Source organism: Myodes glareolus, chromosome 9 (assembly GCF_982192425.1).
Source record: "Myodes glareolus chromosome 9, mMyoGla1.1, whole genome shotgun sequence".
Classification (NCBI taxonomy): domain Eukaryota; kingdom Metazoa; phylum Chordata; class Mammalia; order Rodentia; family Cricetidae; genus Myodes; species Myodes glareolus.
The window spans coordinates 65,101,751-65,169,816 of record NC_142034.1 but is presented as its reverse complement, the minus strand read 5'-3'; the positions used below and the strand labels follow the sequence as shown (position 1 = coordinate 65,169,816).

Below are 68,066 nucleotides of genomic sequence, written 5' to 3'. Positions count from 1 at the left end.
ACTCCATTCCAGATTCTGAGAGTCCACTAAATGATGTATTACACACAAAAAAAAAGATCTCTAGAAGGCCAAGCATAGTGGCCTTTCAGCACCGGGAGATGGGTGCTCTAAGTCTCCCACAGAATGCAGACCACTACGGGAGATGATGTCATGGCTGCCAATGCTCTGTGACCACTTTCATCCTGGAATGGTCACTCTCAAGGGTTCAGGAAAGACCCTCCAGACATGAGGGGTCTCTACATATTTTTACTCTGAGAACCTAGGTGGCCATTGAAGATGCTTACCAAAACCCATCTTAGAAAGACAATCAGGAAGCTTAGACAGGCCAGGGAGGGTGGGTCTTCAGCTCTGACTGTGACCACAGGTCTGCTAGATGGTGCTCAGATTTCAGAGCTTAGGGCCTGGAAAGGTGAGCAACTGAGAACTCAATGCTACACACACAGGCCCTGCCCAGACTGGCCAGCAAACGCTATTTACAGTCCATCATGTCTGCATGGGTGATGAGACCACACAGGCAAGCAGCTGGCCCTACAAAGGGAAACCAGAAGCAAGGAACAATCTGTCATTGTGGAGAGAGTGGCTGTGCAGAGAGGCTCTCCGAATAAAGCCCCAAGGGTCACTGAAGTCTCTCTTTGCATGCAGTTAGGAAGGAGTGACAACCAGTGTTGAAGTCTTAGCTTGAAAATGCATAACTCCAGAAGCCAGTGGGCAGCAGTTTCTGACTTGGCTGGTTGGGAGCAGAGGCACAAGGCTCCGTGCCAGTAACTGGCCCAACCTGGATGCCCTGCACAAGACATTCGCCCCTAGGTGACCCCTTCCCTAAGTCTAGATCATCCTCCTTTGGAAGTCTTTTTCAGAGACACCTAATTCGGCCTCTTCCCAGTGGTGTCCCCATCCCCTGGAAATCTTATCCTGGACATCCTCCCTTGGAGCGCCCAGTCACTCCTCCTAGGAGTGCTCCTCCTCAGCAGCTCCTCCTGCACGCTCCCGCTCCTACTGCCCCGCCCCCGGCTGCCCGCGCTCACCCATACAGGATGACGTCATACAGCGTGCGTCCCTGCACATTCAGGAAGTGGGCGTACGCCGCACGCGCAGAGGGCTGAACCGCGCCGGTTGGAGGACCCGAAAGCGGCAGCTCATTGGTCAATAGTCCCAATAGGAAGGGTGCAGCGTCCGGGCCGCGCACGCGCATTAAGGCGCGCTCGTCTAGCCGGAAGCAGGTCCAGGCTACGCCGTCCTCGGGGTTGTCGCCGAGAAGACCGGAGCGACGGGCCAAGCAGTGCCTCGGGATCCAGCTCGGCCGCCAGTGCCAGGCCGGGCTTCCGCGCCCCGCAGCCGCGCCCCGGAGCAGCGCCACGGCTGCCATCTTGGGCACGAGTGAAGGCGGGAGCCACAGCGGCCCCTGGCGGCGCCGGGCACCGCGCGTGCGTGGGGGGAGAGGTGGGCGGGGCCTCGATCGGTGGATGGGTGCGCAAGCCCAGATTAGGCTAGAGCCGTCCGACGCCCTTTCCACTACTTGGCTCCTGTTCAAACCGCTTGTGGTTGTGGCTTAATACATAAACGTGAAATTTGTCATCTTATGCTGGGCCTGGTGTGCAGTCCCAGCCAGTCTCTCGGGAGGCAGAGGCAGGAGGATGCCGGTTCAAGACCTGCTTGGGCCATTAAAATCCTACCTCCAATAAACTAGCAGGAAGAGAACTGGAGACGGATAGCTCGTGGTAGAGCACTTTCTAGCAGGCAAAAAACTTTGGTGTCCTACCCCGGTACTGCCCAGAAGAAAGGAGAAAAAAAAATTACTCAGGCATTTTTTTGTTTGTTGTGGTTAAATATAGACAGTATAAACTTTACGGTCTTTGCTGGGCGATGGTGATACACGCCTTTAATCCCAGTGCTTTTTGAGTTCGAGGCCAGCCTGGTCTAGGACAGGCTCCAAAACTACACAGAAATACCCTGTCTTCAAAAGCAAAAAAATTACCAACTGTCTTTTTATTGCTATAATAAACATGACCAAAAACAACTTGGGGAAGAAAGGGTTTATTTCATTTGAAAACTCTCCTGTCACATCCATTGCTGTAAGAGCTCAGGGGCAAAAACTGAAGCAGAAGCCATGGAGGAAGCCACTTACTGGCTTTCTTCTTTATGGGATTTGTTCAGCCTGCTTTCTGATACAACCCGGAAGCACCTTTCCACAGTATGCTGGGCCCTCTCACATCAGTCTTTAACCAAGACAATAACTCCAGAGACGTGCCTACGGGCCAGTCTTATGGTGGCATTTCTCAAGATTCCCTTTTCCCAGACATGTCTAGGTTTGTGCTTCACAGCCCTCAACACCATGCCACTCCAGAACTCTCTCGTCTCCACACTGACTCCCCCTGAAACACACATCCAGGCCCCAACACCCACAGTTTACCTTCTGTCCTCATGGGTTTGAAGCTTCAGTACCTGTCCTCTTGAGCCTTTTTCCATGTAGCATCCGTCCACGCACCATGTGTTAGAATCCCCATCCCTTTTTGAAAACTTTGCTTGATTACATGACTGCCCACGCTTCCCTTGCATCCAGCTGTCAGTGGGCACTGGGGAAGTGTCTGCTTTCTGAATGCTGGGAGTAAGGCGGCTATAAAAAAGATGGTACAGATGTCTCTTAGAGACCCTGTTCTTGGTTCTGGAGTTCCCTATTGTAGGTTGGTAGTCTTGTTAACAAAAGATTTTAGAAATGGCCTTGGGGGGAAACTTGAGAGCAATTTTACGAGTTGAGAGAAAAACAATGGAGTAGGTGTGCTGGGTAGTTTTATGTCAACTTGACACAATCTAAAGATGTCTGAGAGGAGGGAGCCTCAATTAAGAAAATGCCTCCATAAGATCCGGCTGTAAGGCATTTTCTCAATTAGTGATTGATGGGGGAGGGCCAGCCCATTGTGGGTGGGGACATCCCAGGGCTGATGGTCCTGGGTTCTTTAGAAAGCAGGCTGAGCAAGCTAGGGTGCAAGCCAGTAAGCAGCATCCCTCCATGGCCTCTGTATCAGCTCCTGCCTCCAGGCTCCCACTTGGTTGAGTCACTTGGTGATGAGCTACAAAGCAGAAGTGTAAGACAAATAAACCCTTTCTTCCCCGACTTGCATTTTGGTCCTGGTGTTTCGTCACAGCAATAGAAACGCTGATAGAAATAGAAAGTCAGTAGGTAAGCTGGAAACCCTACAGCTTCTTGGAGAACAAGAAAAGAAGCTTCCTTTGCGTTTAAATGAAGGTCACGGAAACAGTGAGAAAGCCCCCAGTAGCGGGGAAAGGGAAAACGTACTTATTAGGCTTTTGGCCAGAATCCAGAGATAAAGAGGAGGGACGGGGGAAAATATGCTTAGTGTTGGGCCCCTATCTAGGTTCAGTGTGTTAACAGCTCAGGACTGAGTTCAGAGGGCCCTTGGATCCTAGTGCTATGGAGTATGAGCAAAGAGGCAGGGCACCAAGACTTCAGGAAAACTTCAGTTTTTGTTACTCCAGAAGTCTCAATGACAACAGTACTTTTTATATGGTCTTTGGTTCCTTGTCTGTCATATGTGGCAACTTATCACTTTGTTAGATATTTTAAAACCTTAGGGTGGGATTCTGAAGATGGCCTAGATATGGAGCAGAGGAGGGCCACTCAGAATGTAGTAAGATCTCACAAGCCTGGCAAAAACTAAACCACATGGTAGCCGCCCTGCCTTTCCTTCAAGGTCTCTGGGAACACTAAGCAAAGATGGAGGTGAAGAAGAGATGTGATCATTTTTTTATATATTTAAGGACATTGCTCAGCCCAAGTGGCTATTTTCTCTTTTTCTTTTCCGTGGCTCTCAGAGGCCCCTACAACACCAGGGCAAAAGATTGCATTCAGGACACATGGTGAGAAATAGACCATTTATACAATTTTTAAGATTTACTTTATTATTTTTTATGTTTGTTTGTGCATCATGTTCGTGTCTAAGTGCCCACTGAGGTCAGAAAAGGGTGTTGGATCTCCTGTGTTTGGCATTAACAAACAGATGGTTGTGAGCCACCACATAGGTGCTAGGAACTGAGCTCAGATCTTTTGCAAGAGCAACAGGTATTCTTAATCTCCTGGTCAACTCTCCATCCCTCTTCTAGAGATAGTTTATTAAGAAAGAAAAAGCAGGTGGAGGGTGGTGGTATATAATTTAATATACATTATTAATCCGCATTCAGGAGGCAGAGGCAGGAGAATCACTGTGATCCAAGTCAGCCTAGTCTTCTACATAGAAAAGTTCTAGGCAGGCCAGGGCTTCATAGTGAGACCCTTGCCTTAAAATAAATAAATAAAGACAGACAGATCTATGGTGCTATGTCAGTAATTTCTGTATTATTAGCAGACTCTATTTAAGATAAATATCAAGTTATTGGAAAGTAATGTGTCTTTCCCAGTACACTGGAAAACCTGGTTATCCTGTATCAGCTTGGATTAGCACCAAAGGCCTGACAGTTCACCACAAGCCTCTGGACATCAAGGATTCCTAGGCTGTTACTCCAGATGGTGTAGGAACATTCAGCCCATGGAATGTGTGTCCCCAGCCTCACATTAACATATGAGCCTGCAGAGATCATGGTGGGATTATAAGCAAGTGGTTGATCAGCTCCATTTGCCAGCTGTTCACACGCCACTGCTTTGCCTCATCCATTCAGCTCTGCCAGTTGTATTGCTGGTGCGCAGCTCAAGTGTCTCCTGGGACGAGCACAGGTGTCATTCTTCTGTTCCAATATTGTAACAAGCCTAGACACGATTCTGTGTCCTCCTAGCAGGTACTGTGTCGTCTCCCCATGGCTGAACTCAAGTGGATGCAGGTGGCGGGAAATACAGTTCATGGAGTTGTAGCCACTGTGCTGTATACTTCTCCAAAGAGTGATAGCCCTGAGCCCTGGCCAGGAGCTGCACCTTGAACAAGTGGTTTCTCTGCTGGAAGGAACCACTTTCCCCCCTGTGGGATAAACTTCAGGGTAGCTCCAATAATCTTCTAAAAGAAACCTGCTCAGGTCCGTCCCTTGCTGTCAACCTCCAGGTGCCTAACTTGTTTCTCTCCAGTGCTCCGCACCTCACACAACACATCAAAGACTTGCAAATGTCCTTCTTTATATCTCTGAGCTCCAGGCAAGTGGGAGTTTCCATGTAGATGTTAAAAGGAAAAACAAAATTTTTGATAGGGTTTTACTGTGTCACCCTGGGTTGCCTGAAACTCCGAATGCAGACCAGGCTGACCTCAAGGTCACAGAGACCTACCTTTGTCTCTCTCCCAAGTGTTGAGATTAAAGGTAAGTGTCATCATGTCTAGCTTAAAGAAAATACTCCTTATGGTAGCTGCTAAGGTGATGTTAAAGAACCTGTAATTGGGGCTGGAAAGCTGTCTCCATGATCTAGAGCGCTTGCTGCATAATCATGAGCACCAGATTTTGGATCCCAGCACCCATGTAACAAGCCAAGCATCCTGCAAATACCTGTAACTCCAGCCTGGAGGGATCTGGCTCTCTTCTGTGCTCTGAATGTACACACACATATGCATGCATATGCACACGTGTGCACACACAAGTTTTTTAAGCTATAATTTTTAAGTCATTTTTTTAAGCTATAATTGAGACCATGCTGATAGGTGCAGCGAGGGTTGTGCTTCTAGGTGCCAGAACCACAACAGCAAGGCCTTGCAGTGGGAGGGTGGTCAGGCTCCACCCCACAACCAATCTGGCAGTGGGAGCTTACAGGAGCAGGGCAATTGGTGACTGGAGAGGAACCAAGAGGAGACTTCTGTTGAAGGGGACTCTAGCCTAGACCACCTAACAGGTTCCTCCTAGAGGTGCACCAGGTGTCCACACAGCACCTTGGACTGGGGAATAAGGAGCTGGTCACAGAACGGTGCCACTGAGTGTTCAGGGTGGGGATTCCCACTAAACTGCTGTGGCAGGGCTGTTGCCAAAGCTGGATGTTTAAGGCTGAACACAGACAGAGACTACAATCTAGCCAAGCAGAGAATCTTCACGCAGCTCACGGCCAGACCCCTAAATCTAGGATAGCAGCTCCATCATTACTGGATAAAAACAAAAAAATCATGATTTCACACAGGTCTCTATCAAAGGGCCTGAACAAGCAGGGGATGGTGTGCCTGCCTCTAGTCCCAGCACTTGGGAGCCCCAAGCAGAAAGGTCCAGAGTTCAAAGGCATCCTCATCTATATAGAAAGATCAAGCCAACCCTCGGAAAGAAAGGATGGGCAGGGGCTAAACACACATCCCCTGGCTAAGATCAGGGCTCAGGCCCTGCTCTTGAACTTCAAGGCCTTCCTGTCTACCTCAGATCCTGTAAGGCCCTGGATCACTGGTGGCCTGGCCTGTGTTGGAACACCCACCTTAACATCAACCATCCCCTTAACCACCATGAGTAATCTTTCCTGACTGAGGTCCAGGCAGACCCCCATTAATGTCTTCCAGCCCTCAGTTCCCCTCAGGCTGCAGGCTTCCTGATTTACCCTCCCTGTGGCTGGAATGCGGGCCTCTGGAAGATCACAACTTCCTCTTCCCTGGGCCTGAGGGTGACCTAGCAACCCCTGCCAGCCTAGGGGAGGACATCAGAGAAATCGGAACAGGACAACACTGACTGGGGGCAACACCCACAGGGTCGGGGGTTACATTCCTCAGGCCTCACATCAATTTGTCCCTCGCCAGAATGGGAGGAATGGGCTTCCCACCCATGCAGGGAGGGCAGGAAGGGCAAGTAAGAAATCTAGCCAGCACCCCAGTGCTTGCCCTAGCTAGAGTCACTCAGAATACATCAGAGAGCTCCCTCCATGCCTGCTCTGGCTAGCAGCCATGGTCCGCGCCATGTAAATGACTCCGGTGGAACTAAATGGAACTTTCTGCTGAGGTGTGTTGGTGATGGCCGCAGCCTCTGTCCAGGAAACTTTCAGAACTCTGTCTCAAAACTCCAGCTCCATACTCAGCAACCTCCACAAGACTGACACCCAGACTGCTACCCCCGATTCCATGAGGAGGGTACAATGGACTGGTCCCTGAAAGCTCCAGGGAACTGAGGGGCCTATCTGGGCCTCAGAGCCCAGCTGTGACTGGTGTCATCACCAACATCTCTTAGGCCCAGGTCCTGTTGCCATCAGGAGGGGTGGGAGAAATGGAAAATTTGCCAGATGGGGTTCCAGGTCCCCCTTCCCAGGATGGAGGTAGTTTCCTGTTTTTCTCTCCTTATGCTTCCTCCCTTCCCAGAGGAAGAAGTGAACTGCTCCATTCTAGGGGTGTCTCTGAACATGCCCCTCTCCACCCTGGCCCTCCATGAACTCTCATGAGCAGCAGCCAGTTGGCTGAAGCTATGGAAACGGATGGCCAGGAGACAGAGGCAGCTCCCAATTGATCCTGCGCCAGCAAGGCATGGCTGCCATACAGTGCGGACAAGGGTGGGCCCTCCAGCCAGGCCACAGGCCTGCTCAGGGGTCAGAAGGTGAGGAGGGAGGAGGGTAGCGAGGGGTATTGGTCAGGAATGTCCTGTGAGGCCTGTGCTTAGCCTAGGGAGATGGGGAATCTAAGGCATGAAGTTAAGTGGCTAGTAAGCGCTAGGTTAGTAGTTAGGTGACTTCAGCCTCAGGAAATTAAAGAGAGTTGAGCATCTTAGACTTCATGCAGCAGTGAGAGCCCACAGCCCAGCTTGAGGTTCAGAGATCACACATGTTGTTTAGCTGTTTCCTCAAAGTGGGCATGACAATGCTGCCTTGAACCAGAGCAACTGTGACCACCCAGTCACTCATGAGATCAAGTCATTAACGTTCCCTTATGGGTGAGGCTCTTGGGGCTCACAGGGTTTTCAAGAGCTCCTCACTTGGTCCACCCCTTCCCAAGGTTATACAGGAGATGGTAGGATCCTGGGGAGTTCGAGGAAGAGACTCTTCAATGGCATAGCTACTTGCAAGTCATCCAGAGGATGCTCCCGTAGGGCAGCTTTTTTACAAGCCATCCACATTGCACGTAGGATTCTCCAGTGTAAATGTCCATGAATTGCCCCGGTGACTTCCTGGCAATACAGCTCCCTATGGAGTTACCCATATTCCTCAAATGGCCCTAAGAAACTCACTGTTTCACCAACCTGGACTTGAAGACCCTCCCCATTCTTTAGTTGGTTGCTGCCCTCTCTGTCTGGAGTCACACACGTGATTGTGGTGATGTCCACATTGTCAAGGAGTTGGTCTTAGAGGCAGGATTTGTGGATGGCACAGAGGTTGGAACTTAACCAGCACAGTTTCAAGGACAGCCAGGAACACTCTATGAGGATGGAACAACAGTACCTAAGTCATTACTGGCAAGGGTCTCTCCTTCCATGGACACAGAACATTCAGCTGGGCAAGTACCTCTTGATATGGGAAAAATTGCATGCTGACATCCTAAACTCCATGAACTCAAATATGTTTGCATTTGAAGACATGGTCTCAAGAATTATTAAGGGTCAGGCAGTAGTGGGCCTTTAATCTCAACACTTGGGAGGCAGAGGCAGGCGGATCTCTGTGAGGTCCAGGACGGCCAAGGCGACACAAAGAAACCCTGTTTTGAAAAGAAAAAAAAGAAATCATTAAGGAACTGGGTGTGGTGGTACACACTGGGAAACTAAGGCAGGAGGCTCAAGAGTTTGAGGGTAGCCTGACCTACAGTGAAACCCTAACTTAAAAAGTTTCATTCACCAAAGATATGCATAAGGTAAATGAGGTCACCAGGGTAGCCCTAATCCAGCCACTGTGGGGATACAGTGGGAAGATGATGTCTATAAGCCAAGAAGAGGGGCCTCAGGAGCAGCCATTTCTACAGCAACTCTGGTCCTCAGCTTGCAGCACCCATGCCTGTGGGAGGCCACAATTCTATACAAGGCACCCATTATGGAGCAACCAACCCACTTGCAAAATACAGTTTGGAAGCCTCCAGGGAGCGGCTCTTAGCCAGGAGTCTCCAAAGAAACAGACTACACAGGCGCTGTGGTTACCTACTGCATACTGGGTTCCCTATCTAGCTGAGTAAACTGAGGTTCCCCCAAGCAGAAGCTAGGCTATCTCCAGATCCTCCACAGTGGGAACTCTATGTGTCTGCTAGGCCTATGGGAGTCTTTAAATGTGACAAAGCCTATTTCTTGGCTTGAGTGTGCTTAACCCAGGGAACTGGGGCTCCAGAAATTCTATGGCCACCTAAGTCATTCTGAGCCAGTGGCTCCCAGGTTCATTGTCTCAAAACTGATCACAATAAACAAGTAAATAAATAATCTCGAGGACAGCAGAAGGACAACCAAAGTCTTACAGAAGTAGAGAAGCGGCTCCCTACAAGGAAGGGAACTCAGAGGGAGTTTCCAGTTGACCTGGACTTGGCGGGGCCATTCCTCATGCCTACTGCTTGAGTCTGCTTGGCTCCGGCCTCCATGTAAACCAGGAACTGGATTGAGAGGTGTCCCAGGTTTCTGTCTAGCTGAACTGGATAGATGTGGGAACTTTGTTTAGGTGGGAGATTGCTACAGACCGGCTCAAGGGAGCCACTCAGACCGTAAGGGAATCAGGGCGAAGGCACAGGAGAAATCAGGATACGGCGAGGAAAAGTGACACACAGACACACTCAATGTTTTTGAGACATGCTGTTGCGATTTACTTACTTCAGTGCAGGATTATATATTATTACAAACAAAGAACTTGGCAAAGGCATACATCATCAGATCATAAAATAGAAAAGAACGGCATAAAACAGTTTTACAAAGAGAATCTTTAAAGATGCTTTGGCATGAGTACAAGGACTTTTGCTTCCTTACATTTGTAAAGTTACCCCTTCTTTTTTCTTGTTATTAGAGAGACCATTGTTCTTGAGTTAGCCCACCTTTATCAGCTTGTACCAGGTGGCTGACTTGGGCTCAGCTAAGTGACCTTGTGTGTCTGGGTGAGAAAGAAGAAGAAGGCTAGTATCTTCCTGGAAAAACTTTCTGAGACTCATTTTGTACCATTAATTTCAACTCCTTTCCCTTCCCGACTCTCAGGGTCAGATGTTGTAATTAGCCTAGGTTTTCTGGCCATAAGGAAGGTTGCATAGGCCTCCTGTTAAGTTGCACATAAATGCCTAATGCTGTTTTCCTGTAGAAGGCTTCTAAGGTTTTTTCTGCTAAGATTAACTCCTTTTATTCCACATCATCAAGGAATTGTCCTAATGATGATTTTGGCAATTCCCAGAACTGGCTACTTTTTTAAGGCTTTAATTAATAGTGGAGCAGAATTCAAAAATGTCCTCAGCAGTCTTGTTTATATCCACAACTGCCTGGAATAGTCTGATCTGTTGGCAATATGTAAGGATCACAAAGAACACACAGACAAGGGAAAAGACACACATATGGCTCCAAGGACAGCCAGGTCAAGTCAGTACTAATGGCGACTCAGGTAGCATTACACCACAACTGGTTGCCAAGGGACCGCCTGGAACACACAGCTCCTAGAAGCACAAATCCTTCCCGCAATATTTGCCCATCCAGTCAGCATTTCTGCTACACTGGCGAGACAGCCGTGGATGTAGCAGGAGATAAGGCAGATACGTGAGGGATCGGGAAAAGCCCACCAGGAGGATTTGAGGGAAGGAAGAACAGGAAGTGAGGAGAGGAAGAGCCTGTGGCCAACCATCTTTGAAAACAGCTCCCAAGCTACACTTAAGAGAGAAGGAAGTTGATTACAGAGGCACTATGCTCACAAGTCCCAGTCCGGTATTCACGGGAAGAAGGGCTTTGGAGCTAAATTTTCATCTTTTAATTAATTTCAATTGAGTGTGTGTGTGTGTGTGTGTGTGTGTGTGCGCGCGCGCGCGCGCGCACAGGCGCGCGCATTTGTTTTCTGGATTCAGCTTCCGCATTCACTGTCCCCCACAGCCTTGGTACACCTGCTGCTCTGGGATCCTCACATAGAGCTCACTGAGAAACTGGCTTTGCCTGTCTGTACAGGTTTTTCTTCTCAGGGGCCTCTTGTCCTCTGTCTAAAAAGGAAACCACCTAACTCTGTCTCTCTCACCAGGCTGGAGAATGGAGCCTAGATACCTGGCCAACTGTTAGGCTATAATTTACAATTGTTCACATACTTAGTTGAAAAAGTAGGAGAGAAGGGCCTGAAAGCTCCAACACTAAAGAGCATTACAAAATGATGACACTCCAGAGACAGACACACCGATAGCCTGCTCTGACCGTTACACACTCTAGACGCCTACCCAGTTATCAGACGCTACAGCTACCGGTGTTGGTTAAGAATGATTAAAAATGATGTCTTGGGTGTATCTGGGAGAGTGTTTCTCTGTGAGATAAATGGCATTTGAATCAGTAGACCGACGAAAGCTGGGTGGCCTTGTCCAGTCCGGTGAAGGTCTAAGGTCTAACTAGAACAAACAGGTAGAAGGAGGGCTGAGAGCTGACTTGGTTAACAGGCATATTTAACTCTATGTTCCTCCCCCAGCATAGAGTCCCTGCCCCCACTCTATGATAACACCCCAACAGCACAACCCAAAATTCACAATGGCTTGTGACAGTGATGCTTTCTCAGCAGAGATGCTATCTATCAGTCGGACTCCACTGGACCCCACCAGACCCCACTTGGAGACGCTGCTCTGGGTTGGATTTATCTTCCTTCCTGAGGCTCCACTCCCAGCATGGCCTGTGATTTCCTAGGGACAAAGCTCACTCAGCTTGAAGCAGGAGCTAACCTAGAGGTGAAGTTCAGCTGAAGCTCAGCCTAGACTAGTCAGAGTTTCCTGAAACAGGGTCTTCCTGGTTGCCAGGTGCACCTGGGGCTAAGATTCAGCTGAGGACTAGTGGGGTTCACCTGAAGGCAGGGTTCACTGGGAGTGGGGCTCAGCTGGAGTTAAGAGCACTCTTGAGACTTGGGACCGGGTATGTGGTCTCCAGAAGGAAAGAGACTCAGCCTGCTCTATCTGACTCCAGTCACGCTGAGGTGAGACTGAGGCTGAGCTGAGCCTGGACAGGGACTCCAGGAAGGGATGTGCAGCTGGGAGGTGAAGAGCTGTTCTGGCCCTCACAGGAGGCAGCTGGTCACCTGGAGTCGGCTCTGAGAAGGCTCCAAAGGCAGCACCATTGTCCTGACCAGCACTGCACACCTCCAACACAAGATGGACTACCTCTGTGCCCTGAGCTGCAGGCCGACCTTCTGCTGATTGTTCTTTGTTTCTGACATCTGTATGCTCCAACAAGCCCCACACCCGACCCTGGCATGCTGCCTGGCACCAAGTGGCACCATCATAGGTCTGATAACCTCCAGGGTTTGGTCTCTAGCTTTATTCCCAAGCCTGTCCCTGAGGAGGGGTCTTCTCTCCCAGCTTCCCAGCAACTAAGCTGTCTCCCCACAATGAACTGCAGTGAATACATTCTGAATGCTCAGACACAGACCCACCGCACACGGTTGCACACACACTGGTGCACAGAGACCAGTGTGCAATGTGGGCTCAGACATATAAGCACACATACACGCTTGGCTATAAACAAAAGTTAGTTTTATTTTACTTCGTTTGTTCCAGAAGTTGGCTTTAAAACAGGGAGGAGGGCACAAAAGACGGGTCTAGGCTCCCCAGAGCTCTAATTTTCCAGCATGGCCAAAAACACAGCTCTGGACCACAGCCTTATGGATCTAAGCAGCAAGGCACAACAGAACTTCCAGAATGTCCTAGAAACGGCCCATGCCTGGCTGCCTCAGCTCAGGGAGAGGAGACAGTACTCAGCCCAGGTCTCCTTCAGGTCTTACTTAGTTGCCTCAAGCAGGGAGTCAAGAGCTGGGAGAAGACCAAGGCTGCGTGCTTGTCCCTGACCTGAGAGTTTTCTGACTTTGTCAGGGCTGAGGAACCCACCTGCTGTTGCAGTGAGAATAAACACAGTCCCCCAAAGGAGAAGCCAGTTACTCTATTCTATGGGGAAGCTGCAGGAGAGCCTAGAAGAAAGCGCTGGGGGCCCAGCGGAGGGGTCATCCTGTTTAATAGCCTGGAGGGGCAGTCAGTTACTGGGACACAGCTCGCTCCCCCACCAGGGGCCACAGACAAGTCGCTGGACTCCTCTTCCCATCCTGCGGGGAGGTACCTGAGCCAGCACCTCTTAGGGGTCTTCAGCTTCCTCTTCTAAAGACCCCTAAAGGGATCTGTCAGTGGCCACTGGTTGAAGACAAAGATTTCCATTGAACCCTCATGCTAGGCCCTCCCTGAGCTCTCCCCAGTGCCCTCAGATCCACACAGTGGCCTTGCCATCCCTGCTGCCTGTACTGCCCTTCTCAGAGCCCGCCCTGGGCTTAGTGACCAGCTGTTCCTGAGCCCCGGGTCGGCCCTGCTCCCCAACGGTGCCCCCCGACGTGGCACTACCGGTTCCGGAAGCTGGGCCGCCCGCCCTGGGTGCCCCCCGAGAGGTTGCATTGAGTCCTGAACACGGAGGGCTGTCCCGATCAGCGGCCACCGCCGCCGCCGCCCCATCGCGCAGTGCCTGCAGGGCCAGGTTAGCCAAATTCTGGTCGTGCGCGCGCGCCCGCTCAGCCGCGCGCACCACCAGGCTGTATTCCGGAGGACAAGCCAGGCCGGCGACCGCAGACGGAAAAGCGCAGGGAGGTGGGCGCGGCACGGGGCCAGGACCCGGTGCTGAGGTTCCCCGACGACCGCGTACAGCGTCCTGCGCACTGCCGAGGCCCAGGTGCGCCATCTCACAGAGGTTGAGCAGCAGGCATAGGCAGCTAACCACATACATGACCAGCAGGAAGACCGTCTTCTCGGTTGGCCGCGACACGAAGCAGTCCACCACGTGCGGGCAAGGCTGGCGGCTGCAGGCAAAGAAGGGCGGCACCTCGAAGCCATACAACAGGTACTGGCCCACCAGAAAGGCCACCTCGAAAGCCGCCCTTACCACCAGCTGGGCCACGTACACACGCATCAAGCCCTCCCTCTGGATGCGTCGTCGCCCGTCGTGCTGCCCGGCCGGTCCGGGAGTGACCACCGTTTTGCTATCACCTCCACCCCCCTTGGCAGCCACATCCTCTGCGCGCTCCTCCTCCGTGTCTTCCCCCTGACCCTCGGGCGCCCCCGGCTCATCGTCCTCCTCGTCCTCCAGCGCCAGCATGGGCTCCGCCTCTCCCAGATCGGTGGTGTCCGGCCAGCCAGGAGGCGGAGGTGGCAGCTGAGCCCGGGGCACCCGCCGAGGGCCGGGGCGACGACGGAGGGCGCGTCTGCGCTCCTGCTCCGAGGCGCGCGCCAGGCGGTGGACTGCATAGCCCAGGTACATGACAGAAGGGGTGGAGATGACCACGATTTGGAAGACCCAGAAGCGCACGTGTGACAGGGGTGCAAAGGCATCGTAGCAAACATTGTCACAGCCCGGCTGCCGTGTGTTACAGGTGAACTTGGATTGCTCATCCGAATAGATGGACTCGCCACCCACAGCCGTTAGCACAATTCGGAAGACCACTAGCACAGTGAGCCACACTTTGCCCACGAAGGTGGAATGATTGTGGATCTCCTCCAGCAGCCGCGTAAGGAAGCTCCAGCTCATGTTGGTCATGGGAGCGAGCAGGTGGGACCTACAGGCAAGTATGATTGGTAGTCAGCAGGGGGCAACTGGGAACTGCGGGATGGGGTGGCAGAGTTGTGCTGGCAGGCTCGTCCAACAATTGGGTTCTACTTACACACCCCAGATGACCTTGAGCTCACTACTTTGCAGAAAAGCTCTTCCTCATCTGCACCTTCACCGTACTTGCTAAGGATGGGGACAGAGCATCTCCCACTGACAACTGCTCCAGCCCTTCCTGTCTTCTCTTTCCCAAAGTTCCCGAAGAAAGTTCCAACTTGTGGGAAGTGCACCTCTGTCCCAGGACCCTAGAGCCATAGAGCCTATGTGCTGCCTTTATTGGCAGAGGGGGAAAACAAGGCAGTACCAGTCCAGCTCAGCCCCAGATTGGATGCCACTCTCTTAGGGCTAACCTGAAGCTTGCCAGCCACTCAGACCTTCACAACCTCTGCTACTTCCCAGCTCTTGTGGTCAGAACAGCCCCCCATAGTCCTGAGGCTTCATCATCCCCCAGCCCCAAACACCCAAACCATACACACCTTTTGGGTCCCAGCCCTCCCCAATACTTTAGCTTCCAACTGTCCAGCAGCCTCAACTTTTCTCCTTCCACAACCTGCAAGCAGTTCTGGAAGTCCCTTCCATAAATGACCCTCATCCTCCCCAAGCCCCCTGCTAGTCCTGCAGCACTCAGCCAGCCACCACACCCACTGCTCAGAGAGACCAGCCAGGGCTCTTTATCCAGTCCCAGATCTGTCCAGGCAGGACCATGTCTGGTGAGGCTACAGACTGATTCACAGCCACACTTGGGCACCTGTGAGCCTCAGGGATGGCAACATCCTGACCAACTCAGTCTAGAACCAGATATGTGACAGAGAAGGGCTCTGTGGTTCACTGATGCCCACCCTCCCTCCTCACAGCTACCACAGAGTTAGTACCTGCTCTTGGGAAGCTTTGGAGCAGGAGTCCCCCAAGCATTCAGCACTGACACTCCAGACTCCTTCCCCGGGGCAGGGCCTAGGAGGTAGCAGCAGCAGGCATGGACCACCATCAGGAGTGGCGGCTCCAGGCCTCTTTATGTAACTAGGGCCTCTCCCCTCAGGGCAGGAAGAGGGGGCAGCCAGCAGGACAACGGGGGTTCCTGAGGAAATGCCCCCACATCCTCACATCTGTGAATTCCCTCTTGGGACTACACGTATGCAATCAGAGACACACACCCTCATGTGCATACACGCATGCACACATGTCTATGTGTGTGTGTTATATATGCAAACATTCACATGCACATACAACATACAGTTACCCGCATATACACACAGGTGCACATTCATAAACATGGTGTATACTCATATGCATACATATGCATTTAGACACAAATGTATATACAAAGATGTATACACTCATAAATATGTGCACACACATGCTGGCACACACATATTCATATATACTAACACTCATATACACTTATTTGCCAACTCAACCACACATGCAAAGAATCAAGACAAAGACTCGAGTGATCATTCAGAAAGAAAAGCTCAAGCACGTGATCCCTTACACATGCACACTCCCACGTCAAGAATGAACACATTCACACAAGCACATTCACAGGCTGCTACACCTTCAGGGGCCACTCCTTCTACTTCTCTGCCTCAGACATGGACACACAGTTGGGCTACCTGGGCCTTCTCAGGCGTGGATTCAACTCTCTTACCTCAACTGCAATCTTAGCCGCTACTTGAAACCTCAATCATAGGAGCCTAAGACTTACCAGCAGGATCTGGAACTAGGAGTTCCCGAGTAGAGTTGCTTAGCAGTGTGTGGTATTTAATAACAGATTTCTGGTTGCCTTGGTTGGCAGCTTGCCATTTCTCCAGTATTCCTACTCCTGTCATTGTAAGATGTGTATGGGCAACAACAGAGACACCGTAGCTTAGCCCTGGGCTGACCTTGGCCCTGGACAGACAGTGGGATTTTGCTTTGGAATGACTTATCACTCAGTGCATGCATACAATCACAGCAGTTTACTCTCAGGCATGGCACTAAGTGCTGTGGTTGTAGAGCTGACCTGGAGACTTCCAAACTTGAACCTCTAGTCTCTAACTTTCCTGCCTAGCCCTGGCACTGGAACACAAGCAAGCACCTCAAACTACAGCGGGTCAGACCCACACGTCAATCTCTCCTCCAATGTGACCTCTCCACCCTTGGATTACTTTATCTGAGTTGCTATCTCCTGCATATCTTGGGTTTATCAGTAAACCCTGAACCACCCACACTTGCCACCTGCACCAGGCGGCCACTCTCTCTCTCTCTAGTCCCAGCTGCTTCACTCTTCCTTATAAACCTGGCTCCATGCCCACTGAGTACTTTAGAATGCACACTGATCAGATTATCCCTGCTGCCCTTCAATGGCTTTGAGCCTGTCCTGAAACTCGCCCTGTAGACCAGGCTGGCCTCAAACTCACAGAGATCCGCTTGCTTATGCCTCTCGAGTGCTGGGATTAAATGCATGCACAATAGCTTTTTTTGTTTTTATTTATCTATTTATTTTTGGTTTTTCAAGACAAGGTTTCTCTGTAGCTTTGGAGCCTGTACTGGAACTCATTCTTGTAGACCAGGTTGGCCTTGAACTCACAGAGATTCACCTAACTCTGCCTCCCCATTGCCAGGATTAAAGGGGTGCCCCATCACCGCCCAGCCTAGGTTTATATATTATGGATATACTCTTCTGCCTGCATGTATGCCTGCAAGCCAGAAGAGGGCACCAGATCTCATTATGGATGGTTGTGATCCACCATATAAGGTTGCTAGAAATTGAAGTCACAACTTCTGGGAAGAGCAGTCAGTGCTCTTAACTGCTGAGCCATCTTGCCAGCCCTCAATGGCTTTTTTTTTTTAAGACAAGGTTTCATGTGGTACAGACTCCTTATTCATTGATTTTTAAGAGTTAAGATGACTTTGAACTCTTCATCCTCCTCTATCTGCCACGTGTTGGGATTTTTAGGCGTGTACAATGCTCAGTTCCTTCAGTAACTTCTGGCTAGGGCCCCTATCAGGGTCTCACTTAGCCACTGTGCCAAGTGCCCTGCCCTTTCCTCAGTTGGCTCCTGCTATACTCTCTGCTATGCTAGTGTCCATACCTGCTGCCTTTCCCTGACTGTACAAACACAATCACCTGGCCATACAAGGTTTATAAACACACACACATTTGCACCTATGCACACTCATTACTCCAGTCTGCCTATCAGAGGTTTCCCAATCAGTATAAGGGTTAATTTTCTGATATATCTATATGCTGGGGACTCCAGGACACATTTGTGTTTAGCTTGGTAAAAGCGGGCTCTCACAGATAATACTTACAGATACACCATGAAAAGCTGTGGTGTGCATATGTGCTCTGTCTGGTTGTCTGAAGGACCCTGACTGCAGAAACACCTGAGTAAAAGCACTTTCTTAGATGGGTATGATCATGCTGCCTATAATTCTAGTACTTGGGAGGCATAGGTAGAATGATCAGGATTCAAGGTTACCCTCTGCTACATGGTTGAGTTTGATGCCAGCCTGAACTACACTGAAACCCTTTCTCAAACCCCAGTCACAAAATAAAACAAAGAACGTTTCTAGGTCCCAGGTTCTGGTTTCTAACTTCTCATCCAGTAAGAGGAACTGGGAATCCCCGAGGAAGTGGCTAATCAGATGGCTAGGTAAGGGGATGAAGAGTGTGGGACAAACTCAAAGAGGAAGAACATGCTTACACACTCATGAACATTGATAAGTGGATAGGACACACTGAAGCTGCAACAATTTAACCAACAGACTAAGTAGGATTACAGACTGCAGCTGTCGTTATAGATACCCTGGATGACAGCAACTGCATCCATGTACCCACCCAACACAACCATCAGGCTGAGGAGAGGAGAAACATCCCCTGCTTCCATGCAGAGGACCTGCCCACCACTCTCAGAGTCTCCACAGGAGTAGGAAGCGCACACCCCACTCCAGCGGTTTCATGTGGGTAGCAGCATCGTATCAGATGACAGCATGAAAGAGGGACCTGAGCCTTTGCAGTGACACCCGAGGGCATCATGGCATAAGTCCTGTTGATACCATCTAGAAAGATGGCCCATCACTCTCAGTGTTCTTCCCGAAACCCATAACCCAACAGAGCAAGAGAAAACACTGATCAACTTCCAAGAGGGGCACCCTACAAAATACCTAGGTGGTATTCAAGTAGCTGTGGGCAGCTAAGACAAGGAGACTGTCTTCCAAGAAGTGCCCCAGTGTTAGGAGGGGTCAAGCGACTGTAGCAAACACCTGACCTGTGATCTTTGGCTAACACAGAGGCAGCATTAGTTTATTATAGTGACATGCTTCATATTAATGGGGCCTGGGATACAAGGTCCACTACGAACTTTTCTGTACTGTTATCCACTCTGTTATGAATTTAAACATGATGAAGACACAGGGCTCCAACAGAGGTGTGGAGCCATCGCCAGCATTCACAGCTCATTGAAGGGGTTCATTCAAACAACTCCTGCTCCAAAGCAGTTCCTATATCTTGATCCAGAATTAGACTCTGCGGTGGTGGTGATGTGCTTCAGCTTGATCAGGGAGTGCCTGACACACACACACATACATACACACACACACACACACACACACACACACACACACACAGTACATAGCCCATTCAGCCCGTCTCCTCTGGGAAGTCTCTCTAGGACAGAAGTGGTATCCTCTACTGTAAGCAGTCCTTTCACACATCCAGCCCTTGGTCCTCAACTGACCAGAACCCTGAAGCTAGCAGGGCCAGTGTGTTAGTAAACACATGGCCAGTAATTTGGTATATGTGTGTGTATGTGTGTTGGGGAAAGGTCCTCGACTGTACCCCAGGACTATCAGGAGATGCAAATGAGGGGTGGGTGCAGGGATAATTACTGTGGCCAACAAGCATTAGAACCTGTCATACCAGGTTTCAAGCCCTGGGTATCCAGTATAAACTACTCACCTCCTCCTACGATCTATGGGGGTCTCACCTGCCACCTTTCCTCACTGGCATCCAAGACACCCTCCTGGGAGCTCAAGCAGACAGAACTACCAGGGGCAGGGGGGTGATATCCAGAAAAATAGAAGGGCCAGCGTGGGCCTAGTAGGAGAGTCACAACCCTGAGTCTGGGTAACTCTTACAGGTTAATAGCTGCCTTCAGCTAAACTGCATTCCAGAAACAGAGATGTTGGCCTGGGTAGGCACCACCAAAATTTACATGCCTTCCTTTGGAATTATCCAGGGAGTACACCTGTGCCCAACTACTTGTAGAAAGTCCACACTCACCCTGATCCTTGTCCTTCAGTCCTCCTACCTCATCCACCAGTCCCTCCCACAGCTGGGACAGGATCCCCTGCCCACCTCTAGAACTTACTTCCCAGCAGGGTCTATTGAGGCTTCCCCATACAACAGCAACTCTAGCCAGCAGGCAGCAGGCCTTCCTGGGCAAGAGCTCCCCTTCATCCTTGGACTTGGTACCTCCCCTTTTGGTTACCCACCCTCACATCTCCCTCTGCAGTCCCTGGACATAGCAGGCAGGTAGGAAAGCACTTAGAAGGAACTTCTTTGCCAATTACAGGGCCATACTAAACCATCAGCAGTTGTGCAGGTCCGGCTGCTGAGAGGTTCTGCCTGGCAGAAGGCAAGTGGATAAAGAAAGTTTGTTTAGTTTGAGGACACTGGGCCTGGTGCCCATACTGATCCCCTGGACACACTGCAACTAGCTGGGGTGGACCGGCCCATCTTAGAACAGCCTGAAGGGCCACAGCTGCTGGGGGAGGTACTGAGTGCATCCTGAGCTCACCAGTTAGTTCCCATCTCCCCCACCATGGGTCTAGTTACCCAAGAAGAGCCGAGAAGTCAGCTGGACCCAAGCTGATGGACACCCCGAGGGTCCCTTAATGCAACAAGTCTGGCCAGAGCTCCAGGGAGTCTTCCACTGGAACTGCCTGTGACACCCCCCCCACGGAGCCTGAGAGGCCAGTGAGAATACAGGAGCCTGGGAAACTCCACATTAGCCATGACAGTACAGACCAGCTAAGATCCTGCCTGTCTGCAGCCCCATCAGTGCCCTCCGTACCTTCTCCAAGCTGGGAAAGCAAGCCTCTGGCTGAGCCCTTCCACCTGCCGGAGGGATGCTGGTCCTCTCCAAGGGCATACTGCCGGCTAGGGCTAGGGCCACCTCTCACCACCAAGCACAATGGGGGGTGGAGGAGGGGCCCTCAAGGGCTCCATTGTTCCCCCCAGGGTCTGAATTCATGATTGTCCCTGGGGGTGGAGCAGTGAGGAGCTAGACAGGCCTGCTGGGGGCCCAGGCAGGTCCTGACCCTCTCTTCCCCAGCCTCCACTTGAGGTCCAGGAAGTTCTTGGGGAACATCTGTACTTTTGGAGGCTTCCCAGGGCTCCGCAGTCTCTCTGGCTACTTCTGCCTGGGTACCTGCCTGCCCTCTTCACACCCATCTAATCTGCCCAAGTCCTGTCCCAGGAGCGGCCTCACCTGGAGATGCACAAGGGAGAGCTGTAGCTGACCACCGGGTGGGGGTAGCTGGCAACAGCCACTGCCCTCACTGCAGGGACTGCTCTCCTGGGCGGAGTCAGGCAGCCTGGGCTGAGAGCCCAGAGGAAGAGGGGAGGACAGCAGGACCCAGACACTCAGAATGTCTCATCTTGGGCAGAAGGGGAGGGACAGCCTCCCTCAACTTACAGACATCTCTCTCAGGAATGCTGCACCCTCTACAAACTCTAGGGCTCAGAATCTGGAATCTCTACAAAAGCCCAAGGCTCTGCCCCTCTTCTAGCTCAGAAAGGTTGACTGGCCTGCCTTGGGGCTTGGCGGGCTCTATATCAGGGCAAGAGAACACAGCACCCACAGGTCCCAGGGCCAGCACTATGTCCTCAGCTTTTCATGCTCTTCCCTGATGGCTGGGCACTTTCCTTCCTGGCCAGTGATTCTTGTCACTCTGTATCCCTAAATGGCTCAGAAACAGCTCAAAGAGGCAGCAGTACTTAAGCCCCATTCCAACCCATGCTGGCTGTCCCAGTTGACAGGTTCCTAGGGGAAGAAGTGATCACAATCAACCCAGCTAGCATTCTGATGACTGGTGGACCCTGATATGGGCAGGGACAGGGGCCACCAGACACCTATGCAGAATCCCCTTGGCAGCTTTCATACGGGTTGACCAGGTAGAGGTGGGCAACTAGGGGCCATAGGCCCAGTGTGAACTGCTGTGACACTCTAACCCAATAGTTACTTTATTAGGGTGTCAGTCCTGCTCCAGCAGGAGGGACAGGGACAGCCCAGGGAGAACAGAAGTGGGTACATTTCAGAGTCCTTCAGCCTCAGCAAGCCAGCACAGGGTGAAGAGCCACCATGTGGCCAGACAAGGGGAGCTCCTCCTACTGCACAGGAGAAGTCTATACAAGTCCTTGGTGCCCCGGCAGAGATCTCCCCACCTCACAGCCCAGGGATATGTGGGGCACAGGCGTCACTCTATAGAATGAGGCCGACCTTCAGGCATGGCCACTGCCCTGAGCTTTCTTGATTTCCTGCAAGGAAGAAGGAAAACAGAAAGTCAGGAGAGGCAGGGAACCAGGGAGGGCTGGGTCTCAGATCCTCCCCCGGCCCCAAAGGACTCTTGAACTTTGCGCTTGTACTGTGCCAGGACAGGGTGGATGGGGAGGGGCCCACCTCAGACAGAGCCTGCTTCAGTGTTGCATAGGCTTTATCCAAGTTGTCATTGATGATCACCAGGTCAAACAAGCCAGGCTCCTTGCCTGGGAATGAGACAAGAGTCAGAACACAAGGAATCTGGCCCCTTCCAGGCCTACAGCACTGCAACAACCTCTACCTGTCTACTCTTGCCTGTCACTGTAGTAGGACCACCAGGACTGGATGGAACTCTGCCTTCCCCTCTAGAGAACCTCAGCTGGGGCTTGCTCATCAAGTTCTGAGTACTAGAGTATGGACCACTGCCCCTTCCCCCGGACTCTATTTAGAACTGACTCTATTTAGAACTGTGATGGGCTCCCATATGCACATAGAGAAACAGCAAAAGGTCTCAGTGACAGTGCCTGAATGTGGGCCAAGTTCAGATCCAGAAACAAGAGCACAGCTTGCAAGAAGATGCCTATGACACACTCAAGTCAGTAAGAGAAGTGTGGCCCCTCAAAGGCTCTGCAGACAAAGAGGTCTCCAACTCCTCCATCTTTGCCCTTGGTCCTCCCTGTGTCTCGGTGAATGGGGTGACCACATGCTCATAAGGTATAAACGACCTGACCACACTCACTGCTCTCCATGTCAGCCTGTGCAGCTGCCAGTCGCTTTGCCAAGCTCTCCTCAGTCTCAGTGTTGCGCAGCCGCAATCGTTGCTCCTGAAATGCAGGCCTTTGTTGAGTCAGTACTCTCCAAGTCTCAGGGCCTGCCCTGCAGGTCTCCCACACCAGGTACCCACCAGAACAGCCAGCGAGGGGGGCTGCACAGAGATGTAGATGGGATGCAGATCAGTCTTCTTGATGTTGCGCACACCCTGTAGGTCGATGTCTAGCACGCAGATGCGGTTCATGGCCTGCACAGCCCGAACAGCCGCCTTGCTGGGAGCAGGGAAGGGCAGTGAGCAGACATTCAATGGGACCCAAGGCCAGACCCTTAACCCATCATGAGTCCTTGCCTGCTGGCCATCCTCTCAGGAATACATGCATTGGCTGCTAAACTTCAACCTTTAGTAGTCTCTTAAAGCTTCCAAGAGCTTCAGAGAAACTCAGCCCCTTCCTCCCCGAGCCCCATCCTAGGCCTAGCATGGGAAGAGCAGAGGCTCATTGAACCCAGCACCGTCCGTACTTCTCAGAACATTCAAGCATACCCTTGGCCTTGACAAATTCTCTGAAAGCACAGTCCTTTGAACCTGTCCTGCAGCCAAAAGCCAAAAGAGTTTGGGCTTTTGGTCAGGCCTGAGCTGCCTGTCACTGCCTACCCCTTCCTGTGTGAGGTATCTCATGTGGCTCCAACCATACAGGATGGCTTGAGACAGACGAGCCTGGGCATGACTCAGCCCGCCTGCTCCCTGGAGTCTATCAGCTAAGCCTAGGTGGGAGACTGGGAGGACATCATATGACAGAGGGGAGAGCTTCCTTCTGCCAATTCTGGGGTTACCTTGATCCACACCAAACTCAGCCCACCTTGTACCATAAAGGTTCCCCGAGAACTCAGCATGCTCAATGAAGTCCCCTGCTGCAATATCACGCTGCATCATCTCCCTAGTCACAAAGTAGTAATCTGGAGAAGAAGAGGGCTTTTCAGAGGATACCCAAAACCCAGACCTGCCTGGCCTGGCCCCTCTCCATCCTACACAGGACTGTTCTAGCTAGATCCAGACTGGAACAGACACCACTGTCCTCACTGTCCTTGCTGGGGGACTAGAAATAGTCAAGTTCCATAGAAAAGGGGGATACCCCTGCCATATATCAGGCAGGCAGAAGGTCCAGCCCTCACTCTGATGATGCACAGACTCTAATCAAGCTACTAACCCAAAGGCAAGAGATACTCCTGCTGGGGACTGAGTTCCGTTATAGCCAAGGGACAGAGCAAACCCTCATGCCCTCCCACTGCCCGCTTCCCCCCACAATAGGTCATGCTTGAGACCCTTGGATTAGCAGGTCAGCTCACCTTTGCCATTTTCCTCACCAGGTCGCGGGTTCCTTGTAGTATCTAGAAAAAAGACCTATCACACACGGAAGGGATGGGTGTACAACCCTTCCACCCTACCCAGGGTCTTCCCTTGCAGGCCTGCTCAGTTTTCTGGTTGTATAGCAGCAGGTGGTGCTCACAGCCAGTGGAAAGCCCAGACCAGATCTCAAGAGGTCACTGGGGCCAAGATGCTTACTCTAGATGAAGGCCCTGGGAAGGGAGAGGGCAATGGGGTTGAGGAGGGTAAGGAGAGCATCTCCTAGGCTGGGGGTGTATATTTGGAACTCTAGTAGTCCAGTGCTGGGATAGCCTCTGAGCTCCTTGCCCTTCAGGGTCCTAGGGCACTCACGGGACACACTGAAGCCAAAGATGCTGCCATGTTCCTGGAACAACTTCTTGAGCAGGGTGCTCTTCCCTGCTCCTGACGGCCCACTCAGCACCACCGGCCTAGGTCCTGCCATGCCTGTGAGAGGAGGGGCATCACAGACATGAGAGGTTTTACCCGTGCTGGTACCCTGGCATTATTCTAAGAGGCAGTGGCATGACTGACTCCCAAGGGCAACATCCTCCTATAATGTGAACCCTCCTCTCAACAGTAGTCAACTGGTAAGATGGTACACACAGGCAGGAAAGCCAACAGGATTCCAACAACCAGCCTCACACACACCCAACAGGATGTTCACAGGCATGTGACCCAGAAACAGACAATGCAGCACTCACTGGTCCCACCCCATATAGGCTGCCCTCCAGAACCTGACCTCACACTACGCAGTGCCCATAAATGGCACTGCCCACTGGGAGGTCCAAGTCTGAAAACAGAAATTCCCTGTACAAACATGGCATCCTCAAGTCTATTCAGTTCAAACCTGTTTTGGAAACTTCCCACTGGACATGCAACCATCTCTAACTTCTCTGGGAAAAACAAGCTGCAGCCGACCAGCCAAGTGTTGGAATAGCACCCCCTAGCCTCCCAAGGGGAAAGTGAATGCAGCTCAGCTCAGGGATCCGGTTCTGCTGCAGGTAGGGGCTGCCAACGGAGGAGCAGCTGCTGTGGTAGGCATGAAAGCACAGCAGAAACCTCCTCCATCACAGTCTGATCTAGGACCTGAGCCTCCTTCCCTTGCCCTCGGACCATCTTATCTCACCGGTCCCCAAGCCCAGCCCCACTCCTCCCTCCAGCCTGGCCTCTGAGCAGGTCCTCATTTACACAACCAGGACCCTGTCTATGAAGGCCCTCCTGCCTCCCCAGGATGGAAACCACCTACTTGATGTGCTGCAGCCTCCGTGATTAACCTGGGAAGAGTCAATGGCTGCTCTACACCGAGGGACAGGGGACTAATCTCTGCCAAGCCCATACCCCGCCCTTCAATAAATCCCTGGGGCATCCAGCCCTGCCTGCACTGGCTGCAAAGAGATCAGCCCCGTTCTTCCACTGTGCAAGAAGGAAAAGGAAGTTACTTGTCCTGCTCCTGAGACTACACCTGCCCAAATAACCAGGGCTGCATCTGACACACTGACAGATGGGGGAAGAGCCACCACAGGGGCTGAGAGACATGAGCTGCTGCTGTCCACTGAGGTTGAGGAAAAGGGAGATCAGGGAGGGTATTTGGGAGCTGGAGGGGCTGTCTGCCAACCCAAGCACCTTTGTGGGTGAGGCCCACACAGCTTTTGGTCCAAAAGGCATAGGATGCAGGAAGGGAATCAGCTTAGGGAAATCTTGTATTCTTAATCCCTCATGTAGGCCATGAGGTAATCTTACAAAAGCACTGGTGCTGGTATTCTATCACCCACAGGAGCACAAGCACTATGTGTATGGTATATGTGCATGCACATGCACATCACACATGCATACTGAAAACACACACATGCACGTCCCTGAGAAGCACATAGGACCACCTAACAAAAAGACATAGTTAAGGGGTCCTAGAGAAACTCACTCAGTGTCACCAGTGCTGCCTCTCAATGAAACTGCTTCCTTCGGGCTCTCCCTAATCACACTGGCCACCGTATGCTAACTTCCTGTCTGGGCTCCAGGCTTCCCCTGACCCACATCTCATCACCACCTTTTCACAGGTATCCTCTTCCCTAGTCACTGAGCCCTGCTGCTTCCACCATGGCCTGGCCCTAAGAGTGTACGCTACAAACCACACAATCCAGCTCCTACAAAGCTGCCTTCCTTTCTGCCTGCTGTATCAGGCACTCCAGATGAGAGTTCCTCAAGGTGCTGCACTGGCTTCAAATTCCCTTGATGGCCACAGGCTGTGATCTGCAGCTGCCAATATGGGTTCTACATCTGCACATTCTTAATGACCCATTTCTGGAGCTCTTGGTTCCCTTGAGCTTAAAAGGAGCTTAAGGCAGCACTCACCGTGGGGCTGAGTAACTCACTGTACAGCTGTATTCCAGAGACTGAGAACACCGGATCTGACACTAAAATAAGAACAAGTACAACAGAGGAGAACCAAAACTAGGAGAGATGCTCCAAAGTGCACGAGGTAAGAAAGCTTCTGAGAAAAGGATCCCAGGTAGGACAGTCAAGAGGACATGCATGAGGGACAAGCATGGGTGAAACACATGATCTGTAATCTCATCAGACAATGGAGCAGCCTATACCCATCCCCCACTCTATTCCCTGCTTCCAACTCTAGGTAATGATGAGCTGGTATCACCCAGATTCCAGTCTCAAATCCTCATTTCTGGCATTGTGGGAGCCCTGTCTTGACCCTAACCCTGTACCTTGCAGGCCAAGACCAGACAGGGGGAGGAAGGACACTAGCGTGCACATGTAGACATATGCGACAGCTGAATCCAACCCAGCTCTGCACTCCCTAAGGCACCCCCGCTGAGCCGCTTAACCTCTCAAGGCCAGCTTTTCAGGAGTCACAGTGTTTAACTTCTGTCCTCCTGGGGCTAAATCACAAGAGACAGAAAGACACAGGGCACCAGCTCCACCTGTTGGCACCTTGGCTCTGAAGAGTGCCAGTAGGTGTCACCTGGCACGTGCAGTCCTTGGATCTTGGACAGTTCTTGGTGACCCTCGATGACACTACACTTGCTTGAATCTACACAGATCTTACCAGATGACCCTGGCTAGCTAGCTGTGTGGTACAACAGTGGCACTTGGGCCTGGCAAGGGGAGTATGGAGGACTCTAGTCAGCAGCCAGGTGACCAGGCGTTCGCTACATCTCCACAGGGCCACAGCTAACAGCAGAAACTACAGATTTAGTTTCTGCTCTAGCATTTATAGAAGTGTGTGCTACTCAAAGACAACTTCCTTTGGGGAGACCACTGGAGAAACTTTAGACCCCAATCTCTTTAGCTCTTCTAGCCCCAGACTTCAACTGCCTGAACAAGAACCCCAAGCCCCTAACTCTAAGACAAGCCAAGATACAAGTGATTTCCACAGGAGCATTGGGAGGGAACATGCTCTCCTGGAACACTCCCCAGACACAACTTCCTGCACAACCTCTTCTTGTCTTTACCTTAGGGCCCCTAGAACTAGAAATCTGTCACAACCACCACATCCCTCCTGTCCACTGAAGCTATAAACAGCACTAGGCACATTCCAGCCCTGAAGCCCCCAGAATTGAGGAGCCTCTTCCAATGGCAGCACCAGGAGCAGTCAAAGCATTTTCATGCTCATTCCTCTACCTGAGCCAGATGGACGTACCACAGCCTCCCAAGGAAGGAAGGGTAGAGTAGCAGCCAACCACGAACAGGCTGCTGCTGGACCTTCCTGGTGCTACCCATCTCTGCTTGGGACTCTTCCCACCAAGGACAAAAAAGAACAGGCTGAATCTTGAATGGGGTCCTGGATGCCATAATCATGAGGCAAAGTGAACATGAAAGGAAAAAAAAAGGGTTCAGAACCCAAGGAGAGCAAAATGTTAAGACCTAGGATGTTGCAGGGCTTGTCAACTACTCACTTGTGTAGAAGGGAAAGTAAGGAAACAGGATCAGGCAAGACTGAAGGGTGGATGAAGCCCACCCAGTAGGCCCAGGGAGAATGGGGGGGGGGTAGGTATGGCAAAGGACACTAAGGCCCAATACACGCAGGCAAGGGATGGGTAGGGCAGGGCAGAGGAGACTGGGGACCAGTGCAAGCAGAGTCAGGAAGGATGGGAGATAGGGCAGGGGACAGTGAGGTCTACTGCAGGCAGGGTCGGTGGAAACCGAGGACCACCATGATCAGGATCAGCAAGAATGGGGACAGGGTGGGGCAGGAAAGACCAGGGATGCTGCAAGCAGCCTGCCTCCTACAGCTGCCTACCAAGGGCTCACCCTCATTTTACCTCTCCTTTGTTGCCTGGGCTGTCTCCTCCCACACCTCCTTCTGCCTCTTCCTTCAAATTACCTCAACATGTTTTCTGGATATTTTGTACAAAAAGAAAGTTTAAGTGTGGCTGAAGAGAAGTATACTGCCTCAAATTTACTACTCCAGAAAATTACTAGTCTCCCCGCTGCCCATCCTAGACAGAGATCCAGCGCTGAACCAAGGAAGGCCAGGCAAGCAGCAGCAATGGCTGATTTAGCATCTACGGGAACATAAAAGCCTAATACGTGAAGGCAGGGGTAACGTGGGTAGACAGGCTAAAGTAGCAGGAAATTCTGCTCCTTGGTGCCAAACTGGAACCCGCCTTAGTAGTAGCTCTTATAACTAACCTATGATCCCCAAAAGGTAAATTGGAGTACCCACAGAAACAAACCTTCCCTCCTTGGACCCTAACCAAGGCTGACCAGTCATTTATTCGCTTTCTCCCAATCTCTTCAGGTAGCTAATGTCACCTGCTCCTCCTCCAGCCACCACCTAAAGGAACCTTCTCACTCACTGCTTCCCCGCCCACTTCCACGTTGGATAAAATGATGCCTGGGGATATTAAGCCCAAAGGCGGCACCAGAAACCTCAACCTGAGACAGGCCGAATCCCAATACCCACACCCAGGCGTCAGCGGGGCCTGCACCACCTGCAGACACCGAAGTCCAGCAACGGCAATGGCGAAGGGGGAAAACCAGGCGCTTGAACCTGTCCAGGACGCCGGGTGGGCAGGGCGCCGAGGAAGAGCACCGGCTAGACTCAGGCAGCTTGTGGGTGGCTGCGACTCCACGTGCCTGTCCCTGTCGTTCTGAGGACCCGGAAAACACGTTCACCAGGCGTCCTCACAAGAGCAGGGGTCATTGGAGGCAGCGCGCAAGGGACGCTCGCGGTCGCAAGTCCTCAGCAGCAAAGCGCACTCACCGTCCACAGGGACGCGACCCAGGGCGGCCACTGCCAGCCCGACCAGCGGGCGCCGCAGCATCAGGGACCGCCCGCAGGACTACGTCACAGCGTCGCGCCGACTCACGACGGCTTACCGGAGCGCGGCACTGCTGCGCACACGGAGTGCGCAAAATCGCCAGCGCAAACCCCCTTCCCACCACCGCCCGCCGACATTACGTCACCATCTCCGGCCCCGCCCACCCGAATCACCTCCGCCTGGTCACGGCCGCAGGACTACGTCATAGCAGCGCGTCGGTCTGCGAGGGCCAGCGGGAGGGGGAGCGCCGCACTGCTGCGCAGGCGTATTGCGTGGTACTCCCCGGAGACCACGCCCATTTCACCCTTAGTCCTTGTGTCATCAGGCATGGTTTTCTTCCATGTTCGCCCTTTTTTTCTAGGCTCAGACCCCTCCTGTCCACAGAGAGGACCCGAAGAGGAGCACTTTAAAAATCAAGTGGCCGGGAGAGATGGCTCAGCGTTTAAGAGCACTGACAGTTCTTCCAGAGAGGGCCTGGGTTCAATTCCCAGATCTCACATGACGGGTGACAACTGTCTGTAACTCCGGTCTGAGGAGTTACATAGACAAACATGCAGGCAAAGCGCCAATGACATAAAATTTAAAAAAAAAAATGAAATCAGCATCGAGTCCGTTGAGTCACGTCTTCGCATTATCCGGTTACCTTTTAGGAACCAGGTTCCCGTTCAGTTCCCAGACCCAGACGGTGTTTGGTCTCCTCAGGCACCTGCTCGCAGGCTCATGCACATACACATATAGACTATGTAGTCCTGACAGGTTCCCAGAGAGCCACCTGCCTCTACCATACCAAATGGTAGGATTAAAAAACATGCTTTTTGTTGGGTGGTGGCGGCGCACACCTTTAATCGCAGCACCGGGAGGCAGAGGCAGGTGGATCTCTGTGAGTTCAAGCCCAGCCTGGTCTACAAGAACTAGTTCCGGGGGACAGGCTCCAAAGCTACAGAGGAAACCCGTCTCGAAAAACCAAGAAGATGAAAAGTAAATAAGTAAATAAATGTCTTTAATCCCAGCACTCCAGACAGAGGCAAGAGGATCTCAGTGAGTTCAAGGCTGGCCTGGTCTACAAAGGGAGTTCCAGAACAACCAGGGCAAACCTCATCTTGAAAGAACCTAATTAATTAATTTAAATGTGTGCACAAGCTGAACGGTGATGGCTCACATCTTTAATCCCAGCACTCCAGCAGCAGAGGCAGGAGTATCTCTGTGAGTCCGAGGCCAACTTGGTCTACAGAGCAAGTTCCAAGACAGGCTCCAAAGCTACACAGAGAAACCCTTTCCCAAACAACAACAACAACAAAAAAAAAGTACTCACTGAAGAACCAAAGTTCCTCCATTTTGTCCTCTACCTTCGCCTAACGTCTTGTGTAAGCTATTTTCCATAAAACATTCCAGTTCTCAGAAACGGCTAGAGACAAAAGTAGCAGGGTAGCCACCTGGAAAGTACAGATAACCAGAGAATGATCCCACCCGAAGGTCAGTCGATAAGAAAACTTGACTAGCAACGGGTGAGGGTGAGGTTAGAAAATAAAAATTTGTGAAAAGTCCCTAAGCCCAAGTCAATCAGGATTCAACCAATCACCCCAAACCCTGTGAATGTAACTTTCCTGGCCTTTGCCTTTAAATAATGCTCTCTAGAAGGGTGGGACACCTCCTCTCTCGCTGCTGTGCTAATGAGGTCCAGGCCGGCCTGCAATTACCATAATAAACCTTGCTTCTGCATGTCAGGGAGTCAGTCTCCCTGGTGGTCTTTTGGGGACCCCATGGACTGGGCACAACAGTAACAAACCATGTGGCAAAATGTAGATTAATATAAACAGGTTAATTTAAGTTTCAAAAGTTACTTGGGAACAAGTCTAAACTAAGGCCAAAACTTTCGTAATTAATAAGAAGTCTCAGTGTCATTATTCGGGAGCTGGAACACCAAGGAAAGCTTGATTATAGCTGAGTCTGGGGGGACGGGCAGGTGGTGAGGGCACCACACACCTGCTGGCAGGTTGCCCTTGAGTTTATGAGGCTCTGGGAACTTAGCTGTGTCTTCTATTCTCCACTGAACCTATCACTAAATCCTGAAACTCATTTCCACCATCTGAGCTTCTGTCTGCTGTCTCAATTTGGGAACCAAAAATTGCTTTAAGTACAATGACAAAAAAAGAGAATTTGGATATGTCTTAAATATGTTACAGGTTGGAGAGTGGAGGGAGAAAAGGATAGGGCTATTTAGTTATCTATCTATTTACTTACCTATTTTTGTGACTTGTGACAAGGTCTTACTCCGTCGACCAAGCTGACCTTGAACTCACAGAGATCTGCCTGCCTAGGAGTGAATCACCAAGTCCAGCATATAAGGCCATTTTTTAAAAAAAGATTTATTTATTTATTTATTATGTATACAGTGTTCTGCCTGTGTGTATGTCTGCACACGAGAAGAGGGAACAAGATCTTCCCTCTTATAGATAGTTGTGATTCATCTTGTTAGTGGGAATTGAACTCAGGACCTCTGGAAGAGCAGCCAGTGCTCTTAACCTCTGAGCCATCTCTCCAGCCCCTATAAGACAATTTGTTTTTGTTTTGTTTGTTTGTTTTGTTTTGTTTTTTTGAGATAGGGTTTCCCAGTAGCTATAAAGCCAGTCCTGGAACTCACTCTGTAGACCAGGCTGGCCTCGAACTCACAGAGATCTCCCTCACAGAGATCTCTCTGCCTCTGCCTCCCAAGTGCTGGGATTAAAAGTGTGCGCCGCCACCACCCAGCAAGACTATTAAAAAAAAAATAAAAAAACTCACAGCTTTAAACCAGAAAAGGAGGAAGGGGGGAGGGGGAGTAGTCCTCTGCTCTTCACTGTTTTCTTTGTGCTGCACTTCACCCACCACGGCCCCTGCCACAGCCTGCTTTTCAAAAGAACCAGCCAAGAAGTAACGAAACTTGGTGGCTCACACCTATAATCCCAGCACTCAGGAATCTGAGACAGGAATATTGTCAGGAAGGCAAGGCTAGCTTAGGCTATATAGTAAATTCCAATCTAGCTTTGTCTATGTAGCAAGTTCCAGATAGTCAAGGCTACATAGAGAGGCCCTGTCTGAAAAACAAACAAACAAACAAAACAAAACAGCAAACACTGAAATAAATAAAAAAAAAAAATTGAGGAGCCAAGGATATTTCTCAAGGATACAGGTGCCTGCTGCAAGGCTTGACTACCTGCTTTTGCTCCCGGAAACCCATGCGATGAAAGGAGAGAGCTCATCCTGCAGACTAGCCTCTGATAGTCACGTGTGCATCATGGTACATGAGCACCCCACACAGACACACACAGAGAATAAATAAATACAATGTAATTTAAAAATAAAACCCAAACACTTCTTTTCATGGACTGGTGTCTTTCCACATTGGCCATGTAATTTTGCAGCTCTAATTTGGCATTTGCAGCTATAATTTTGCCTCTAACTTGAACCCCTTGCCCACAGTAGGCAAAACCTATCCCCATATTCGTACCCGAGCTTCCATATTGGTCAGCTGCAATTTCAAAACCTGCCCCAGGTCGAGCCAGCCTACTGGAGCTCACTAGAATGTTTGTGTGCTTCCAGAGAGACCACAAGCGACAGGAATAATGTCATGAGAGAGGAAGTCAGAATGTGAAGTTTATGTGAGGATTGAATGAATGTGGCTTGGGCCTGGGTCACTTCTCTTTCACACTCTGGACAAAACCTGAACACCTTTATCAGGGCCTGGGCATATTTATGGCCTTGAGGTACCATAGAGGACCTGAAGTCAGGTCCAGTGACTCAAAAGATAAGTAAAGGAGGTTGATGGAGGAGACACAATTGATGCTGATCTGTCATTTACATAAACATAGACATGGGTGTGTGAGGACACACACACTCAGAGGGGGATTAGGGAGGGAGAAGGTGACTATCTGTTTCCAAATGAGTAGCCTACAGAAAGGCAAGTGGATAATAGGCAAGATCATCACCACAATGAGCCACCAGTTCCAAGTGAATGCTCACGCAACCAAGGCCCCTGTTGGTGAGTAGGACAACTGAGGCAGGGCCCTTCCCCCCAAGCAAAATTAGTACTCAGAAGGGCACACTTGTAAAGACAGCATCCTGCCACCACGCCCCATTTCCACAAGGGACACACAAGGTTCTTTGTGCTTGAGAGGCTGATAAGTTCTAGAACAGGAACTCCAAGTCACAAGATGTGCTAGGATAGGGACTCTGTGTAGGCCCTCCAGTGTGGAAACTGGCTTCTCATGTTTTTAACCAGTGCTGAGTTCCAATGAGGGTTGCTGTGCTGGCTGGTGTCGGTGTCAGCTTGATACAGGCTGGAGAAAGGGGAGGAAGGAGTTGAGGAAATGACTCCATAAGATCAGGCTGTAGGCAAGCTTATGGGGTATTTTCTTAATTGGTGATTGATGGCGGAGGGATGGAGCCATCCCTGGGCTGATGGTTCTGAGTTCTATTAGAAAGCAGAATTAGCAAGCCTCAAGGAACAAGTCAGTAGGCAGCACTACCCCCTCACTCCTCCCACTCCCCCACCCCTATCTCTGCATTAGCTCCCAGGTTCTGGCCCTGTTTTGAGTTCCTGTCTTGGTCCCTTCAATGATGGACTACAATGCGGAAGTGTAGGCCAAATAAACCCTTTCCAACCCATCTTGGATTTGGTCTTGGTGTTTCATCATAGTAATACTAACCCTAAGCAAGACATTGCTCAAAAGTCCAAGTCCAAATTCTTCCCCTAGACTGAAGGCTCCCGTAAACAAGTTACAAACCCCTCCGAAGGATGGTGAGGCAGGCACAAGTTAAACACTCCCACACCAGGAGGAAGAATGCTTTGTCCTAAGAGCATCCTGAAGAGCATCAGGGCAACTGCTAAATTCTCTGGGTGTGGCATCATGCACACACAAGGGCGGGAGTGGCCCTAGGCTCTCCTCCCCACACAGTGTGACTGGTTGCAGTCCACGTGGGGCCATGGCTGGCATCACACACGCTGATGTTGGCTCTACTTTTCTGGCATCCCTACTCTAGGGGCCATCTAGGAGTTCAGGAACAGGTTAATTTCCTCTGTCAATTAAAGAACTAAAAGGCAGGGGTGGGACCTGGAAAAAGGACTTAGTTGTTAAGAGCGCTGCCTGTCAGAGGACCCAGGTTCAATTCCTAGCACCCATACGGTGTCTCAGAACCACGTATTACCCCAGTACCAGGACATTCAAGGGCACTAGGCACGCACATGGTGCACAGACTCACATGCAAACAAAACACTCATATACATACATAATTTTAAGAAGAATTAAAAAGCTGGAAAGATATGTTACTAGAAATACCGAGGAGTCTTAGGAGAACCATCATGTGGTACCTGGGAAATCAGTGTACCCTATGAACATTCTTATTTTTATTAATAAAAGGTGAAAACCAGCACAAACGGGCGCAAAGACAAAGAATGGCCTCAAACAGAAGCCCAAGGACAAGTCACCACAGTTTAGAATTTCCAGGGCAGGCAAGGTGTAAATTGCAGTTTCCTGGTGAATAAAAATGACATGACCGTATGGTTGAGGAGAAGGGTTTTATTATAGATATGAGGGAGAGTACAGCTAGAGGCATCTGGAAGACGAGGGAGAGAAAGAAGACGCAACACAATCAGCAGACTGAACCAGGCTGTGAGAAGCGTGGTGGTGGGGTGTTAAGAGGGAAATAGCGGAGAAAGGGGCAACAGAGAGGATCAGAAGCCAAGAGCAGAAGACTAAGGAGATGGTTTTTATTGTATACAAGTGGGAGAATAAAGCCAGAGGCAACTGGAAGGGTCCAGAGCAGGGAGAGGAGTAGTAGACTAAACATGACCAGCAGACTGAATCAGGCTATGAGAGGGGTTGAGGGGGGAGTAAGAGGGAAAGAGGAAAGAGAGGGGCAAGAGAGAGGACAAAGAGTCAAGAGCAGAAGACCAAGAGAAATTGTGACCAAAATGGGAAGTTTTTATAGGACAGAGAAGAGAGCCCCTGGGCTGGAGAGGCAGGAGTGAGAAGAGCAGGGAGGAGCCAGGGTACCAGCACTGAGAATTCTGTCACAGGTACTTGTGATGCTGAGACAGTGTGAGGCCAGCATGCATTTTGTATGACAACAGGCACCACAGGTAACCTTTTGTCCTGAGTGTCTTTGGGACCAGAGACCTGGAAGGAAGAAGAGTCCTGCTGCTTGAGATAAGGCAGCTTGGAGGGCAGCTGCTGAACCTTGGTCTCCAGTATCCTGATGCACAACTCTCCGTGCCTTTTACCCATGCTTATTTCTGTTCTTTCCTTGCTCAGACTGAGAATTTTCCCAATCTTTCCAAATCCTTTAGAATTCCTCTTGTCTTTCAGTCTAGGAGAAACCAATTAAAAACCAGCAAGCCAGTTCCTGAATGCCCTTTCGAACTACTTCTGCTGAGTTAGCCACCCATTCAGCCTTCTAGAAGTCACATCTAGAAGGCGGTGGGACAAGAGTAGGTTCATTCCACCTTTCTAGAGAATATTCCCTTTCCCTCCCTCCTCTCTCCCTTCCTTTCCTCTGAGTAAAGATTTTTGGTTTCTTTTTTTTTTTTCTTTTCCCTAAATTTAGAGTAAAAATTCGGGCCAGGCAGTGGTGTCACACACCTTTAATCCCAGCATTTTGGAGGTGGAGGCAGGAGAAACTCTGTGAGTTGGAGGTCAGTCTGGTCTACAGAGTGCGTTCCAGGACAGCCAGTGCTACACAGAGAAACCCTGTCTCCAAAAACACAAACAAAACAAAACAAAACAAAAAGTAAAATTAGATAAAGATAATGATTGTAAAATCAGTTCATTTTTATTTAAAGATTTTACTTGCAGTTCCTTTACTGTGCAGGGAACAGGCAAAAACACCTTGTCCTAAATACAGTCATTTTGACTTCAGCTTCCATTTTACCTGCAGGTTGAAACAAAGTCCAAGTTCCCAAGACCAACTCCTCCTTAAACAATAGAAATAGTCTGTTATACATCTTTAGTTCTCTAAAAACATTATGGCTATTCCTAACAACAAAAGGAACAAATGAATCAGATTGGTTGGACTGGAAAGCTTACATTCCATGTCCCTTGACAATGATGGAACACACAGGGAAAGCCTCTAATCTTTAATTCCTGATTGGTGAAAATTTTAACTTGGCACAGGTGTGATTTTTGTGCCTATCAATCCTGCTTCATCCCCGCTTGGGGCTGTCAGGACAAACAAAGCTCTGGAGTTCTTGTCTCCCAGCCATGATTGACTAGAGACCTTGCTTGTGTGGCACTTTATTAAAGACTTTACTGTTTCAGGAGCCCATAGTTGATTTCTCTCTCCTTTTTGGCACAACAGACACAGTGTAACAATTGTCCCTCTAGATCACTTTGTTGTTGTTGTTGTTGTTGTTGTTGTTGTTGTTGTCTGTTCAAGGTTGAGGTGGGGGAAGCTTTGAAACTGGTCCTGGAACTCACTTGGTATACCAGGGTGGCCTTTAATTCACAAAGATCCACCTGCTTCTGCCTCCCGAGTGCTGGGTTAAAGGCATGGGCCACCACCGCCCGATTTAGATCACCTTCTTACTAAAAGCTCTCCAAAACAGCTCTTTGTGAGGGAACTGATGCTCAATTCAGATGTGCTGCCCACTTTATAACAATTCTTTAAGTTTGTTTGTTTGTTTGTTTGTTTTTGAGTCAGGGTTATTTAGCCCCTCGGTTGGCCTTGAGTTCACTATGTAGACCAAGCTGATCTTGAATTCCGACCTGGCGCTTGAAAGTCCGTCTTCCAGACATGGGCCGAGAGAAAGGGGTCTGTGGGCGACCATCGGATTCGGAGCAAACCTGGAAAACAACCAGGCGTGGAAACTTAGATGTCAAGGTCGCACAGCAGCAATGCTGTCCTGCTTCCATCTGCGCACTGCACAGAGCCATGCAGCCTGCACCCCAGAAAGTCCCAGAGTCCTGACCGCCTTCCGCCTAGTGCAATGCGCCAGCCTTTGCTACAGCGGCTTTGCCACCCAAAGCAATGCAGGGTAAGCCCCATCCGGCGTACCTGGACAACTAAACAGGCTTCCGTCAGTCTCAACCACGCCCACCTGGGCTTACTCCGCCCTTAACGGAGGACGTCAGCCCCGCGCTCTGTGACGTCATCGCCGCGCGCCGCGGCGCCTGCGAAAAAACTGGGTCGCGGACAGGGGTCCATCATCGTATACAGAGACACCCGCGTGGTTTCCCACCTTCTGAGTAAAGTTCTGCAGGGCGGGTCTACGAGGTCCCTCCGACACTAAGGTGGCGGCCGCAGGTTGGAGTCTCTTGGGCGTCGGCAGCAACCGGCCCCATCACTGACGAGTGAAAGGGAGGGCGACATACACCGTCGTGTGGGGCGAACAGAAAGGGGCTTCTCCGCACATGACCCCGAGCCTTGTCGTCGTGACTAGAGAGCAGGAGGCCCGGACTTGGGACCAGCGGGATTGCTTCTTTCGAGGCACTGGGAACCTCCTAATCTATGCACTCTCTCACTGGTTTAATCTTACTGAGTGTAGGACACTCAGCTTCCCGCCTGCTTAGACTACTCTGGGAGTTTGTGGCATTGGAGAAAGTAGCCCGAGCTTTTTTTCCGGTCTGTAATCAGATTTGATAATAATCACCTCGCCGTTTTGTTATGAAAACTAAAACGATTTTCATAAGAAAGAACCAAGCACCACACACACATACACCGTACAGGGTGAGGCTCCGACTCCATAACCTTAAGAAATAGGTGGGCGTTGGTCCTGCTGAAATGGACTCAGTCTTTGGAGGACAGGACGCGTTTTGTAAAAAGCCTCCACAAGCTGTTCTAATCTGAGGCCAGAGAGCTAGTAGGATAGACTGGCAAGTGACACTGCGCTCTCACGCCTGACCATTCACGGAGAACTCAAACTACAGATTGAAGATATGTTTTTTAATTGAGGCTATATTGAACATAGGGTTTTCCTGTAAACAAAATCATTTAATAAGTGTTATATGGGTTGTGTATACTCTCAGGTTGTTTGCTTCGGTTTTTTGAGACAGTCTCAACCCAGCCTGACCTTTAACTCCCTATGTAACAGGATAATCTTGAACTCCTTATCCTCCTGCCTCTGCCTCCAGAGTGTTGGAAATGCAGGCATGTCCACACCTGACTTTGTATTCTTTTAGGTATTCTAAGTGATTTAAGGCACATGGGAACCAGTGACAAGTCATATGCAAATACTGTGCCATTGTACAGCAAAGAGCTGACAGTGTCAGTGTATCTGTAGGGAACTCCCGGAACCAGTGAACGCAGAGCCACAAGCAGATTGCTGCTAGAGGTGTACCTGGCTCTGACTTAGCTCCAGGCAAGGATTTTAGAACAATAATCAAGTAGAAAATTCAGGTTCTTTTTTTTTTTTTTCCTTGCCTAACAGATCCTACATCTGGGCCAGTGACTGTTTCCTCGTGCCACAACAGCTCCAAGGAAAAACAATGCCTTTGGGCAGCCTGCTTGGGAAAGCATGGAATTCCAGTCCCCTCAGGTACATCCCTGTTCTCTCCAGGCAGGGGCTGTTACCCCTGTCCTGGTGCTAGGAGGCTTGTTGTCCTCCTGAGCCACCCACTGTAGACGGTTTTGATGATGCTAATAGCTCAGCAGAGGCCCCTCTAAATGTGAATCATCAATCCTTGCTAGTGTTTGATTGCTGGGCGGTTCTCTGTCCTACCCTGACAGTGGCTGGCTGGCTGGGTACTCGGTGCCATCTGGCTCAGCACCATCCATCAACCAATGTTTGCATGTCTGTCTGTAGCCTGCTGAGGCACTGTGCTGTGAGGGCAGCCACTCCTGCACCCTGCCACCTACACACCTCCTCGTGGAGAGCTGACAGCAGCAGGGCTTCACTTACTCGACTGCGCCGCCAGGCCTATGCTCGCCTCTATCCTGTGCTACTGGTCAAGCAGGACGGTTCCACCATCCATATCCGATACCGGGAGCCACGGCGCATGCTAGTGGTAAGCGTCCTTCAATAGGTGTTTGCTGAGCCATAGTGTTGAGGCTCAGTGCCTGAATTTGGGATTGGGGTTGCATATGTAGCTAAAGTGGAAGAGGAGGGGAACAAGTTGTTGGAGGAATTTACACCAAAAACTCCAATCATCAAAATTAGAACAAACGAATGAGTCATTTCCTGTTTGGGCTTTGTTCTTGTTTTATTTGTACAGGGCCTTATGAAAACCAGGTTGGCTTTGAACTTACACACTGAGGCTCACCTTCACCTCCAATCTTCCTGCCTCTTTAAGTGCTGAGATTATAGGCCTGTGTCACCACGCAGGCTTAACAAGTCTGTTTAAAAAAAAAAACAAAAAACAAAAAACAACAAAAAACACTAAATCTGGGCTGGAGTGTATTCTAGTTGGTAGAATGCTTGCCTAAGAGGCATAAAGCCTTTGGTTCCAGGACCACATAAAACCAGGTATGGTGGCACAAATCTGCAATTGCAGCACTCTGGAAGCTGAGGATGATGGCTGTGAGTCCGATGCTTTTTTGTACAAATTAAAACTCTGTCTTAAACAAACATACACTAAATCTAGGGGAAAGGAGTAGAGAAACATTTCCTTTCCAAACAAAAGTTACAGATTTGACTAACCAATTAGTAGGCCAGCACAGGATAGAAGGCACAGCCGTGTAAAAGGTGTCTTCCCGGTCACTTTCCTGATTCTCCCCAATGGTGAATGCCTTCACTTCTCCCCATGCAGATGCCCCTAGACCTGGATGCCCTATCTCCAGAAGAGCGCAGGGTCCGGTTCCGAAAACGTGAGGCTCAGCTCCTGCAGAAGAAGGAAGAAGAGCCAGAGATGATTGACACTTTTGACACTGAACGATACAAACGGTTTTGGACCAAGACCAAGAAGTAACTGTGTCAGGGAGTCACACCAGTGACATTTTGTAAGGATGGGAGGCTTCTGTTTGTAAATCATACATTCTTGAAACCATAGCCTCCTGTCACTGTCTTCTTCTGTGTGTACGCTCGGCCCTGAGATTGAAAGGCTCTGGAGTTAGGACAGATTAGTGGGTTTAGGATTCATTTTGGTCAGATCTGTGGATTTTTTTGGGGGGGGTTGTTTTTTAAGACAAAGTTTCACCCTGATTGGTCTATAATTTATATGTAGATCAGGCCTGACATTGCCTCCTGAGTACTGGGCTTAAAGGTATATGCCATCACACTCAGCTTCAAACCTCTGGGTTTTAAACACTGCTAAAAGGTTAGTTGTGAAGTATATGGGCAGTGGACAGGAAGCACCCAGCCGCTAGCAGCTCTACCTGCCTACCCCTAGGAACCCAAGTTTAACTCCTAGATCACACATGGTCTGCAGTGAACTTTCTCAGCCCCATACTTTTTGGTCCTTCCCTGAAAGGCTTCCCAGGGAGAAACACTTTCCTGCCCTAGGGGACCCAGGAGTGTGGCCAAGTTGTGTGTCTTTGTTTGTTTTTGAGACAGACTTTCTCTGTGTATCTCTGACTGTCCTGGAACTTCCTCTGTAGACTAGGCTGACCTCACACTCAGAGGTCCATCTGCCTCTGTCTCCTGGATTAAAGAAGTGTGCCACCACCACTGGCCAGGCTGTGTCTTGAACCCCTAGTCTACTCCAGTCTGCAGAATAACTGGCCACAGAAACTAAAACCTATAAACAGCTGCTTGAACCTTTGTACATCTTGATGTTGATTTAAAATTCCATTGGCGGCCTCCAGATGCAAGAGTGCACATAGTATCTAACTTCAAAAGCAGACTTTCATGGCTGTAGTCAAGGCTGCACAAGCTTGGAACTGGTCTGGAAACTTGTCCCATATCCTCCCTGCCCTATAGCCATGTTCCTCTTAGCTTCACCTAGTATGCATTCTGTGCTCAGACAGTGCAATTCAGCCTTCTGTGTCCTTAGCATACTTGGCCAATGGTGAGGGCCTCAGAATCTGCTACCTTGCTTTCTGAAGAGCTTCTCTGGGAGAGAGAGATGACTGGTTTGTTCTTCTTTCACTGTGGCCCACATGACTTGTCTGCTGCTCCCTTATTGTGCAGCCTCCCTTGGGTCCATCCATGCCATCCATCCTATCCTTGTGTGATCTTGTTCTGAGGGATCTGGTTCCAACTATGCCCTCCAAAGCCAGGACATGAACTCAGGGCTTGTACTAGATGCTTCACAAGCTGTTTGCAGATACTCAGCATGTATTCAGAATAAAGACGCAAGCAAAAGTGGAGCTGTTCAGGTCTATTTGGGATCCCAGAGAGTGCCAGTTTATGTTGAGGCAGGACCTTGCTAAATTACCCAGACTAGCTTTCAAATCTCTTTGTAAGTTTAGGCAGTCCTTGAACTTCCAAATTCCCTGCTTTAGCCTTCTAGGGAACTGGGACTACACTCTTGCCACCAGACCTAGCTCAGACGGGGTACTTTCATTAGCAGGGTGGGATATACTCTATGGTATGTGTGTGTTCAGAGGACAAATTGTGGAAGTTGGTTCTCTCCACCATGTGGGTCCTGGGGATCAAACTTGCTTCACCAGGCTTGGCCCATACCCCTCTGAGCCATCTCACCAGCCTTGGGTACTTTATAAATAGTAATTTATTCTCACAGCTGCAGAGTTTATATATGTGTTGTCTTGTAGAATATATGACGTTTCCCCAAAAGCAGTGACAAAGGAGTTCTCACTAGGGAGTTGATCCAACTGCTCTCTAGATAGATCCCTAAAGAAATACTAGGGTGAGGTGTGGTGGCCAGCCCTTGGGACGAAGAAGCAGGTGGATCTCTCTGAGGCCAGCAGGGGTACACAGTTATCTCAAAAACAAACTGGAGACATTAGCCAAGTTGCCTCTCCTGATTAATATGGGAGAACTGGAAACGGAGGGGCTTAAGGCAAGCTGCATGACAAGGCTTGCTTTTTTTCCCACCTCCTTTGATAATAAGAGTTACAAATTTGCAGCTTACAGGAGCCTGCTTCTCAGGCCAACATGTTCAAGGCTATCGAAATCACAACAATGATTGTCTTCAGAAGAATATCTGAGGTATAGGAACATCATTTTCCTTGTTCGGTAGAAGCTGAGGAAGGTCCCAGGCATTTTTGTGTTCCTTCCCACATTTGTTGACATTCCAAATTCCCTTTTTGAGAAATAGCAACATGGGATGTTTCCATTTTCGTATCAAATTCATTCTATCCTCACATAACCTTAATTGAAACCCCAACACAAACAAAAGAACCTCACCGCCCTTAAATCATCCAGATGCATTCTATTGAGTTCAGACAAAGGATCTATTCTGGGTTTTCGCCAGTCGACATCTCATTTTATACTCAAGTGCCAGAAGGCAAGAGAATTCTCCAGGGCTCCCTTCATATGAGCACTAATCTGTGAGGCTCTATCTTGTTACCTCAATGGCCTAGCCTTCAAGAACAAGCCTAGTGGAAGATTTAAATATTTTAAATATGACAATGGGAGCTGGGTGATGGTGGCACACGCCTTTAATACCAGCACCAAGGAGGCAGAGGCAGGTGGATCTCTGTGATTTCGAGACCAACTTGTAAGGGTGTGGTTTGCCACACAGTCTACTACGGGCAGTTAGGGCTAACACTATAATACAGAAAAATTCATCATTTAAGCTTTAGTCCAGACATCGACTTGATCGTTCATTGTCTGTTTCAACTAATGATTTAGGGTCAAATGACAGCTAAATCTATCTTCAACGAACTTTACTCTTGACTTTTGTCTTGGTCATGCCTCACCAAACAAAAAAAAAAAAAGCAATTAGCTCTGTTCTTCGTACTTCTCAGTAAAGTCTCACCAGCAGAGAACACAGGTTGCTCTGGTTTAGGGCTGATTGCTTGGGCTTTATGGCCTTTAACTCTTTCATGCCACAGAGGAGTTGGTCTGTGTTTCTTTGGCGACTTTATCCGTCCCTCAGTGTTCCCGGGAGTTTTGCCACTATTTTACTTGCCACTTTTATTTTACCTGGGACCCCAGTCCTTTAGGGTTAGTAGGCCTGGCTCTCCAGGAGGAAAGGCGCCAAGCACAAGACCCGCGGCGTCCCTCCCCGGTCCCTCCTGGTGTCACCAAGGTTTTTGTTGTCATCCCAATTCACCGAGGATCAACACGTGAGGTCGCACAGCACCCCTTTTTTCGAGAAGCTAGTGCGCAGCCGCACGTCGTAATGGGATAAAGGATGCGCCTATGGGTGAAGTACTGACTTAACACCGGGTGGAAATATGGACCTCCTCTGAGGTGGCCCGAATCAGGCAGTGCGCAGGCGCGCGGACACTTAGTGAGAGGCGCAGGCGCGCGTGTGACGTCACGGCGGGCATCCGGGGGCCGAGAGGTGCGGGAGCCCGGCAGCTCAGGGCTGCGGGTACTGGAGATTGTGCAGCGGCTCCGACGCCATGTTCGGCTCCAGTCGCGGCGGCGTGCGTGGCGGGCAGGACCAGTTCAACTGGGAGGATGTGAAGACCGACAAGCAGAGGGAGAACTACCTAGGCAACTCGCTGATGGCGCCAGTGGGCCGCTGGCAGAAGGGCCGCGACCTCACCTGGTACGCGAAGGACCGCGCGCCGTGTGCCGGCCCGAGCCGTGAGGAAGAGCTGGCGGCTGTGCGTGAGGCGGAGCGCGAGGCGCTGCTAGCCGCACTGTGAGTGCCTGGGCTGCGGGGCGACTGCGAGCTCCGGGGAGGGAACTGGGTGGCCCCGGGGCGGGGCTAGATGTGGGCAGGGCCGGGGTAGAAGGCCTCCGGGGCGCATGCCCCTTGACGTGCACCCTCGACCCTCGCAGCGGTTACAAGAACGTGAGGAAACAGCCCACCGGCCTGAGCAAGGAAGTGAGTCTGGGCTGCGGGTTTGGGGTCCGCAGGGCGGGCGGGGCTCTATCTGTACCAGCCTAGAACCACCCCACCCCCCCACCCGCACCGTTTCCTCAGGACTTCGTGGAGATCTGCAAACGGGAAGGAGGTGACCCTGAAGAGAAGGGCGTGGACCGGCTGCTGGGTCTGGGCAGCTCCAGGTGCGGCGGGTTGGGTAAAAGGGGGCAAGACTGGGCGGTGGTCCAGAACTGTCCTCACTGCTCTGTCTTCTGCAGTGGCTCCGCAGGCCGTGTGGCACTATCCCGGGAAGACAAAGAGGCTGCCAAGCTTGGACTGTCAGTGTTCACGGTAAACCCTGTAAATCCCGATGCTCAGGATCCTGGGCTTGGGTGTCTGGGGAGGTGTGGGGTGGGACTCCATGGGTGCTGGGTGTCCCTCCCCACAGCTGCGCTTCTCATATAGCACCACCGCGTGGACAGCGAAGGCCCAAGCACCGCCCCATCTGCTGCCAGGAAGAAGCCTCGTGCTGAGGACAAGGCTGAACTGGAGTGAGTCTGAGTGTCTGTTCTACCTGTGTTATGCACTGATGAGTTTCTCGCTGGCATCCTATGTGAGCTGTGCCAAGCGTGGGTATGGGGACACTTCAGAAAGAGTGTACTCACAGAAGAGAATGATGTCCAGACCCATAGGTATTGTACTGGGAGACTGAATGAATGCCTCCCTTTTTTGAAGGAGCCAAGCACAGCCTTAGTTCTTTTGGCTTTACTGAAATTGTTGGGCCTCCACCTCCAGACTGGATATGCTTGTCCATTCAGATGCCCAGGAACCTGAAAGTAGGTTGGAGTTTCAGTAGCTGCCATTAGTGACCCAACAGGAAGGTGCCACTCAGACAGGGTCCTGATGCCAGCCAGTTTGATGGAAGGTGGAGCAGTTAAAGTGTGATGCTAGGAGCAGTGGTGCTTTTCTTTAATCCTAGCACTTGGTGGACAGAGGCAGGCTGACATGAGAGTTCCCGCCAGCTTGCTTCCAGGCCTTGGGATTTAGCTGTGTGTCTCTGTCTGGTTACTTCTACTTTTGTGGCATCTCAACTTTGTACTTACGAAAATACAGAGTTCCAGATCAGACGAGGCTTTATAGTGAGAAGCTGGCTCTCCCTAAAGGGTGGGGGGGAGACGACGACACGCCCAGGTTGGCAACATTCCAAAGGGAAGCTTAGCCTTGTGGGTTGGATGAGGAGCCTAATATTAGGCTTACTTACTAGTATAAACTCACAACAGATAGACATTATCAGTGTACGGTGCTATGGTACAGACCCTGCGCTATCCTATCCTTGCCCTGCCCTCAGCTTTCAGCTGCTCTCAGCTGGCAGACTCCAGTCCTTCACACTTAGACCCTTTGTTCTTTCTTACAGTACAGAGAGCCATAAGAAAAGCAAGAAAGAAAAGAAGAAAAAGAAGAAGAAACACAAGAAACACAAGAAGAAGAAAGACAAAGAACACAAAAGGGAGACTGACAGCTGCCCATCATCTCCCTCTCCTGCTTGGTAGGCTAGGCCCAACTCTATTTGGGGGGCACTAAGGAAGTAGTGGGGAGGTGGGAGAGCTGACCAGGCCTGTTGGGATCCTTGGCAGTGAGAGACGCTTCAAGTGTCTGGTTGTCCTTGTCTTCCTAGGCCCAGACACCAGAGACATGATTCTGACTTCTCCCCCTGCTCTAAGAGGAAGCGGGGACATAGCCAGGACAGTGGAAGGAGCCCATCTCGCAGACGACAAGACAGAGGCTCTGATGACTGAGAATTGACTAGATCAAAGGACACCAGAGCCCTGGTTGCCCTGAGCGGGACCCTGCCCATCACCAAGCTCTGTAGGGTCTATAAAGAGTAGTGGTTGGATGCCAAGTGGCTACCAGCCCCCTTCCTACTTGCCCTAACTAACCAACATCCCTTTCTGGGGTAAGGCAGGTAGCTACTCCCTGGTAGGATTCTGAGCCAAGCTTGCTGGACCTTGGGAATCTATCTTGCCATTTGGAGGCAGCTGTGGCAACCACTCCAGGTTGCTGAGGAGTAGGACCTGGGTGACCAGAGCCTAGTGATTCTGAGGGTAGTGCCCTTGCTTGCCCCCATGCCAAGGAAGATATAGTTGCCCAGGAGACTAAGGTCAGACTCCTGTCTCTGCTGCCACAGTCCAGGCTCTTGAGGTTTAGGGGTGTGTCTGTGTGTACATCTGGTTACTTCTACTTTTTGTATCAACCCACTTTGTACATAAGTAAATGTATTTTAAAAGTAGAGTGTATCATCTCACTGAGGGCAGGAAGGTCAGGCTGGGAGCCTGTGGCCCCAGCACGGGGTATCCATCCAGTATGCCTGAGGCCACTGAGTCTAGGAACCAGAATCCTGCGTTTGAGGCTGCCTTCAGACCATACAAATGGCCAGGAAGTTGGAAGAACAAACTTGTGGATGTGAATGCATCTGCTGTCTGTCCAAGAGGTACATTCTTGCTGGGAGAGTTCTGCAGATTTCTGCAGCAGGTTTGATTCAGAGTGTCAGCACCTATCTTTAATCTGCCTTTCGTCTCCGGTACCTTCATCTGAAATACATAAATCTTGTTTGAGAGTTTATTTCTGCAGGAACTCCCCCAACACAGTCTGGTTCCTACCTAGGCAGAGACAGTGTTCAGCAGACAAATAAGAACAATTTTAGAGCCTGTGTGAACACATGGCAGACAGTAGAAATTGGGCTGAATCTATATAGCAAGTTCTCTTCTGACTATAAAGCTATATATACTGGGTGTGTGTACTGTTGGGCAGACCTCAAAGTGTTCTGAGACTCAAGCTGTGGCTTGTATGTTGACCTGTGTCCTGCAGGTGGCCACCTAAGCACAAGTGAAGATTAGTTATCTAAAACAGCACTCAAAGGGGGTGAAGGTCTGTCCACTTAGGCAGAAGGCCCATTCATGATGGTAGACTTTGGATCTCCTAGTAGCCACACCCACCCAGAGATACGTACCACACCAAGACTGGCTGCCTACTAAAGGGACAGGTGGCACACCTCAGTTATCACAAAGCACGGAGGCTGATAGTAACCCTGAGACATGAGGGGAGACACCCAGGTCTCACTGACTTCTACCACGACTCAGAAAGTACCTGCTTTCTCTCACATTAAAAGGGCTCTCTTAGGAGGCAGCCTGGCAGTAGTGACACTGACACACAAGCCCATCAAATAGTTAAGAGACTTTATTCTAATAGCTATAATTACAGTGCTTGTCGAAATGAAAACTGAAAACAAGTATACAAAACAGTTGATTACTAATTGTGTATTGAAAGCAGTAAGAGGTTCCACGACACCAAATAAACCAGTTCTGAGATTTCCCCAAGATAAATTTAACAGCTCCAGCTTCTTCAGTGTTTATCAAAATACAAAAGAAAAAAGTAGAGGTCGTCTTTCGATGGCAAATCGGACCCTTGCAGGCTGAGGGAGAAAGCTACTTCACACATGGAGATGGGGGTGCTCCAGGATGTGGGTCTGGAATGGATCGACCCTCCCAGCTTGCACGCGCTCTTGCTGATGAGACCCAGGCCTCCTGCCAGCGCGTCCAAGTGGGCCCAAGAGTAAGCTGGGTATGTAGACTGCCACCTGGCCTGGCCACACACCAATACAAGCCAGGCCCTGCACCCCACAATGGCTCCCAGCCCACCCCTAGGTGACCATGTGAGCACAAGTACAAGCACAATGCTATGGAATGCAGGTGACCCAAGACAGGCGAGTCACGGGGGCTCTACTGTGACCATGCAGCGGATGGTGGTGTGTCCACCTTCTCTCTGTTCCCATAGGGGAAACAGGTGATCCAATGGACTAGCATTCAGGCCATTACTGCAAAACCTACACTAGGCATAGTCTCCGTTCTGTGTGTTCAAGTGTTCTTGTCCTGTATTTTTTTTTAAACTATTTTAAAAAATGCACTGAGTTTGGGTAAAAACCAACCACCAAATGGATACTGACACCAGTCTACAGCCCAATGGCTCCCGGAGGCCAGGTGCCCCTACACCCAAATCCCTTCTCAGTACTGACAGTGAGTTGATTCTCTTTTTACAATAAAAAAGCTAAGTAATATTGCATAGGAGTACCAGAAACTGCCTCAGTGGAAACAGAAACTATTTACATTAAATAAAACCTGGCTGCAGGCTGCGTCTGCACATGTACAGCACGGTGCGATGCACACTGTGACCAACCCATGGAGACAGCTTCTGGCACTCAGGACCACAGAGTCGCACGTTTGCCACATGAGAGGAAAGCGGAGGGCGGAGAAGAGGAAGTGAGGGGGAGGGAGGGGTCTGGTTCACTTCTGGTTCCGGAGCTGATTGGACAGCCAGTCTAGTCCTTCATAGAGCCCGTCCCCGCTGGTTGCACAGGTGGCCTGAATGTACCAGTTCCTGTGGCGTAGAGAGTGCAGCCCCAGCTTGTCTGTGATTTCGGCCGCATTCATGGCATTGGGAAGGTCCTGAGGGAAAGGAGGAATTAGTAGCAGGGACTCAACAGCAGCCAGTCACCCAGGGCAGCCTCTCACCCACCCTCTCTCTTCCCTGACACAGGCTCTCCATCAGGGAAGGAACTTGCTGGTGCCTACCTGCTTATTGGCAAACACCAAGAGAACGGCATCCCGGAGCTCATCTTCAGCTAGCATCCTCATGAGCTCTTCACGGGCCTCATTCACACGCTCTCTGTCATTGCTGTCCACCACGAAGATCAAGCCTGCAACACAGCTACATTACTGCACATACCAAACACCCCCTCACCTGATCCACCCACAGGCTCTAGATCCAGTCCTCCCACTGACCATGATACTTAGTGTGGCACTATGCCCTGAGACTGGCAAGGCCATGACGCTCAGTGAACAAGTGCATCCCTTTGAGGCAAACAAAAGGAATCCAGGGAAAGAATTGGCCTCTCACCTTGGGTATTCTGGAAGTAGTGGCGCCATAGTGGCCGGATCTTGTCCTGGCCGCCCACATCCCACACAGTAAAGCTGATATTCTTGTACTCAACTGTCTCCACGTTGAAACCTGAGGGCAAGGTTATAGCTGAGTACCCTCTGTATTCCAGAACCCCAAACCCAACCCCCACCCTGGTCCTGGCCCAACTTCTCACCAATAGTGGGAATGGTGGTCACAATTTCACCCAGCTTCAGTTTGTATAGAATTGTTGTCTTTCCTGCAGCATCCAGGCCCACCATAAGAATGCGCATTTCTTTTTTGCCAAAAAGGCCCTTGAAGAGGTTTGCAAAGATATTCCCCATGCTTGTGGACAGGTGGAAGCAATACTGGCCAAAGACCTGAGGAAACAAGTTGTTCCAGTCCTGTTATGTGCTGCCAGTTTAGGCCCTGTGGAAGGTCAGAGACACACCTACCCAGAAGTCCCCCACCCCACACCTTCTCCCATCATCCCTCCTGAAATCTCATGGGGGAGGGGATACAATTCAATCCCAGGTCCCAGGTGGCAGAAAAAGAACCTTGTCCACAAGATAGATGTCCTAGGTATCTAAAGGCCACATACTAGCCTAGGAAGGCACAGATAGCGGAACAACCCCTTGTTTCCCAAGTCTGTTCACCTATCAGAACATCTAACTAGAGCTGTGCACACTCACACTTGGGAGCTGGGATGCTTACTCTCTAAAAGAGTACTTTGAGAGACACATGAGGCCTCTTACAGCCTAACAGAGTTCTTTACAAGATCGGAAAGAACCACCTTACATCTTTATCAAAGTGTCAAAAGTACTACAAATTACTAGAGAGCTGGTCACACTCTAGGCTCAATACTACAGGCTGTATATTTCATCACCCCTTGGTGACTGCAGGACAAGCCCAGAAAGACTGTGGTGTCACCTCGCCAGGCATTTCTGTCATCCAGGTCATAGAAGACAGTTGTTAAGGCAATGTTCTATCCATCTCAAGCAGTCCAAGAAGGTAGAGACTGAAACAGTAAAATGATGATGGCAAAACATTCCTTTGAAGACCTATACAAAAGGATGCTCCTATGAGGACAGGCAAATATGAGAATGTGTTGATGCAAGGGCATGTATACATTCAGTAGGGCCCATTGGCAGAAAAGAAACACTAGGGGTGCCAATCAAGCAAGCTGGCACCAATTTATCAGAGCCCATCAGATGTTAAGGGCTTCTGCAAAGGATAGTAAGGCTTTCACGGCTCTGGTTTCATCATCTAGTGGCCACTTTTATTCTTCACTTGTTTTTCATTCAAATGCATTTTACTGCTTTCTAAAACACTATTGTTAGCTCCTAATAAATAGTAAAAGCAAATTGAAGGCCATGGAGCCTTCAGAAAGAGATGTGGATCTATGGCTGCTAACCACACAAGGAAATGAACAAGCATGGTGTAAGACAGGATGACAACACTTCTCTATATACTGTCCCTCTGTGCTACTATAACAGAACACCACAAGCTCCATAACTTAGTAACAATGTATGAGCTGGACATCTTAAATCATGGCCTGGCAAGTTAAATATTTGGCTCTAAGATACAGCCTTCAGCTGCATACTCCATGGTCTTATATGGTAAAGTGAGTGTGAACCTATTTTCTTTCTTTTTTTTTAAATATTTATTATGTATACAGTATTCTGTCTGTGTGTCTGCCTGCAGGCCAGAAGAGGGAATCAGATCTCATTTCAGATGGTTGTGAGCCACCATGTGGTTGCTGGGAATTGAACTCAGGACCTTTGGAAGAGCAGATAATGCTCTTAACCGCTGAGCCATCTCTCCAGCCCATGTGAACCTATTTTCAAAGCCCATTTCATTACAGTCCTTATCCATCCCTGGGGGTGGAACTTTAAGAACCAAACACCTGCCCAACATAATTGCACTGGGATTCAATTTCCTATATATGAACTTCAGGGTATATTAAAAATAAAGGCTTCCGCCGGGGGGTGCACACCTTTAATCCCAGCACTCGGGAAGCAGAAGCAGGTGGATCTCTGTGAGTTCGAGGCCAGTCTGGTTTACAAGAGTTAATTCCAGGACAGGCTCCAAAGCTACAGAGAAACCCTGAACCCTGTCTCGAAAAAAAAACAAAAAAAAAAAAAAAGAAAGAAAAAGAAAAGAAAAAAGGCTTCCAGAAAGAAGAATTTTTAAAAAATATAAACATAAGACATAAGATGGCTGTAATTCAAATATTTGAGAGGCAGAGGCAGGAGGACAGAAAGTACGAGGCTAGAACATCTAGTGAGATTGTCAAAGAAAAAAAAAAAGAAAAATCTGGGCATGTTGAGTCACCCCTGTAATCCCAGCACTAGGCTGAAAAGTTGGCAGACTTCAAGTTTGATGCTCGCCTGAACTAGTGTGAGACCTTGCTTTACAAAAACTAAAAAAATAAAAAAAAAATAAAAAATGAAACCAATGGCCAAGAAGAGAGGGGTTGAGGGGACAGGAAGACAAGATGGGAGAGGAGAATGGAAGGAAGTGAGAAGAAAAGACAGATGGACAGGACAGATTGACAAAACTACAAAGAGGAGATTCTTAGCTAGGCAGGAGGAGCACATGCCCTAAGAGCTGAGGCCTGCTGCCAAAACACTCTGGCAATGCAGTATTGGTGGGAGGACAACTCTCAGGCAATACTCTTTAAAAATTCTGAGATTATGGCTCTTGACCTTTAACTGCTACCAATTACAGATAGGGAAGAATAACTAATTTCAACATGGCAAAGCATCCCCTGAGAATTCAAACCAGGCAGAAGGAAATGAGCCCAAGATGAATTAAGAAGAGAGTCACTAGTTGCCATAGAGCAGGGAGCACATCATCTAGCTGTTTCTATCAGGCGGTCTGGTGATGTTGGGGAATTGGGAGAACGAACAAGTACAGGCAAAAATCTAAGGAGGCAACACACAATTTATTTACTTTAAGCAAAAAAGCCCAACAGAAGCAGATGGCTATCTATCTGTCCATGCAAAAAATTCCACCTTCTAGCCAGATGGTGGTGGTGCATGCCTCTAATTCCAGCTGAGATAGGCAGACCTCTGTAAGTTTGAGGCCAGCCTGGTCTACAAAGTGAGTTCCAGGACAACCAGGGCTGTTACAAAGAGAAACCCCATCTCAAACAACAATCACAAAAAAATTCCACCTTCCTTCCAAATCACAAGTGGTTATCAATGGAGAAACAGTGGTGCCCAAGGTGTGCATGGGAGGCTGGTGAGGCAGAGGGAGTATATAAGACAGTTCTTTATGTTTAGGTGCTGTGTAGAAACCAATAGTATCTGCTATATGTGATAGTGCTCACCTATGATCCCAACACATGTAAGGTTGAGGCAGAGTTCAAGAATAATCAATCTCTGGTAATAAATAGTGGGCTGGCCAGTCAAGGCTAAGTTGAACTACATGAGACCTTGTCTCAAAAAGAAACACCTCCCCCAAACAACAACAAAAACCCACAAGAGCACAGAGGGGAGGGGTACCTGTACTCTAATAAGTCCCTACAGTAGCAGGCAGACACCCTGAATAACTGATTCCAGTGGCAGGGATCTCAGCCAAGTTTGATTGCACAGATGCATGACTGCCTCATTGTCCATGACTACTGGCAATCCAGTGCTGCTTTCTTACACGTGATCTGGCATGGTTCACAGTTGACTGAGTGTGCTGTGCCTAACCTGCCTTTTCTACAGATGAGCTATGGAAACCACAGCAAACATTTTCCTTTTTTCTTTCTAAAAGAGTCACTGAAGGGAAAAGCAGCCATACAATTCAATGATGAGATGAGCTCCTGAGCCTTAATCAGCACTTATGCATGCATCAGCATTCTTAGTGTCCTCGTGGCACCACATCTACAGTTTTTAGAACAAACCCCAAGCCAAGAAAGCCCCCACAGAGAGAAAAAGCACAGTGGCTACTTGGGCTAATCACCACAAGGGGCTCTGGGCACAGGCCCTCACTGCATGTGCTCAGGCAAGATCCTGTCACCTTCCCTCTACAATCCCACTACAAGCCAAACCTGCTTTTCAAGTTCCTCTGCATTACTCCATTATCAGGCAGTGAAAACAGATTCCCAGAGAGCTCTTGCTGGTTTATTCTGCCTCCCAAGTCACCAAAGCAACTGGCTTAGGAAGGCACCCACAACCACCAAGTTGGAATGGGGTCAAGAAAGTTCATTCTTTAGGGAGGAGAGGACAGTGGCAATCACATTCCCCACACTGCTCTATCAGTAGCAGGGCCTTCCTGGCCTCTTGAATGCAGGTGAGAAAACATGAATGAGTTCACACCTACTCCACAACAATGAATGAATGCAACCTGACTGGTTTGGCAGCCAGGAGGGTCCACCATCCTCACCAGACTTTGGGACGCCTAAGCACAACTCAGACAACCTTCCCTAAATCAGACTGTGTAGGCTTTGCCATTTCTCTCCAACTGTTGACACTATTTTGAAAGAATCCCAGTAGAAAGAGAGGTTTCCTGCTCTGGGCTGCACAATGTTCTTTCCTGAAAAGGACTCATTCTTACTACCTGCATGAAAAGTTGGTGACATTTTAAAAGTCAGTTCCTTTTAGGGAGCTAGAGAGACGGCTCAGTGGGTAAGAGCATTTACCACTGTTGCAGGACATCAATTCCATTCCCAGCATCCACATGACAGATTACAACTGTCCTTAACTCTAGTTCCTCTTCTGGCCTCTGCAGGCACTGTGCGATACATGTAGGCAAAACACACATACATTTTTTTTTTTTTAAAAGAAAAGGACAAGATCTCTCACTGACCCTGGAGCACACTAATTCAGCTGGAATGGCTTAGTCACAAAGTTCTTGGGTAATAAGTATTTCCTGACTCAGTCAAGTCCTTAGTTTCTCCCTTTTGCTTTAAGACAAATTCACTGCAGAATAAATTACATATATTTAGCCAGGCATGGTGGCATACATCTTTCATCTCAGCACTTGGGAATCAGAGGCAAGAGGAGGATCTCTTTAAATTCAAAGCTAGCTAGCCTGCTTTACTTAGTGAGCTCTAGGGCAGTCAATGCTACACAATGAGATCCTGTCTCAAAATTAATTAATTACATATGTTCAACCACACAGATCAATATTGTATACGCTCAGCTGTCATATTTGAGGAAAATTACCAAATCTGAAACTTTTTTGAAAGAACCTGAACACACTATAGAACACTTTTTAGCTAAAGGTTTTAGTAATGAATATCAGTGTTCCAACAATGACAAAATCAGATACGTGAAAACTTGAACCATCTCCAAAACCGGATGCCTGTAACAAAAAGAAGGCTTCTGTAGTGTCATGCAGTACGGCCACATGTTAACCTCTGCATATAGAGCTTTCTGCACATCAACGGGGATTGAGTATTTCTGTTCCTAAAGACACAGGTCTTCCCGTTCCCCTTAGCAAAACATTTCAGGCAGGCTTGTATGTAGGTCTAATATGTTCATACAATCCAATGCTGTTCTACATTTTGTCATTATTTCACAGTTTGCTTAAGAGGAAAACTGAATGTGCTGATACTAGGACAGGCAGGCACTCCTGTAAGGGCAAAACTGTGACTCAATAGCATGTGCCAGGACAGGAGCTGGAACACATGCCTGTTCTGCATACTGCCTCCCTGAAGCTTCTTGTTTTCTGAGTTAAGGGAAGGGGAAGCCTACCTGGTCTTATGTGGATAGTTGGGGTGATGAGTGAAAATGAAATTAGATCCACATCCATGCAAATCTCTCTGAGCTGAGTTTTTAAACTATAGTAACGAGGACACTGAACCTTGTCTTTATGTCACTTCTCCCTTTATTCTACTTTTAAGCATTACCATTTCTTAACATAACTACCCTCAAAATATGTCATCAAACATTCACAGCCACATTAACTCTATATATTAGCAGCTCCAAGCAAATACTAACAATTGAGCTATCACATGGCCTATAACTAGAGCTAAAATAAGGAATTCATGAAATACAATTTTTGGAACTTGTAAAGGCTCCAATGGGGAAATATCTTGCCATGTATCTGTGCACATGTTCTTATAGCAGACTGTTGTTCTTTGTGTCTTGTCTTCCTCTCAGCAACTAATACTGACTTGTAACTGGAAGTCGGGGCTTCCAGAATAAAATCCCTATTTTCTGGACTTTCCTGCAGCACTTATGCTCAAAGCACCTACCCAGGAGTAACAGAACCCACACCCTAACACAGGAGTTCAACCTGTGGGTCAAGACCCCTTTAGGGGTCTTATACCAGATATCTTGCTTATCAGATATTTATAATTCAAAACAGTAGTAAAATTACAGTTATGAAGTAGCAACAAAATAATTTTATGGTTGGGGGATCACCATAACATGAGGAACAGTATTAAAGGGTCCAGTATTAGGAAGGTTGAGAATCACTGCCTAACAAATACTGCTACCATATTTCTACTTTGGCAGGGGCATTTATCCCATTGGAAAAACTCCAAAACCACAGATCTGGACTTGGAAACAACTCAGCAGCAGAGCATTAGGTTTGCCCCCCCCCCCAACTCTAGACAAAACAAAGCAAGAAACAGAAACAAGCATCATCCCAGAAACACATTTAAAATGGTGGAAAGTACAGTAATAGGACAACACAAGATGCAAGTGAAAAACCACCATGACTGAAGACAGGAGACAAGGTTCAGTCCAGCCCTCCCTAGTGACCCTGCAGCCTCTGTTCTGACTAGAAGTCTTCATACCTTAGCCTACTTGACATGGCCACAAGACTACCAGCCTGGGATCAGTCTGGTGCTTCCAGGGAAGACCCCACCCTGGCCCTAGTAAGGTCCAGACCCTAGCCTTTTACGCCTCATCCTTCTTGAGCACATGGATGGATCATGCACTTGTTTATAGAAGACAGTACCTGTAGACTGGAACCAAGGGGAAATGACCCAAGATCATATCCTGATCTCCTACCTTGATATCCACAGAGGACTTATTTGCTAACATGCACTTTCTCAAACCACTGAGGGCTCCTGTTGAAGCAATGAGCCTGAGCTTCTCCATAGCACCCTGCTTCTGTTTCTCACAAAGGGTAGAACAGGCACAAAGCCAAGCCAAATATCACACCCAAATTAAATATCACCATTCCTGTGCTCAGGAGGAGCAGAAGGACCCGGAAGAGCTGGTAACTCGGACTCCAATTTCTGTTGCAAGGCAAATCAAAATAATGCAACAGCCTTACCAGCTTACCTCTTTCTTTATGAGCTCCCTACCCCTAATACCAAGGAACAAACAAATGAACACACATTCTTCCCCCTCCCCCCAGAGGCTCTTTTCATACTGAAGAAAAAGGGAACTTGAACAACCAAAAGCTAGTTTATGGTGCTTTCTTAAAACAAGCTCTTCCTCAAACCAGCTACAGTGGGCAGGGCACTCTTCTACTAAAACTCAACTTTAATGCTCTTTCTAGCCCTACTTCAAAGAGGCTGATTGCTACTGGGGAATGTATTGAGTAAGTCAATCTTCAAAACTTGACTTTTGGTGCCACAATGGCTCAAATCTGTAACCCTAGCACTCTGGAAACTGAGGTAGGACTGTGCTGAGTTTCAGGGGCAACCTGAGCTATAGCTTGAGATAGTCTCATGACAACAAAAATGAGGGGCTAGAGATAGCTCAATTTTCAAATTAAAAACATTAATAAAATGTATTTTTTACTAAAACAAAAACCTTTATTTCTACCTTCAGGGAACTTTGATTCGGAGAGTAGGGAGTGCCCTGCCCTTCTTCTGAACACTTGTTCTTCAGGAGGAAACAAAAGAATGAAGTGTACAGGAAGGCTGAGCTGTCACTAGGTTCCCTCAGCCTGGCTGCAGTCTTGCCCCACCCAGCTGGAGTGAGACACACACACAGGACAAAGACCACATCCCCCAGGTCCACTGTTCTCACTTAGCCAGGCACTGCTGACCACACACTACTCAACTTCTATTTCTCCACTATCCTGACGTCAGAAAAGTTTTTCTCTGAAACACATACCTGTTGATGCCTTGCCTTAGTTTTCAGTCCTCCCCTCATGTGACTAGCACCTGGAGCATTCTCTAACAATTGGCCTCATTCTCTGAGTAAGGATCCTATATGTTTCATATCCAATTTTTACACCAAAATCTCCCTCCTCCCCAAATTTCCACCCAGTTCTTCAGAATAAAACCATGGAGACTTGCTACTACCCCCAACTAACTCAACGGCCGAATTAATCAGGTGCTAAGTGACACCAGTGATGTTAGGATCCTCATCCCTCACATTTAGTATCCACGGGACTGTTAGGTACCCACTACACCCCCCCCCTTTTTTTTAGGTTTTTAAGACAGGGTTTTTCTGTAGCATTGGAGCCTGTCCTGGAACTAGCTCTTGTAGACCAGGCTGGCCTTGAACTCACAGAGATTCGCCTGCCTCTGCCTCTGCTGGTATTAACGGTGTGCACCACCGCTGCCTGGCTCCCACCACACCCTTTAATCCACTAAATTTGTCATCTGGAAAAGAAGCCAATAGACAACCTGACATTTGCACAAGACTAAAGATCCTCATAAAGTCTGCCCCAAGAATGACATCACAGGGACACAAAGGGAAGTTAATATCTAGTGAAACTCAGCTTTAATGCTAGGCCCAGCCATTCTTACACACAGGACAAAGGGAGGTGGCTAGCTACTGAGGCACTAAATGCCAAGCACAGTAATCTCAAGTGCATACCACCTCAAAGACTTAACTTTTTTCCTGAACAGAGAACAACTTTTTGTAAGGCGCTGAAGAAAACAAAATTCACTGCCCTTGACTTACAAGGTGGTTAAAACTGGTGTTCCTGGAAGACTTGGAACATCTGTTAAAATTATGCCAAAGAACTGCTTTATCTTTCTGTGATCAAGCTTAAGCTATCAGAGGGATTTTCCACCTACACAAAAACCACACAAGTGGCTAAGTGCCAGATAGTGTTGCCTTCCTCCTGAGAGAACCAAAGGGTTCCTACAGATTTGAAAATATCCTTTCTGAGGACTGCAAAGCTGCTCCAGAGACCAGGACCACTCTCTTTCTAGTCCTACCCTCCCACACTGCTCCCACTGGTTTCCAAACTCAGAGTACATTTACCCAGCTCAAAGCCCTTGTGTCAGTTGTCCTGGGCTACTAAGAGGCCTCTAGTTCCTGCCTCAAACTTGACAAACTTTTTCTATCACATCTCTGCATAAATGTCACCTGTGAGATGACATTTCTGACTTCTTGGATAGGCCCCAGGGGCCTGCCATGTCACTCTAGGAGGGTCAGGATGAACACAAGAGCATGCATGGCAAGTAGCTTTGTGTCCAATGCTAAGGTCACCTCCTCCACTAGGCCTCTCACAGGTGATTCCTTATTAGAGAGAAAGCAATGTTGTTTTTTTTAACTTAAAAAAAAAGGTTTATCAAGGCTCTGGAATTGAAAAAAAGATCACATACTAGCAGAGGGAATAATCCTAATGACTGTCAGGGAAACTACACAGTCAACAAGCAATGCTGCACTATTTTAAACTATGCTCAATTGTGCATCCGTGTGAAAATCCCTACACCAGTAACATCTAGAGACTCAGGTGTGTAGAGACCTGGGAACTGAAGGCAAACTACAAAGGAAACAAGGTATGCAGCAAACCTACCCCAAGAACTGCTAGCTCTAAGCATACATTTCAGCTGATCACCCAGTCTGTCTAAAGTCTGATATGACCTTAACAGAAGACAACTGTTAAAAGCTGAAAATAATGCCAAGCAAAATTTCACCACCAAAGTCATTAGAAGATAAAGGATTTTAAATACAAGCTGTTGGGTTCAAATAAGGAAAAAGTGCATTCTTATCTACAGAACAGGAAGCTCCAGAGGAAAACACACTTCAGGCCATCTAGCTCTCTTCACTCTCCTTCTTCAGCAATGAGCCTCACCAAAATCTAGAAACCCTTCTCTTGGCCACAAGCACCTAAATCATATCAACAGAACTTAAAAGGAGGGGAGAGAAAGAAAGAAAAACTTGTCAGAGGACACTTACAGATCTGGGCCACAAACTTCCCTGTTCAGTATATGACATTGCAAAAAAAAATAAACAATAAACAAAATAAATAAAAAAAGAAAGAAAAAGAAAAAAGTATGGGGGAGTTTGAGACACGGTTTCTCTGTTTAACAGCCCTAGCTGCCCTAGAACTAACTCTGTAGACCAGACTAGCCTCAAACTCACAGATCTGCCTGCTTCTGCCTATCAAGTGCTGGGATTAAAGGTGTGTGCCACCACTGCCTGACAGACAAAAATATTTTGACACTTGATACTGACAAAAAGTTATTGTTTAAGCACAAAGAGCCTTTTGGAAAGAGCTCTAGCTTGCTAGCATCCCTTTAACAGGTATACTTACTTTTATAGATAGATATTAAGAAGGTTTCCTATTACACACTTCCCGCTTACTGAAATGTGCTGTGATAATAACCAAGTCCCACTTTACTCATTCTATACAGCAGCAATTCCCAGATTCTCAGAAATATGGGGAGCTGTTTGTCATATAAACTTCATCACCCCATCTGCTGTCTGTAAAAAATATTCTGCCTAACATGGAGGCACACATCTGTAATCCCAGCAGGCTTTTATCTCCAGGGGCTGAGGCAGGAGCATCAAGTTTAGAGCAAAACTCTACTACACCGTTAAACTTTTCCCCATGAACAGTACCAATAAAATATAGGCCTATCATCCTATTTTCTGTCAATTCCCCTTATCACTTAAAACTTTCTCTATTATCAGGGCCTGTAGGGAGTGATGCTCTTCCCAGTTACCAATGTTGAATTAAAAAAAAAATCAGGAAACAGAATCAAATAAGAATGTAGTGGAGGCTGGGCCCTAAACAGTCTCACCACTTCTTTACATGTGAAGTAGGACAGGGTGGTGAGCACCTAAAAGGTCCTCCTGGAAATAAAGAGCTTGGATGTGCCCACAATAACAAGTTGTCCAGTCAGGTCACTTGACCCACCTGGGAAGGCTAAGTTACCTTTCAGGACATTGACAAGCGACACCACAAGCTATTATTACCTGTAATCTGTATCACAATCAATATTGGACACAAATCTCAGTGTGCAGTGCACGTGCACACACACACCCCCCCACACCCCCACCAGCTATCCTGTACTTCTCAGCAGGCAGTGTCAAATCTTTTCAATAGTAGATACAGGACACACAAAAAGATGCTTTTAGTGTCAGATCTCAACACAAAGGAATTTTCCTATTTCTCTCCTCACCATCTCTGACAATTTCATGAAGATCAAAAGTCAAAGAAATTCATAAGAGGCAACAGGGACAGACCATGCACAGCAACCTAGAGCAGGCTGAGGTCTGATGGGCTTCTCAGTGCAAATAACATACAAAGGCCCTGTGATTAATAGTAGATTTAAACCTGTACATCAAGCTGGGCATTGGTGGCACACACCTTTAATCCCAGCACTCAGGAGACAGAGGCAGATAGATCTCTGAGTTTGAGACCAGTCTGGTCTACAGAGAGAGAGAGAGAGAAAGAGAAAGAAAGAGAGAGAGAGAGAGTGTGTGTGTGTGTGTGTGTGTGTGTGTGTGTCTGTTCCAGGACAGCCAGGGCTACACAGAGAAACCTTGTCTCAAAAAAACCCCCGGAACATCAAGGTAATATTTAATTCAAAGAATCTGAAAAACATTGACCCAACATTCTCAAACCATTGCTAACAAGCTATTGCATGAACCTGCACAACAAGTTTTTTCTCTTGGTTAGGCTGCCTGACACTGGGTCGCCACAGTTGCTGCAGGCCTAATTTACCTTTACCTTTAAAAAGTTGTAGTTTGAAGCCTGCCTGATCCTGGGCAGAGGTAGCAACCCAGTGGAGCAAAGACTTTAAACACTCTCTCTACAAGGCACTATTGTGCAAGAGGCATAGTAGGCAACACAGCTACATGATTTACAATCAGAACTGTGTGTGAGGGGCACAGAACTAGTTACTGCTCCTTTCCTTCCAGGATGAGTAGACTAAGTATGAGTCAGCTGTTATTCACAGTTAAACCTTGTGTGTGTGCTGTGCTGGAGATTCAAACCAAAGGCTTCACGCAGCCAAGAAAAGCATTCTACCCGTAGCTCTTAAACCTTTTTGAAGTGGCAATTCTGCACATTTGCCTCACAAGCAAGAGAGCAGTGTGGTGATCTAGTGACTCGTTTTCAACAGATACCTAAGGATAAGTGAAAGACAGTCCATTAGGAGAAACCTTTATGACAAGGAGTCAATGCAGCAGCTCCAACAATGCAGCTCACACATCTGTGACCGGCCCTTCCAACATTCAACTCTTGAGAAACAGAGAAACCGGGTAGTAACACTGCTCATCAAATCTCGGTCTAAGCCATTCGTGACACTGCTGCTGAAAGCTCAAAAGTGAGGACATTACAGCCAGTCACCCATGGTAGACGCTGTCGACACTGATTACAGAGGAAGGACATGGAACCAGCACCAAAGCACCACGGCATCCCAACAGTCTTCTTTCTGACCCACACTGCAGGAAACACCAGAATCAGCCTGCAGGAAAAACTGCTGACCACCACTCGTGAAACAAGAACAGCAACGGACTACTCCAACATTGGCTGTGGCATCCACTACTGGGCTCTCCGGTAACTTCTGGGACCACGAGCAGCTCTTGCCTCGCAAAACAGCCACTTGTTGGATGGAGAATTCCTCCTTGATGAGAGCCGATTCCCTGGCACTTAGGTACCATACAACGGTTCAGCTCCATCAGTTCCATTCAGTCCAGCATGGCAAGACCACTCTGACTGGACAGTTAGACCGGGGTACTGGATCTGGCCTCTGTTAGCTGCAGATTGCTCAGGGACTGGAAGCAGATTGTCCCAAGGCCAGGCTAAAGACTCCCCAACTCAGAAGGGCCCTTCTAACCCACCCAAAAGAACATCAAGAGGGTCCGTCAAGAGGCGAAACGAGGCTCAATTCCTCCAGAGGCCACCAAGCCCCGGAGGACAAACCTCAATGAAGATCTGGTCGGTGAAGTGTGGGGCCCAAATCACGGCTTACCGGGGGACAGAGTGGGCACTCCGGGATCCGTTGAGATCCACAAATGCGCTTGCTAGATCCCGGCACCGGGTTCAGCAGTCCCGCGCCCCTATCCACCCGCCCCAGCCCGTCCCCTCCTAAAGCTCCGATCCTCCGGGAACCGGGCTCGAGAAACAGAGGAGGAAGACCTCGGTACCTGAGTGACCTTGACGCCGTCTCAGGGCCACCCAAGCCTCAGTTTCCCCCGCCCCAAGGCCCGTGCCGTCTCTGACGCTGCCGACCAGACCTTCTAGCAGGAAGACCCCGTAGCCCCCGAGGCCTGCTCCCCGTTGCCGGGCTCCCGGGCCGCGGAACCTAGGAGGGGCGCAGAGAGGAACAGCAGGAAACCTGGCTTCCTGGAGAAGAGCCGGTGTCCAGGCCGGACTTCCGGGCTACGGCCCGCGGCGGGCGGCCAGGCGTATGGGCCGCGGAGTGGGGGAGGGCCGAGCGGTCGTGGGCGACGCGGGACTGGGGGAGCCCCGATCCTCTGCCCGGCCTGTCGCCAGGTCCACTGGACACAGATCCCGGCCCGCTTGACCAGACCGGGACCTTAGCAACCTGTACTGAGCGCCCCTCGACGCCCACGATGGTCAGCCCGTGGCCTCCCCAGCCTCGGCCCCAGCGCTCCCCGCGCCTCACCTCCGCGGCGGCTGCTCCCAGCCAGGCGTTGGTTTCGCTCCCACAAGATGGCGGCGCTGACGGCAGCCACGTCAGCGCCTGCCGCGGGGCACGCCGGGGGAAGAAGGCGGGCACTCCTGAAGTCCCGCCCCTAGATAGATGGCGCTTGCGCGTCTGCACCGGGTAGCCTTCACGGGGCGGAGCCAAAGTCTCTTTGCTTCCGGATCGCGGCCAGGACTAGCACACCGGCTCCCCGGACTAGAACGCGCAAGGGTGTGGTGTGTGGATTTCCGTGTCCAGCGACGCGTGCGCACGCGCGTCTTCCTGCGGAATTCCAGCCCATTCCGCGGATGCAGGGTTGAGGACAGTAAGCGTTCTGTTGTGGAGCTCCAAGGTCAGAGTGGGAAGGTCGTGTCAGCATTGGGGGGGTGTGATGTCCCTCTCAGAGGTCTCCAGAGTCTGATGTTTCAGCTGGCCCTGAGCACTGAAGATAATGATGTGACTTACGGGTGGCTAAAGCGGAAAGAGGCGCAGGCCAAGTGTCAGATACGCGCCATGCCCCTCCACTGGCTTTGGACCTTTGTGCTCTCTCAGAGCTGATCCAGAGAACCAGAGACTTGCGTGGAGTCAGCGCTGCCTGAGAGGGTACTGTAGGGTGCCCCTGATGCGGGGAGAGGACTCCTTTAGGGTGCAGGTGAGGAAGAGCCTGTTCCGTCGCCCTGGGAAGCCTTCCCTGCCTGATCAGAAGCAGCAGCATTCTGTGCCCCCCCCCATCTCTGCAGGACTCAGACCACCCTGTCCAGTTCCTTCATCCCATTTGTTGTGAAGAGTCCCACAGGCAAGAGATGTTGAAGGACCTAGGGCTTTTTTTTTTAAAATCATTATTATTATTTACTTTTGAATCTGTTGAGTTGGCAGGATGCAGTTCTCTTACCTGGGCCTAGATCAGTCACTCCTGTGTCCAGACACAAGGTGCAGGGCATCCTCACTGTTTTGGGCTACCCTTTTAAGTGCCACGTCTGTAAATTTCTATGGGGGTAGCTGCCAGTTCTTTCCCACCCTCAACACACAAGTATTCCTATAAAGCCTTGGGTGACGTTGGCTCTTCACACCCTGGAGAAATTGCAGGATATCCCAGAGACCTGTGATCCCAGCCATATAAGCCTGTCACCCTGGTGGCGCATGTCTAATCCTACAACTTGGGTGGCAGAGGCAGGCGGATCTCTGTGAATTCGAAGCCAGCCTGGTCTACAAGACCTAGTTCTAGGACAGTTAGGACTGTGACACAGAGAAGCCTTCTCTTGGCGGGAGGGGGGGGGGACGACACGACAGGACGAAAGGCCAATAGCAAGGCAGGAGCAAGGATAGGTGGGGCTACCAGCAGAGGTTATAAATAGAAAGCAAAATCTGGGAGAAGAAAGAAGAGAAACAAGAAGAGGAGGACATCAGGGACCAACCACCCAGCTACACTGCAAGCCACAGAGAAAGAAGTAAAGAAAGGCATACAGAAATAAAAGAAGATAAAAGCCCAGAGGAAAAAGGTAAACAGGTTAATATAAGATAAGAAAAGCTGGCAAGAAGCAAGTCAAACTAAGACCAGGCATTCATAACTTAAGAATAAGCCTCTGTGTGTGATTTACTTGGGAGCTGGGTGGTGGGTCCCTCAAAAAGTCATAAGAGTAAAACATCACACAATAGTTACCAGTCAGGAACCAAATTCGCTTTCTGTTCCTAAAGAGACAAAATTGTGGCAAAATAGAGACAGAGTGCTAGTCCCTCCATTTGTCCTAACCTGACCACTGTACATTCTAGTCATGCCCAAAAACTTACCATGTACCCCATAAATAATTATTTGTGCCAGTTAAAAACTTAATAGCCCTTGTAGATAAATTTGAAGAGGACCCTACTACTACTAAAACCTAGATAGGCTTTCCTTACCTCACCAGGTCAGGTTAAACCTCCAGTGAAATTTTCATATTGTACATAAATTTTGTTGAATTGTATATTCACTAAGTGTATATCTTTTTCAAGAGTTATTTATTTTACTTTTGTATGTGAGTGCCTACAAATATATATGTATACCATGTGGGTGCCTGGTGCCCAAGGATGCCAGAAGAGGGGTCAGATCCATTGGAACTGGGGTTATGGTGTTTATAAGCTGCCATGCAGGTGCTGGGAACCAAACTCAAGGCTTCTACAAGAGCATCAAGAAGTCTGATGCACAGAACCATCTCTCCAGCCCCGAGTGTGTGTTAAAGAGGAAACTGGACAACAGCTGAAGAGATGACTCACCCCTGAAGAGTATGTACTGCTCTCGCAGAGAACCCAAGGTCTGCTTCCAGCTGCCTATAACTCCAGTTCTGGGGGATCTGATGCCTCTGGCTTCCACAAGCACCTGTACTTACACTACACACACACACACACACACACACACACATACACAATTAAAAGGTATCTTTTAATAAATGGAGTACAGACCTAAACGGAAACTCTGAACAGAAGAATCTAAAATGACTGAAAGACACTTAAGGAAATGCTCAAAATCCTTAGCCTTCAGAGAAATGAAAATCAAAACAACTCTGAGATTCCATCTTACACTAATCAGAATGGCCAAGATCAAAAACACTGATGACAACTTATGCTGGAGAGGATATGGGGTAAAGGAAACACTCCTCCATTGCTGGTGGGAGTGCAAGCTGGTACAGCCTCTTTGGATATCAGTATAGTGATTTCTCAGAAAATTAGGAAGCAACCTTCCTCAAGACCCGGTAATACCACTTTTGGGTATATACCCAAAGGATCCTCAATCGTACCACAAGGATATGTGCTCAACTATATTCATAGTAGCATTGTTTGTCATAGCCAGAACCTGGAAACAACCTAAATGCCCCTTGACCAAAGAATGGATAAGGAAAATATGATACATTTACACAATGGAGTACTACACAGCAGAATAAATAATGACGTCTTGAAATTTGCAGGCAAATGAATGGGTCTAAAAAAAATATATATTGAGTGAGGTAACCCAGACCCAAAAAGACAAATATCATATGTGGTTTTTAAACATAAAGCAAAGAAAACCAACCTACAAATCACAATCCCAGAGAACCTAGCCAACAATGAGGACCCTAAGACATACATGGATCTAATGTACATGGGTAGTAGAAAAAGGCAAGATCTCCTGAGTAAATTGGGAGCATGGGGACCATGGGAGAGGGTTGAAGGGGAGGGGAGGGAAGAGACAGGGAGGAGAGCAGAGAAAAATGTATAACTCAATAAAATTAATTAAAAAAGGTATTTTTAAAATTTTTTTAAGGGGCTAGAGAGATGGATCAGTGGTTAAGAGCACTGATTGCTCTTCTAGAGGCCCCAAGTTCAATTCCCAGCACCCAACCCACATGGCTGTTTACACCTGTCTAAGCAAAACACCAATGCTTATAAAATAAAAACAAAACAAATTAAAAAAAAAAGCCGGGTGGTGGTGATGCACACCTTTAATCCTAGCACTTAGGAGGCAGAAGCGGAGGAGTCTCTGAATTTGAAGTGAGTTTCAGTACAGCCAGGACTGTTTCACAGAGACACTCTGTCTCGCAAAACAAAAACCAACAACAACAACAAAGAAGAAATTTTAAATAAAATCTTTACTTTCTAAAAAATAAAATCTCCAAAATTTTTAAAAGGAATAGTAAACCAAAGAAACTTTATTTTGGGGGAAGAGTTTAGCAAAATGAAAAAGATGGAGAGACAGGATGGAATTTATGTAAGATGCAGTTTTGAAAATGATAAAACAGATTGCTATATGCCCACTCCCAAGTTAAGAAACATACTTCCTTCTTTGTGCTTCTGTTTTGGGCCCTGTCCCGGTGGGCGGGCTGGAGGAGCAGAACGGGCATACATATCTGTGGGATCCCTGAGTGGGCATGTCTGAGGACAGACCCTACCAGGGAATGTCAGTTGCTTGGGTAAACTGAGGCTAACGAGAGTGCTTCAAGACCAGGAGTGCATTTCCTCTCTGAGGTCCCTGCATGGGCCAGTTCTGGCCAGGAGGGGGCGAAGTGAGCTGACTGAAAAGAGTTCGTCCGGAGGTCCAGGATCTTCAGCTACCTGTACTGGGAAGCTAGGAGTGCCTATGGGGTCTCGTCTCCCTTTCAGCTGATCATACACTGGGGCAAAGTCCAGGCCCTTCCCTTTAGACCAACCTACTCCTGAGGACCTAGTCAGGGGCATGGATGCCAAGTGGCCTGGCTTCTCCAGTTTTCTAAAAAGACAACCTTACCTAATGTAAGGACCAGAGACAGGAATGCCTCCAGGAGATGAAAGGAACTCTGTGTCTTGAGGACCCCATCCTGTCCCCCAGACAGCTGATGCAGCCTCTGTCTGGAAGATGGGTGGTATTCATGTCAGGCTACTGATGCTAGTTTGAGCCCAGTGATAAGGAGTTTAACCTTCACATTTGACTGTTTCCAGCCCTGTGGCTCTTTCCTTGGCCCCTTAGGGCTCAGGTCCTTTGGTTATTTTACACACTACAGCGTTCTCTGGGATTCCTATGGAATCCCATCATGGATTCCCAGGGAGGTCACCACTGCACCAGGCAATCTGGCCTGTTGGGAGGTTTACACACTGGGCGGATTGGAATGCACCACAGGGTTTCCTGATCTACTCTGCTTGCTCTCAAACTCTCCAAAGCCCTTTCCAGCACGGGTCTCTGAGCAGGCTAACTGGCTGAAAAAGTGACTTCACGGTGCCTTTAGGGAAATGCTGAGCAGCACTGAGTCTCACTTGAACTGCACTTGGTACTCTGTCTTTTGTTCAACATGCTCATACAGTCAAAACCCTGGATCTAGTACCTGGTTGCAGAAAAAACTTTACATCCTTACTGACTTCCGCAGAAGGAGGGATACAGGGAAAGCCCTTTCCTTCCCTAATCCTTTGTTTGTTTGTTTGTTTTTGTGAGCCAGGGTTTCGTGGCTTAGCCCTGGCTGTCCTGTAATTTGAGACCTGGTTGGCCTTGAACTCACAGAACTCCAGCCACCT

General features: G+C 49.2%; 6 protein-coding genes and 1 long non-coding RNA gene across 17 annotated transcripts in view; 2 read left to right on the top strand and 5 right to left on the bottom strand.

The window, feature by feature from the left end:
• The window catches only part of Iba57 (iron-sulfur cluster assembly factor IBA57), a 13,961-nt gene extending 12,562 nt beyond the window's left edge, over window positions 1–1,399 (bottom strand). The window contains exon 1 of the mRNA XM_048440038.3: window positions 1,026–1,399. Coding sequence (XP_048295995.2) covers window positions 1,026–1,366 — 341 coding nt within the window. The 5' untranslated portion in view covers window positions 1,367–1,399. The remainder of the gene's footprint in view (window positions 1–1,025) is intronic.
• An 11,114-nt stretch (window positions 1,400–12,513) lies between these two features.
• Window positions 12,514–15,629, bottom strand: Gjc2 (gap junction protein gamma 2). The gene is made up of 2 exons (XM_085694986.2): window positions 15,507–15,629; window positions 12,514–14,584 (listed from the first exon to the last, which is right to left on the bottom strand). The coding sequence occupies exons 1-2, from the start codon at window positions 15,617–15,619 to the stop codon at window positions 13,246–13,248; spliced, it is 1,452 nt and encodes a 483-aa protein (XP_085551112.1). The 5' UTR covers window positions 15,620–15,629; the 3' UTR covers window positions 12,514–13,245.
• Window positions 15,630–21,846: 6,217 nt separating this feature from the next.
• On the bottom strand, window positions 21,847–29,680 carry Guk1 (guanylate kinase 1). 4 transcript variants are annotated; one of them, XM_048440041.3, is made up of 9 exons: window positions 29,531–29,680; window positions 24,643–24,756; window positions 24,490–24,503; window positions 24,273–24,327; window positions 23,786–23,882; window positions 23,062–23,200; window positions 22,897–22,981; window positions 22,299–22,384; window positions 21,847–22,156 (listed from the first exon to the last, which is right to left on the bottom strand). In XM_048440041.3, exons 1-9 carry the CDS (start codon window positions 29,589–29,591, stop codon window positions 22,121–22,123), a joined length of 687 nt encoding a protein of 228 aa, XP_048295998.3. In that variant the 5' UTR covers window positions 29,592–29,680; the 3' UTR covers window positions 21,847–22,120. The 4 variants fall into 4 exon arrangements, with proteins under 4 accessions (XP_048295998.3, XP_085551114.2, XP_085551113.1 ...); XM_085694988.2 differs by lacking the exon at window positions 24,490–24,503 and adding an exon at window positions 27,965–28,105 and having other exon boundaries at window positions 24,273–24,314; window positions 29,531–29,606; XM_085694987.2 differs by lacking the exon at window positions 29,531–29,680 and adding an exon at window positions 27,965–27,984.
• Window positions 29,681–36,373: 6,693 nt separating this feature from the next.
• LOC125404232 (uncharacterized) lies at window positions 36,374–37,700 on the bottom strand. Its single transcript, XR_007233206.3, has 2 exons — window positions 37,617–37,700; window positions 36,374–37,405 (listed from the first exon to the last, which is right to left on the bottom strand). It is a non-coding gene; the product is annotated as an uncharacterized LOC125404232 (long non-coding RNA).
• A 2-nt stretch (window positions 37,701–37,702) lies between these two features.
• Mrpl55 (mitochondrial ribosomal protein L55) lies at window positions 37,703–40,545 on the top strand. 4 transcript variants are annotated; one of them, XM_048440054.3, is made up of 4 exons: window positions 37,703–37,865; window positions 38,989–39,096; window positions 39,364–39,565; window positions 40,307–40,545. In XM_048440054.3, exons 2-4 carry the CDS (start codon window positions 39,047–39,049, stop codon window positions 40,463–40,465), a joined length of 411 nt encoding a protein of 136 aa, XP_048296011.1. In that variant the 5' UTR covers window positions 37,703–37,865; window positions 38,989–39,046; the 3' UTR covers window positions 40,466–40,545. The 4 variants fall into 4 exon arrangements, with proteins under 4 accessions (XP_048296011.1, XP_048296013.1, XP_048296012.1 ...); XM_048440056.3 differs by lacking the exon at window positions 37,703–37,865 and adding an exon at window positions 37,879–38,048; XM_048440055.3 differs by lacking the exon at window positions 37,703–37,865 and adding an exon at window positions 38,056–38,183.
• A 3,330-nt stretch (window positions 40,546–43,875) lies between these two features.
• On the top strand, window positions 43,876–46,667 carry C9H1orf35 (chromosome 9 C1orf35 homolog). 3 transcript variants are annotated; one of them, XM_048440048.3, is made up of 7 exons: window positions 43,876–44,215; window positions 44,356–44,401; window positions 44,501–44,583; window positions 44,659–44,731; window positions 44,829–44,931; window positions 45,795–45,926; window positions 46,056–46,667. In XM_048440048.3, exons 1-7 carry the CDS (start codon window positions 43,971–43,973, stop codon window positions 46,181–46,183), a joined length of 810 nt encoding a protein of 269 aa, XP_048296005.2. In that variant the 5' UTR covers window positions 43,876–43,970; the 3' UTR covers window positions 46,184–46,667. The 3 variants fall into 3 exon arrangements, with proteins under 3 accessions (XP_048296005.2, XP_048296006.2, XP_048296007.2); XM_048440049.3 differs by having other exon boundaries at window positions 44,659–44,740; window positions 44,846–44,931; XM_048440050.3 differs by having other exon boundaries at window positions 43,877–44,215; window positions 44,846–44,931.
• Window positions 46,668–47,596: 929 nt separating this feature from the next.
• Arf1 (ARF GTPase 1) lies at window positions 47,597–63,205 on the bottom strand. Of its 3 annotated transcripts, none has more exons than XM_087910580.1 (5): window positions 63,054–63,205; window positions 49,527–49,710; window positions 49,331–49,441; window positions 49,006–49,130; window positions 47,597–48,879 (listed from the first exon to the last, which is right to left on the bottom strand). In XM_087910580.1, the coding sequence occupies exons 2-5, from the start codon at window positions 49,672–49,674 to the stop codon at window positions 48,718–48,720; spliced, it is 546 nt and encodes a 181-aa protein (XP_087766706.1). In that variant the 5' UTR covers window positions 49,675–49,710; window positions 63,054–63,205; the 3' UTR covers window positions 47,597–48,717. The 3 variants fall into 3 exon arrangements, with proteins under 3 accessions (XP_087766706.1, XP_087766708.1, XP_087766707.1); XM_087910582.1 differs by lacking the exon at window positions 63,054–63,205 and adding an exon at window positions 62,662–62,782; XM_087910581.1 differs by lacking the exon at window positions 63,054–63,205 and adding an exon at window positions 62,572–62,594.
• Window positions 63,206–68,066: the final 4,861 nt, after the last annotated feature.

Bases quoted from the DNA above. Each gene is read 5' to 3' on its own strand.
- Gjc2 (XM_085694986.2), bottom strand. From the start codon at position 15,619: ATGGTGGTCCATGCCTGCTGCTGCTACCTCCTAGGCCCTGCCCCGGGG. The intron at 14,585-15,506 runs GTACTAACTCTG...ACTTGCCTGTAG, and splicing joins CCAAAGCTTCCCAAGAGCAG to GTCCCACCTGCTCGCTCCCA.
- Guk1 (XM_085694988.2), bottom strand. From the start codon at position 29,591: ATGCTGCGGCGCCCGCTGGTCGGGCTGGCAGTGGCCGCCCTGGGTCGC. The intron at 23,201-23,785 runs GTGGGCTGAGTT...CCCTGCTCCCAG, and splicing joins GGGAACCTTTATGGTACAAG to CAAGGCGGCTGTTCGGGCTG. The intron at 22,385-22,896 runs GTGAGTGTGGTC...TCTCATTCCCAG, and splicing joins ACAGGCTGACATGGAGAGCA to GCAAGGAGCCTGGCTTGTTT.
- Mrpl55 (XM_048440054.3), top strand. From the start codon at position 39,047: ATGCCTTTGGGCAGCCTGCTTGGGAAAGCATGGAATTCCAGTCCCCTC. The intron at 39,097-39,363 runs GTACATCCCTGT...GTCTGTCTGTAG, and splicing joins TGGAATTCCAGTCCCCTCAG to CCTGCTGAGGCACTGTGCTG. The intron at 39,566-40,306 runs GTAAGCGTCCTT...CTCCCCATGCAG, and splicing joins AGCCACGGCGCATGCTAGTG to ATGCCCCTAGACCTGGATGC.
- C9H1orf35 (XM_048440048.3), top strand. From the start codon at position 43,971: ATGTTCGGCTCCAGTCGCGGCGGCGTGCGTGGCGGGCAGGACCAGTTC. The intron at 44,584-44,658 runs GTGCGGCGGGTT...TGTCTTCTGCAG, and splicing joins CTGGGTCTGGGCAGCTCCAG to TGGCTCCGCAGGCCGTGTGG. The intron at 45,927-46,055 runs GTAGGCTAGGCC...TTGTCTTCCTAG, and splicing joins TCATCTCCCTCTCCTGCTTG to GCCCAGACACCAGAGACATG.
- Arf1 (XM_087910580.1), bottom strand. From the start codon at position 49,674: ATGGGGAATATCTTTGCAAACCTCTTCAAGGGCCTTTTTGGCAAAAAA. The intron at 49,442-49,526 runs GTGAGAAGTTGG...CCTTGCCCTCAG, and splicing joins GACCACCATTCCCACTATTG to GTTTCAACGTGGAGACAGTT. The intron at 49,131-49,330 runs GTGAGAGGCCAA...GCTGTGTTGCAG, and splicing joins CTACTTCCAGAATACCCAAG to GCTTGATCTTCGTGGTGGAC.